At 43.9% G+C, this 72,089-nt stretch overlaps 1 long non-coding RNA gene across 1 annotated transcript; it reads left to right on the top strand.

Annotated features, from left to right (window-relative positions):
* Positions 1 to 29,870: 29,870 nt before the first annotated feature.
* Positions 29,871 to 65,626, top strand: LOC307206646. The gene is made up of 3 exons (XR_013834453.1): positions 29,871 to 29,938; positions 31,364 to 31,494; positions 65,377 to 65,626. It is a non-coding gene; the product is annotated as an uncharacterized lncRNA (long non-coding RNA).
* The last annotated feature ends 6,463 nt before the right edge of the window (positions 65,627 to 72,089 follow it).

Genomic DNA, 72,089 nt, shown 5'->3' with positions numbered 1-72,089 from the left:
GCTTCGAAAACACTGTCCAACCATCTCGTCCTCTGTCGTCCCCTTCTCCTTGTGCCCTCAATCTTTCCCAACATCAGGGTCTTTTCCAGGGAGTCTTCTCTTCTCATGAAGTGGCCAAAGTACGGGAACCTCAGCTTCAGGATGTGTCCTCCCAGTGAGCTCTCAGGTATACCAATCTGAAGAAGTGTGCATCCACATGAAAGCTTATACCCAGAACAAACTTAGTTGGTCTCTAAGGTGCTACTGGACAATTTTATTTTATTTTATTTTTTATTTTGACTGTGTCAGACCAACATGGCTACTACCTGAATTAAGTCTGAATACAATTACTTTAGCTGAAACCAACCACCTCATTCTTCTTGATCCCTGTAGTGATCTATAATGGTTCTAGGGGTTGCTCGTGCGTAAATCGGCGCCACACCTGGCTGGGTTGCCTGAGTGAACCCTTTCTGTCCAGACAGCCACTCACCCGTGGCTGTCTCAATCACTGGCAGAATCTGTCAGTGGGCGTTTCTTGAACTTCTTCCAGCAAAGAAGCTCTTTGACACCTAGTCTCCGCCTACTCTCCCTGCGCAGAAGCCTTCTGCGCAGGGAGGGTATGGGCAGCGGAGGACCCGTGCTCTCCCTGCTGGTCTCCGGCGAGGAGTCATGGAGCCACCTTGCCGATTCCCTCATCTGCCCCCCTTCTCCACTGGTGCTAAGCTGATTTCCTTCCCCAGAAGATGGGCTGCTTCTCTCCCTCCCGGGACGCTCTCCGGAATCCCTCTGGAGCCCTCCCTCTCCCGCTGGCTCCGATGGAAGTTCCCTGACATGCTCTGTATTCCAAAAGTTGACTGCCCATTCAGGGTTGTGATGGAGGGACCACAAAGCACCTCCAGAAATGCATAACATTTTCCAAAGTGAGAAACAAGGAGGAGGACTTGATGCCATGCTGATGGCATTCTACTGAGTTTTTAAACAAATTACACCTTTTTTTAAATTTCCTTGGTTTGACTCATCCAAATGCTGTGTCAGATCTTGTTAATGTCAGCATGTCACTTTGGATTCTGTGATATGAAATGGTAACACAATCAGGTATCATGCATCACACTGCTAGAACAGCTGGCAACAGGATTTTAAAATATCCTGGTGTAAAAATGCATTGAATTCTACTCTCCCATGCTGTAATTCTCTAATTATTAACTGGATGAACAGAAAGGGGAAAGATGAAAGGGGGGAAAGAGAGAGATTCACACAACCTACCTACTAGGCTGCAGTACTAAACTAAGATTCTCTTCATTCATACACTTTCCTCACCATTGCTGGAGAAATGTTGTGATTTAAACAAACATATGTCCCCAGTCATATGAGTGGTGTGTCCCCCCCCCCCGCCCCAAACAGCATTCTGCTAGGAGGGCTAATGTTGGATGCAACCAATATTTTTTACATAGTAGTAACCTAATTTTTATTTATTTGATTGCACAGTTTGAACTTGCACTGACATAATTAGTGGCCAGTCTAAATGAATAACTAGGTGATAGAACTTGGATACCTGAATTCCCCAACACTTAATACTGACACCCTTTATCTTTGTGCCCACATCAAGCCTATTTTATTTTTAATTTGAGCAGTTGGGTGGCAGGTACAATTGTAAACCCGATTGCAATGTAATTTCCCTGCCTGGCTGGCCTAACTCCTGCCATTCTCTAACTTTTTGCAGCAACAATATTGACAACTGTGGCACTCGGCGCCCATATGCCACATCTTGAAATCTCCCAGCAGAAGCAGCATCTGGGTGTTTATGTGCAAGTGCATTTTTGACAGTCCAGCTGGCCTTTCTGACTGACATCTTCTTTCATCTCTGCCCATATCATTTTCTCAATTTATGATTGAGCTGGTTATATAGGTAACTATTTGCTGGAGGACATCTATTAACTGCTCATAAAAACAACATGCCAGACTTTTATATATCTTAACAGGCTAGTTTCCCCAAAATATATTTGCTATATCAACACACTGGTTGAATCAAAAGGCTATTTACTTTACAGCAGAACAGAGCAAACATCAGGTTTTCAGAATCTGCTTCCTAACCCCAAACAGGAATATCTACCAGTCAAGGGCAAAACCATGACCAGGGGCTGGAACACACCCATAGAATTAAGGAATGCAGTGCCTCTGAGAATGTCAGAGAATTCTGACAAAAACAGAAACTGAAGCAGGAATTGACAATGTGCACTTTCTGGTTCCATGTGTGGAATGAAAATTGATCCAGTGATTGCGATTGGCATTTCTTGCTGTTGTGGCTTTTAGTCTGCAAACAACACATAATTGATTTCATTTTACCTCCATTTGCCTTGCACCAGAATTAATGGGGTGGAATAACATAATGATAATTCACATGATTTATGTAATTTATTATATAAAATATGCAAGTAAAATACCATATTTTTTTGCTCTATAAGACTCACTTTTTCCCTCCTAAAAAGTAAGGGGAAATGTGTGTGCGTCTTATGGAGTGAATGCAGGCTGTGCAGCTATCACAGAAGCCAGAACAGCAAGACGGATTGTTGTTTTCACTGTGCAGCGATCCCTCTTGCTGTTCTGGCTTCTGAGATTCAGATTTTTTTTTCTTGTTTTCCTCCTCCAAAAACTAGGTCCTTCTTGTGGTGCATCTGGTGCGTCTGATAGAGTGAAAAATACGGCAATTTTGCCACAGTGAAGTGAATGAAGTAATTTGTTTGGCAGAAGGTGAACTGCAGCAGAACAGAAACACTGTTGAGTACAATGAACACAAGGCAAAAAGCAATGGCATCTTACATCCCTACTCTGAGTACATGATCAGCCCAGGAATTTGTTTTTAGTACCAGATCTGTAGGCTGCTCTCCTGTCAGGCAAAACAACAACAATAACAACACTATTCCTGGTCCCCTCTTTCCAAAGTTTATCTCATCATCCTAACTTAGAAGGGGAGGGGACTTTCTTGTTATTGTTAAAATGCTAAGATTCAGAATCCTTGCTGATCTACTGCAAATTACTTGTATATATGCCAACAGATTGCAATCTATTTTCTGCCCACTCCTTTTTTACAGTGTGAAAGTTGCCTCTATTTCTGTGTCACAATCAAATTCTTAGCATTCATATTAATGTGTGTGTCGGTCTGTGTGTGTGTACTTCATGACACAGATTTCATTTTAATTAATGTGTATGGATTTCAAAGATGCACTCAGGAAATGTAAAAACTGCATGCATTACTCTGCCCACGACATCAGGTACCCTGCCAACAGCAACAAAATATATATATCCTATTTTATACTTTTTTTCCTGCAAATAAGTAGCAGACTTTCTATATATCAACTGCTTTTAAGGTAATGAGATAAGCGCTATGTATTTCCTCCCAGTATAGACTTAAACATGCTTAACTCTATGCTGCATAGGGTATAATCACATAGAAAGGTCTGTCACTCCTTGCCTTGCACTTCTATAGATATTTTAAGATGGAAATAAGACCCTGTCTCTCTTCTCAGAACTGGCAAATAATTGGTTAAGATTTCTATTTCTGTATTTCTGTGCTCTTAACATGGCTGAAATAAGCAGTCTTTAGGAGCTCACTAGACTCTGTTGTAATTAAAATACAGTATAATCAAGTAAGCATTTTCACTTCTATGGCCATTAGTAAGTGAATAATTGGTCTCTTAACCATGCTAAAAACTCCAGAGGGCAATTCACATGGCCAAACACCATTACCTTCCACTAAGTATTGCTTTCTACAAATTTTGTTTGGGAGCATCCGGGGGGGGTAGGGGGGCAGTGTGTATTCGGGAATGCTGGGGGGGGGAGCTTTTTTAATGGGTCAATTGCTAATTTGCTACTGAACCTCATTATTGTAAATTATGCACAGAATACTCTGCAGCTTCTTCTGTACTTTGTGACTACAGGTGGCTGCTGAAACTGGGCAAAACCCACTAATCATTTATCCCTGACTGCTACCTAGCCGTTTAATATCAGGAAAAGAAATATCAGCTTGCACGAAAGCATTGGATCTGAGGAAGATGCCTTCCAAAAACATTGGCATGGAAATCTATCAGCTTTATTAGCTTAGCTATTTAAGTAGCCAGCCTAGAACACTTTTAATGGTGCTGAGTCACATGAGCAAAAAATTAACACTGACTGTGTGGGGACATAAATTTGTATTGTAGCTGCTGCACACTCCATCCGTCATCTGATTGCTCTGTTGAGGGCCAGCACAACTCTGTGAGCCACAATGCCAAATGTCAGCTGCCGGAGAAGCACTGTAGCTTGTCAAACACATGACCCCTTGGAGTTTAGGCAGGGAACCAGAGCAGGAGGTTTATCAATTCCCTGCTGGGTCTTTTGAGGTTCCACCTGCTGAAAGTAATGGACTTATGCACACTTAACTCTGTGAATAATTACAGTTAAGGGATGCCCACTAGAGGAACAGCACTTCCCCATGTCCTATTCTGTGTTAGTGCAAGAAGTGTGTGCTATGCCAAAATCTATCCTCCAATTTCTTGCAAGTTTTTATCCTCTGTGAAAGAGTCTGCAGGTTGTTGTTTTTTGCTTCATTCTCAGGGCAATTTAGAATTTTGGTGGGTGTGGAATTTTGAACTTTCATTCTCATTGTGAGGTGGCCCAAAATAGCACTATTTTTCTGGGGAAATAGGTGCCGGATCTCACTATGAACACCTTGCTTGTTCTCTTATAATGCCAATGGCACCCCCTGAGTTGTGCTGGAACTGAGTTCCGATGAGTTCTGGGTGGGAAAAAAAAGCCCTGTTTCCAGTAAACATTTCTCCTGCCTTCTGCAAGCTCCTTAATTGTGAAGTCTTCATGATATAAAAAGACCCTATGGGAGGACTTATCACATGATGCCTTCTCCTCAACTCCAGCTGAAGTGTGGGCATCTGGGGAGGCTGCAGAGCAGTTAAATAGAGAAGTAGAAAGCTCTTAAGATATTAGCTCTGTTCAGGTGCCCAAACGCACATAGGTGAAGAAAGTGAAGAAGGGACATTGGGCTGTTTGCACCAGGCCTACTTCAACACCCTCTTCAGCTCCATCCTGGAGTTTCAGTGTTCATAAGGGTTGCAAGAACAAAGAGGAATTTTTTCATATTCACATGAATGCAAGCAGAATCTTTCCTATGATCAGGAGCCCAGTATAATCTGGGTCCTCGATTATGCAGAGGGCTCCTGTTCTCGGAGTCTGAATGTCCAGTGCTGTTACACCGAGTGCAGTGGCACTGAACTTAACGTACCTGGGATAATTGGGAACTGGAGTGAAGACAGAGCACTACACAGAACCTGTGGAACAAGCAATAGCTTGAAAGTTAATTGAATTCCGAATCTGGAGCAAGCACAGAATACATAACTTGAAGCAACCACCAGTTCTCCTAAAGTCTGGATTCCTGAAGTATTTAATGCTGAACTCCTATTCTTCACTTCTGCATTGTGACGAGTGACTTATGGCGTAGTATAGAATTCAGGCCAGACCTCAAAGGCACTGTTCAGATTGTCTCGGGATTTTTCCTGGTTTTGCAGAATAGAATGAGAAAAATCACTGTGGTCAAATTTTACACAGAGGACTTCATTTGCACCAGAGCCATCTCTGTGTTGGAAGAATGGTGCTGGGCCCATCCTTCTCTCCCTTTGTGCTTTGCCTGTAGCAACAACCACTGCTGGCGCAGGAGGATAATGGCAGTGGCAGACGAAGGAAGGGCCACAAGAATGAACACAGGAGACTGGTATTGGGTTGAATTAGGCCAAAACTTTATTGATTACATGAAATAGCAGGTTTGGCTAAGGAATCAGGAATGTATCCAGCATCAGGCAGCCTGCTTGCTACCTGATAGGAACTGTTGAGGTTGAACTTCTGCTGGGGAGCTGCCCCACAACCCCACACAGGCCACCATTGGGACAGGTGTATTGGCCCCTTGGTCCTCCAGTGGACTCCTGCACAGAGCAACCCCTACTGGATCCCTCTAACTGGGTATTCCTGTGACTAAGGATCCAGCCCAGTGCCTTATCTGCCATTGAGCTAGCCCTGGCAAGTGGTGATCAGCCAAGGGTGCAGCCTGCATCTGGCTGCCCCCTTAAATAGGCTATGGACAGGTTGGTTGCAGCCCCCAAGTCCTTGCCTCTGATTTGCTAAGCAGGCACTGGGAGCCTGACATGGCTGGAGATGGTGACTCTCACCTTCCTCAGCCATGCCAGAAGATGGTGGCCTGCCTGTTGCACCATGCGGCAATGGCCATCCACCCACAGTCCCAGGTGCGCAGATATTCTGCTGCCTATTGCCATAGATCCTCTCCATAGCTTTCTGTGCCATCCATCTCTTCAGACATCCACTCTATAATGCTTACCGTCTTTTGCCCAGACATGCAGTGCCATTTTAGAATGTTTCCCCATCTCCTCTGGCTACCATGGAGGCTCACACATTTCCACCAATCCCGTCCTTCAAATGAGCCAATCTGTGGTGGCCCTAAGGGTGGGGCAGGGCATGGCCATCTTCTTAGCCTGGCCAACCACTCAGCATCCAGTCGGCCTGGAGCATTCCCCACCCTTCCCCTCCCTGCATTAATAGTTGATTACTGCTTTAACCCTTCCTTTTCAGCTAGCCGGGCTTTGCTGTGGTCTTTTGACAGTTGCCGTACTTGGAGCCAGGAAGGATTTTCCCCTGCTCTGCAGCTTTTGTCTTCCCCATAGAACTAGTCATAGCTTTGGTGGGTTAGGCCCCGGGTGGAATCCTATAGTCTTTCATCCAATTGGGGTGTGGTGAAGTGGTGACTCACTCACCCCCTGTCCCCTGCATTGATGTTAACAGGGTACCCTGTTAGAGAGGTCTGGAGGGAAGTCTCTGTCCAAAGAGCCAAGTGTGTAGGGCTAGCGGGCCATAGAGCTTCCCTCAGCATTTGGGGGCTATCTGCCTAAAGCTGCATTTTGTGATGGACCCACACCCAACTAGACCCTGTCATGCCTCAGTTTCCCCAGCAGGGGAAGCTGAGAGGGATACACGCCCAATTCCTATGCCAAAGCTTCCTACATCTGAAAGTTGTGGCCATTTAAATCCCAGATAGTTGTTGTGTCCATTCATTTTACCACTCAGCAGTTAGGCGTCCAACGATCTCACTTATACATATGCTTGCTGTTTGAAGGAAACCGGAGACGAGAGCAATAAAACAACAACAGTAACAAATGTTAATGTTACTTTAATGTTATGTTCTGCATGGTTTACATGATAGGATAACTTAAATGGATCAGGCTAATGTCCTTTGCATGGAGCAGACATCCAAATCACATGAGAGTGGTAGAAAGGCAGAACAAGATGTAGCTGTGCATTTTTGTGTGTGTGTGCAGATCGACAGCATTCTAATGTACGCCATTGATTGCTGCTTTTTTGCCAGTTAAAAATGTCAAATAAATGAAGTTTCCTGCCACGGTGCTACAGTTTATTTCATGGTTCCGTAGTTTCCTTCCATGTCGGCAGACACAAAGGATTTCTCCCCTGTTCTACATTAAGGTCAGATCAACTTCACCCCACAGATATAAGTGTGCACAGGACAGGAATACATATCTGGAAAGACAAAGGAGAGACACACAGCAGCTGTCCTTGCAGAGTTTCTTACGCTATGTTGAAGACTTGCTTCCCTTTCCCTTTGATAAACCCATAAACCATTAAGCATTAAGACAGAGTCGATGATTTATTCAGCTGCTACAGCAGTGCTTCCCTCATATTTATTCCTCATTTTACAGTAATTCACATGTGGATAACATTGAGAGTTACAATCTGAACTACCCATTTTTCAGAACTCCCCCTCCCCTCCTGGATTTATGAATATCTAATGTAAATGGAAGACCTTTCCATAAAATGTAATTTTTCCCTGCCAAAGCAGACACTCTCTTGTTGAAAACCTGATATAACAGTTCAAACATCAGCCTTTGCTTCAATCCATTTGTTTCCTTCATAATTTGGCAAGCTCCTCTGCAAAATAAATAAATAAATAAATAAATAAATAAATAAAATAAAATAAAATAAAATAAAATAAAATTAAAAGAGAGATCTATTAATAGAATTGCTAGACCTTAGGAACTTGGAAATCTAGGAGATACTGATAAAGAATGCTGCAAACTCAAGCACAGTTGTTTGCATCCACCTGCCTTGAGAGACAATGGAATACACCTCCAGGGGTGAAGCCAAACTGTTGCATTAGCAGGACCAAAGTGACCTCTTTGGGGAGCAAACCTGGGCAATGTATATGGAGGTCCTCGGTTGCCCAGATGACAAGACCCCCCACCCCAGTCTTGCTGATGTGGTCCAAAGGAAAGCAGAGCAATATATTTGGCACCAGCTTGGCTGCAGGAGTTGCTAGAAGGACATGTACAAGGTGCCATCCAACCAAATTTGGGACTTCATCCAGATTTGTGTATGGTTTTCCAATCCTGAAGATATCCTACAAGGCAGTGGTGGCTTAGGATCAGAGTTTTTCTTCTTCAAGATGGGCTCCTTTCCCAGGTGGACAAGCCCCATCTGCCCCTCACTTCCCTCTGCAGCGTGCAGAAACTGCCTTCTCTCTTGTTGGGCCCACTATTGGTGTTGTCTGCTCAGTCCACCACAGCCTGTCTTCAGATGCAGGGAAAGTCCTTAACTTATCAAGGGTTAGAGACCTATTAGCTACCCTCACCTGGTTTAGACAGCTGTTTGAAGCCGTTCCCTGTGTGTGGCCGCTGTCTCATGCTTACAGCTTCTGGGAGCCACAGGTGAGAGCGGAGTGCAGGGTGGGAACCAAAGGTGGACAAGCTACCACAGAAAGAGTGCAATGTGTCCCCCACTTTCCCTAACACCCCATACATCTCAGAAGCACAGTAATGAAAAACTGAAACATGTACTCAAACTTTTCATGCCTTTTTCTTACAAGTCTGAACATTGCCCCTTCCTCCCGCACACAAATCTTACAAAGTAGATATCCTCTGCCATGTTTCACTGACAAAGGGTGCTTGCTACCTTATAGCAAGATCTGCCAGGATGAGCACAGTTAGGATCCAGCTGATCCCTGGGTTTCCAGCGCAGCCAAGCTCTGCTGGTATAATTCCCCATCCTTGACTCAGCCAGATATACTCTGACATATCTTCCACATTTCAGATGAGCTGGGACCAGCCAGGTGACCCAAGACTGGTGGATCTTAAACCAGCATAAGCTGTGAAAAGGAGACATTCTTGGGGGCATGGCAGAGGGCAAGACCAGAGCAGGGGGACATAGGCTGGACTGTAACCTTCTCAGCTCAGTCACGTAACATATGAACCCAGTGTAAATTAAGCTGGCAAAAAAGGTGGTTGTCATGAAGTGATAGGACAATGGAAAGGAGGGAAAGGATCCTGGCAAAAGCTGTAGCTGTCAGAGCAAAGCAGCAACACACAGTGGAGTGGCAGACCAACCAACCAGAAGAGTCTCTGAGGTGTACTTGTCTGGAGGCAGAGTCAGCATTCAAAGTCAGGTCCAGTACTAGGGTTGGGCGAACAGCAATCCATGTGGTCAGACAGTCCAGGGATCAGGGAATCTGACGATGAAGGGTCAAGACAAGCAGGAAGCAGCAAGGCCGGGCCAGAAACTACAGACTTTGTTTCCAGCATCTGACTGCTGCTGGAAGCTCTGCTTAAGAAGGTTGAAGCTAGCTGGTTCTCATCAGCGCCTTCTCCTCTGTGTCCTTGAAGGCTGATCAGCTGCAGGTAGAGTCACTCTGCCTTCTCCCCCTTCAGGTTGCTGTTCAGCAGGCAAAGTTGACTCCTGGCCCATGACAGTAGCCGTGACTGGCACACACCGGGGCAAGCTGGGGATGGAGAAGGAGATGTTGGTGTAGAAAGTATGGAGGGTGGCAAAGGGATAGGGGTCATTGCACAGGAACAAGAGCAGCAGGACCCATCACTAGAGCCAGAGGGCCCCCTTTCTCCCCGAACACGGAGAGCTCTGAGGCGTAAGGAGCAGCGGGAGGTACGCTATAGGAAGCTGAGGCAAGGGCCCACAGCCCAGTTCACTAACTGGCTAGGTGGGGCTTGTTAGCTCTGGGAAGAGGTGTGTGATTCCTCAGGGCAGGGGAGGGCAGTGCAATCAACCCTCTCTGGCAATTAGGAGGATGACTAAAAACACATTCCCAAACCAAACTACAGACTGTGGGCAAGTGAGTGTGCATGTGTTTGCAGCAGGTTTGCAACAGGATAGTTTGTGCCCATGAGTGGGGTTACGTGAGGTGTTCATTTATCTTGGCCATGCCCACTGCTGACATGTAGTCTCAGGGGAATGTTCAAGATGGAATTGAGCCCCTGGGCCAGTTCTTGGCTTACATGGGCAGTGAATTCAATTGAAGGCTGTTAAAATAGGAATGAGAATCAAAATATAACTAAATGGTGATGTGTATACAGTCTATTTACATGACTATTTCATTTACATGTGGGTGTTTTTTAACATGTATTCCCAAAACTGGTTCATGGTAACCATAGATAGATAAATAGTCATATAGTCACAAAGTTAATGTATTCTATTTTATTTTTCAAGGGAACTCGGTATGTGTGTTGTGTAAATACTCTGAGCTCCTGCATGACCTAGTTTTCCTTACAGTTCACTCATGCCACACAGCCAACAAAATCTTATTTTAGCTTTCTGCTTATATTTATATTTTTAGCATATTTCATTTTACGCATTTAGCATTATTATTTTTTAAAGCTGTAAGCTGTCCTGAGCCTATAGGATAGATAGTGTGTAACAGCTGGGTTGAAGCAAGCAAACACGCATATGCTCAAAGCACACTCACAAATTAATAACTCACTGCAGCTTTAAAGGAAGAGAAACCAAAGAGAGAGAGGATGATTTCATTAATTTCAGGAGTTAATACCAAATGCTGGATATTGAAAAAGGGCAGAATAGAGTATGGAATTCTGCTTCCAATTGTCAGTGCTGCACATTAAGTTGGGATGCAGAGGACTCTGGTTCACTACAAATTTTGGAGCAAACCCACCCCCTTTACCCCTCTTGACCTAATGCACAGATTAGGACATAGATCTGCGATCGAAGCTGCCTAATTGTTGAACTGGTCCACTTAAGGGTTTGAATTGTAATGCACAGTCCCTTCCTGGAGAAATTGCACATAGGGGGGAAAATGGCTGCCCCCATATGCCTATGGTAAAGGTAAAGGGACCCCTGACCATTAGGTCCAGTCGTGGCCAACTCTGGGGTTGCGGCGCTCATCTTGCTTTATTGGCCGAGGGAGCCAGCATGCAGCTTCCGGGTCATGTGGCCAGCATGACTAAGCCGTTTTTGGTGAACCAGAGCAGCACACGGAAATGCTTTTTACCTTCCTGCCAGAGCGGTACCTATTTATCTACTTGCACTTTGACGTGCTTTCGAACTGCTAGGTTGGCAGGAACAGGGACCGAGCAACGGGAGCTCACCCTGTCGCGTGGATTCAAACCGCCGACTTTCTGATCGTCAAGCCCTAGGCTCAGCGGTTTAACCCACAGCGCCACCCGCATCCCTTACTATGCCTATGGAAGCAGCCCTATTTCCCCCCATGTTCTATGCAATAAGGCTACCAGAGATTTTGAACAGGGAGGGGGGGGAGGAGAGGAAGCTATGAAGACAGCCATATTTTTTCCATACAGTGTCCTCGTAAGGCTACCAGAGATATCTGAATAGCTGACACATCTTTTTCTCTGCAAAATCCCCCCCGGGGGGTGGGGACTGCACATTATTGCATACAGTTGCTTCCCAGAAGCATTTTAAAGCAGCCTTTTTACTACACAGCCACAGAGGAGTTATTAGTTGCTATAAGCAGCTGTAAAATATTAAGGAAAGAGAAAGGCAGCCCTCGGACCACCTCATAAATATTTTTTTTTTCTTCATGCTTTTTTAAAAATGATTTCTTTGGATTTTCCACATGAATGGGATGAGATGGAGCCAGTCTGGTGCATGCAAAAGAGAATGTGGCTACACATACACACACCCTTATGCACCCATGCTCTGCGCAACTGGAAATGAACTGAAATAGGTTGACTCATTCCTTGCTTTAACTCATATACTCTCCAGTCACACTATTTTCTCCTTTGTCATTTGAGTTAAATAATTTTCGTAGAATCATAGAACCGGAGAGTTGCAAGGGACCCCACAGGTCATCTGGTCCGACCCCCTGCAATGGATGCAAGTAAAGCACATTATTCTTAAGATGGTTCACTGTGCAAGCATTGCACTTCTGTTTGTAATGCTGGACCTGGCCTTGGATATACTTTCTCACAGGAGATATTGCAATTCCATTGTGTTTTACCCCTTTATTCCCTTTGAAAGGGAAGTGACGGTCAAACCTGTGCTTGTATATGAAATGCAGACAGTTGTCTTGAATATGTACGCTAACTTTAATCTCGATATCTTCCATGAGCATTGAGACATCATAGCTAGTATTTGGAAGCATGATTGCTCAGTTGTGTTTTGCTTCTTTCTGGGACTCATTTTTTAAAATAATAATAATAATAATAATAATAATAATAATAATAATAATGGGTGAGGGCATTGAGCTGGTATTTCAATCTAAATTGTAGTACAGTGTACCTTGGGCTAAGAACTTAATTCATTCCAGAGGTCTGTTCTTAACCTGAAACTGTTCGTAACCAGAGGTACCACTTTAGCTAATGCGGCCTTCTGCTGCTGCCGCGCCGCCAGCACACGATTTCTGTTCTCATCCTGAAGCAAAGTTCTTAACCCGAGGTATTATTTATGGGTTAGTGGAGTCTGTAACCTGAAGCGTCTGTAACCTGAAGCGTCTGTAACCCAAGATACCACTGTATTGCACTTTAAAGAGTCTGATACCTCAGCAGTCAACCAAGATAATGCATTAAGAACCAACCACCAGATTTGCAAACAGAGGTCCTGGATTTTTAGAGTCATCTACCCATGTACTCAAAGTGCAAGTAGATAAATAGGTACCGCTCCAGCGGGAAGGTAAACAGGGTTTCTGTGCGCTGCTCTGGTTCACCAGAAGTGGCTTAGTCATGCTGGCCACGTAACCTGGAAGCTGTACTCAGGCTTCCTTGGTGAGTAAAGCGAGATGAGCACAGCAACCCCAGAGTTGTCTGCGACTGGACCTAACGGTCAGGGGTCCCTTTACCTTTACCTTTACCCATGTAGTATCTGAAACCAAAGGGGTACATTGGTTGCCAGATTTGATTCCCCCCCCCCCAGCTATCATACCCCACTATGGGATATTCTGCATGTACAGCAGATGTTCTACCACTGAACCATGGCTACGACACTACTGGGTTGCTCTGCAATATATTTCTCTGCACTTGAAATATGGTTATGCATCAAGGACTGTTGATCCTGAAATATACTTCAGGACTTTGAATGATACTTGTTATTTCTGATGGAAAACCCTTCCAATTAGCTCCAACCTTACTAAGCGTGCTTAAACATTGTTACAGTGGTGCCCCACAAGACGAATGCCTCGCAAGACGGAAAACTCGCTAGACGAAAGAGGTGCTTCGCAAAACGAATTTCCTATGGGCTTGCTTCGCAAGACGAAAATGTCTTGCGAGTTCCTGCGGGTTTTTTCCCCTTCCCCCCCCCTTTTTCTAAGCCGCTAAGCCGCTTATCCGCTTATCCACTAAGGAGATAAGTTGCTAAAAGCCGCTAAAAGCCGCTAAACCGCTAATAGCGCTAAGCCGCTAAGCCGTCAATGGGCTTGCTTCGCAAGACGAAAAAACCGCTAGACGAAGAGAATCGCGGAACGGATTCTTTTCGTCTTGCGAGGCACCACTGTACCTAGCAGTTTAGCACTGACTGACGATACCAAGCAACACAAACATTTAAAAAGCAGAAATAGCTTCTTTGTAAATTCGTGACTTTGGTAAAACTAGTGATTTCTTCTTCTTCTGAATCTAGGAATCTATTCCTGGAAACAAGTCAGGGTCTGTTTATTTAGGGGCACCAACAGTGTTTTCGGCATAATTTTTAAATACAGGTTTCAAACGATCACAGCTTATAAAACGACTGTGCACTGATAGTATTGGCAGAAAATATTGTAGCGCTTCACAGTTTATAAGTACAATGAACATATTCAAACAACTCGGCAGCGCATAATCCTATCACCTCAGATAAAATGCAGATCAATTTGCCAACTCTTTTGCGTGCATTGGGACTGGCCCATTATTGCATTGTGAAATCAATTTGTCATACCGTATAATTAAGACGAGATTTATTTTGGAAACATGCAGTCTAAAGGAAGCCTTCTGTTTTTGCTGTTCCAGGCAAAAAAAACCAGGAGCTTTATTGAACCTGGATGTGCAGATGTGAAATATAGGAAGCTATCAACCTCTCTGCTCCACCATGCAGATAACATTATATGTGATGTGGGTGTTCCATGTAGATATCTGATCATATGATGGCTCCTCACTCTGCCCTTGTAGAGAGGATGAAATGGGCATTTCACTGGAGCAGGGGTGATGAAGCTTTGGGCCTTCAGATGATGCTGAACTACATACCCCATCAACTCAAGATGGAATGGCCGAGAGTCAAGGCTGATGGGCGTTGTAGTCCAATAACATCTGGAAAGCCAAAGGTTCCACAGCCCGGATCTATAGGAAGCTGTCTTGTACCAAGTCAGATCACCAGTCCATCTAGCTCAATATTATCTACTACACTGACTGGCAATGGCTTGTCTTTCTCAGGTTTCAGAAAGAAGTCATTTCAAATATTACCTGGAGATACGAGGGATTGAATCTGGGACCTTTTGCACACATGGCATGCACTACTACTGAGCTACAACACTTTGCCCTACAAACCAGGTGTAGTGGGTGAAAAGTTGTGCATATTCAGGAGATAAATCGGTTTAACAAAATGAGACTGTGAAACGTACTGGATGACTTGGGATATTGGCCTAAGCCAACTCACAGGGGTGCTGTGAGCATAATATAGCAGTGTGCTTAACATGGGGGCATGTGTCAGCAGGGCGAAGCCATACGTGTTAGTCTAATGTTCATTTTTATGTGTAGCTTGATTCTTTGTAGAGGGTTGGATTCTTATAGATAATTTGTTCAACACAGGTGGAATTTTATACACATGTATTCATGGGAAACTCTATCATTCACTCTCCTGTACAGGAACATTCTATGGTGCCTTTGCACATATGTAGCAGGCAGCAGGTGGTTTTGAGGATATGTTCAAAACATGATTTATAGCATTTCCTATAAAACTGTGTGTAATCCATTCGCCTTGCTTTCTTCCCAGGTTAAGCATGTTGAAAAGACATGGGTAATAGTGATGCTGATAAATCAATTATTCTGAATTACAGACACTGTGCTGAGATACATAACTAATAAATTCATCTCTGACATTTCTCTCTTTTCCTGCAGTGTCCCTTTTGCTTTTGACTCCTGTAAGGCTACTGTTCTTGACCCTTGGTTCATGTTTCCCTTGAAAATGAGGGACAGCAGAGACTGTGGTGTGTTTATGATATATGGTTTATTTACACACACACACACACACACACACACACACACACACATAAAAACACAGCCTGAGCCTGCAAATGGTGAGCTCCCAGCATAACACTCCAAGAGAGCCTTGATTCTCCCATAGCTGTAGCTTTGGACCCAAATAGACCCCAGCCATGGCTCTGAGTCTCTATAGCTTACTGCAGTGGTTTCCAACCAGTGTGGCTGTGGCACCCTGGAGTGCCTTGAATGATGGTCTGGGTTGCCACAGGCAACACTGGCCTCTGTCCTTCTTTCCTTCCCTCCATCCTCTGATGCCCTCTTGCATCTCTGCCTCACAAAGGCTTGCATAGTTGTTTATTGTAGCAGGCCTAGCTATATGCTCCACAGGCAAATGGTGCCTCTGGGACGCACCTCTCTTTGGGGTGGTAGGGGGCAGCTCAGAGACCAGGGTCAGCACTAGTAGCTGCCCAGGGGACTTGCAAGGAGAGGGGAGAGGAGACGAGGCTGAGGGAACACACCACAAGGGAGTCTAGCACCCACAAATTTTCTCAGGCCAATGCTTTTCCCTGGCACATTAGTGACACCCACACACCCCACAACCTATTCCTTATCCTTGTTATTTTTATGTGGCCTTTTAGATTCAGGTGAGCAGAGAAGCAGCATAAAGCTGGAATAGGGCTATTGAAAATGGAAGAGAAAAAACCCACTACATTTCTTAAGGTCGTGGTTTTTTTTTTTTTTTTTTTTGCTGTAGAGATGACCGACTGAGTGCATAAATTTATTTGAGTGATATGCTTATGTTTGCAATGTATTCATCTGTCTCTCCACCCACAAGCACATTTATCAGTCACTGAAGAAGAAGAGAAAACTCTACCCATACAAAGAATTCAATATAACAGAATAAAAGGCTATATTAGAGAAAGCATCTGCTACAATTATCTGCCTGGTTTAACAACACTAAGTGGTTTTCTCCTTTCTTTTCATCTAGGGTTTTGCCATTAGCAAATTCACATATTTGCCCCTGAGGTTTGCTGGTTTCAGTGCCTGTTGATTACCATAAACTTCAAATGCTGTTTTTTGGTGGTAGGGTGGGGTGTACAAACTGCCACTGCCCTGCAAAAAACATACACGTTGGGGTATAATTTCAAATGTGTAATTTCCTAATTATTCTAAAATCTTTTTCTTTCTTTTTCTTTTGGTGGGCCCACCCCTGATTTAGTGCCTACATTCCTTGCACTATCATGTTGTTTAATACTGAGCTCAATTTTAAAGAATTTGCCTTGGGCAAATTAGCACTCAAGTGAAGAGAGGAATGATCTGTACCATGTCTCACACAGCACCGAACTGACAAGGAATAAATCTGTGTGTGGCATTAAAATGATTCACTTTGCAGTGCTTAAAAACTCCCATCCCACCCCACCCTGCCTTCACAATGGCTCCATTCAATTGCATCACAGATCAGGCAATACTCTCCCAAGGTTGTTTTCCTGGGGCTGCATCAGAGAGAAAAGGTGGAAGGAGCGCTTGCATTTAAGAGCCAGAAACAATCATTTGACTTTCCCACTGGTGTCACGCACAGTTTATGAGTAGAATAAGCCAGCCCCCTGTTGACCCAAGGGCAACAAGAACATGAACAGCTCCCTTAGTTGCCACTGCTGGCATAAGGTTCTTTGAGTACCAGATGAACAAACAGTCAGTTTCAGATGCCCAGGAAAAAGGAATAAGAGAAGGAGAAACACTCATGTAAAACCGGAGAAACAAAGAGATGCCTAAGACTTGCTCCCAGCCTATATAAACCACTGGCTAACCACCGGATGATGAGAAATGCCAGCATTTGACATGCTGCTGGGTAGCTTTGTTTCTGCAAAGATTGACAGCTCCCTCTGCTGTTCCTCATTGTAAGGCGCTGGCAAGAGTGGCTCACCCCTTTGTGCAATTTGCCTCCGCACCATGGTGGACTCTTGCAGTTCCTCAATTAACGGCCATCAAACTGGCGTGCTTTCAAACACACTAGCTGTTATTCAGCCGCCTGACGGCACCTTCAGGACGTCTGCTTGGAAGTCAGAGCCACTTCAAAACCAGGCATGATACTGTTATTAAAGCAAGACACGAGAATCACACCCTCCCTTTGAGGCGTTCTATTTCTGTGCTTGCCCGTCTGCTCTGTTTACAACGGAGACAGGCTTATGAAAGCAGCGCTGACTGGCAATGGAGGAACTTATGTCTTTGGGAAATTATTTTAAAGCGCTGCTGAGACATTTGCAGAGCCGGGTAAGTCTGCCAGTTGCTCATTTACTGGGTTTCACCTGCTCCATATTAAGACTCTACAATTAGGTTTAGATAATTATCATGACAGAACCAAGGTGTCTGTGGTGCGTTCTTGAAAACGCTTCATGGTAACGGCCTGTCTCCAGTTATTAGCACTTGTGGTGTTGGACAGGATGCAAAGCACACCAAAAATAGGATGATAGAATCAGGAAATATGAACGGATGCATCTAGGACCTGGTTTACATGTTACAACTGCTTCACAGAAGGCATGTTAAATCGGTCCACTTGACAGCTGTCTCCATGGTGAGCTGTTTGTGTGCAGTGGCTCATCGCAAAGTACGGATGGGTTCTTCCTACCCCCATAGAAAGCTTCTCCTGAAAAATGGCTTGCAAGTGTGTGGGGGAAATCACACAGTACATGAAAGCCAGTGTCTGCACATCAATGCCTCATAGAACCGGCCTACCAGTAGGCAGACAGTCAGGGGACGATGCTGCTGAGTGGTGGAGAGGTGCTGGAGGACAGGGCTTTGTGGGTCACACAGCCTGCCCTACACCTTCAAGCAGGCATAGGCAAACTCAGCCCTCCAGATGTAATGGGACTACAACTCCCATCATCCCTGACCACTGGTCCTGTTAGCTAGGGATCATGGGAGTTGTAGTCCCAAAACATCTGGAAGGCTGAGTTTGCCTATGCCTGCTTCCCTGCTGGTCCCAGAAGAATGTTGTCCCATCACCAGTGCTGAAATAAGACTCAGCTGCCTGACTGAGAAGCTTCTGTATTTGGCAGAGGGGGCATAATCTCATCCTTCATCTCAGCACTGAAATGTCTTAGGCCAGCTATGCACACCATGCACACAATTGGCTTACAGGGTCAGCTTCCTATGAGCCATTCCACACAGTGGCTGCAGTGTGTATTGTAGTCCTTGATGTCAAAGAGAATGGTCAAAGTTCACAACCCTATGAAGGTGAAGGAAAATATGCATTATACAGTGGTACCTCAGGTTACAAACACTTTGGGCTACAAACTCCACTAACCCGGAAGTAGTACCTCAGGTTACAAACTCTGCCCCAGGATGAGAATGGAAATTGTGCTGCGGTGGCATGGCGGCAGCAGGAGGCCCCATTAGCAAAAGTGTGTTTCAGGTTAAGAACAGTTTCAGGTTAAGAACTGACCTTCAGAATGAATTAAGTTCATAACCTGAGGTACCACTGTACTGTACAGATCAATGGGCATTTATAGAGGCGAAAGTCTTCCAAGTTTTAAAAAATAACATTCCAGGGATGGAGCAGAAACAGCTTAGCAGTGCATGGCATCTAATTCAAAAGCACAGATTTGGCTTGGGGGTGTACTATGCAGCCCTGGGGCCCAGGAAGACCACAGGCAAAAGGCTTAAATCCCACTTGGATACTTGACCCTCAGCAGACTCTGCAACCCATGGACTAGGAGCAGGGACAGACTTTGGTGGATATGGTGCCCTGTGCAAGGCCAAATTTGCCCCACTCCATGATGGCCAACCAGCTGCACTGATGCAATGGGAGGCTTACTCCCATATTCTCTTACTCTCTCTCCCCTCTTCTCTTATCCTACTCTCTCCCTTCTTTGTCTCCTTTTTTCCAAGCCTGATTTCCCCTCCCAGGCACATACACATACAAAAACAAAAATCTCACAAAGACAGTCAGAGGCATCTCTCAAGATCCTCTCCAACATTCTCCCCATTCCTCCCCATTTTCTCTCCCTCTTTTGCAAGCAGAAAGAAAAGAAACAAAGCTTCAGAAATACTCCTCTTTCCTCCTCCTTTTCTTGCAAAAGAGAGGGAAAGCCATTTACTGCTCTTGTGCATTACATCTGAAAGAGGGATGGGGGGTGAGGAAGCTCTTGCCACACAGTCCTCCTGCTGGGTGAAGGAACTGAGCTCTGGTTCTTAGGGAGGAAGCTGCAATCCAAAGGAAGTGGGAAAGACAGTATGGAGAGATGGGGAAAAGAGAGGCATACTGCTCATAGCCTGGGAGGAGGCCCCACTTGGATTTCCTGGACCTTCTCCCTACCACTTCCCTTTTAAGACAAATATCACTATGAACTGAAAGGTGGAGGAAGTGGGAGGAGACCCTCAAGTACAACTCACGGTTCACCACTCCTCTCTCCTCCCTCAGCTTAACCCTACTGCAGGGGAAACCTATTGTGCCTTCCTAAATACAGCACATAAGGAAGCTCATGTGATAGAGTCAGGGGTTGCAAATCTGGTAGGAATGAGAACCTACAACACTTGCAGTCAAGTTATTTGCTACTTGTTTCTCATTCCAGCACTGCAGCTCACAAGAATTCATCCTACAATACATAAGTTATATGTTGATCACAAGATCAATATGTTGCCAATCTGTGCTAATTGATCACTCGGAGGTGCAAGTAGACCCGCTGCTTTGACACAGTAGTTCAGCATCATAATTTTCTTCATGTATTGATATTTTGCCAGTGAAAAACATACTCATTCCCTTGCACTTTGCAAGGCCTGGTGGTAGTAAATTCTCATTAAAGTAATACCGGTACTCTTTCCTTTGAGCAACTGAACTGCTGAGCAAAGTCATATGCTAACTCCTTCTTGGTGCATGTTTCTATTAGGAGGCTGCCTTAGAGCATCATTTGGACCCAGTGTATTTAGAAAGACTGTGCTGTATTTCATGGGAACTATATCAATACACATAATGTCAAGAACATGCATAAATTGTCAGGAAGGTGAAGCTCTCCTGTACCCTTGTAGTTCACTGGACTTGCGGGAATTATTTAGGGTAGAAGTTGGAATATAAATGTTGGAACAGGATTTTCTGTCCCTGTAAGTTTGCTTTCTCAGGCAGCAGTGAACCAGATGAGTTTCCGTCTAGTACATCCTGAAATTATGTCACTTCTTCAGAGCTATTACCTCCTAGATCATTGTCCAAAGCCTCTCAGTGTGGCAGCTGAACTGCTATAGGTCACTCAAGCGGATTCTCATTAGGGATCCCCCCACCATCTTCTCTGCAATGTAACCTCAAGCATGGTGCATCCAGATCCAATAACTCTATACTTCCATTTCCAGCAAAGGGCCTGCAATCAAATAACAGCGTATGACAGGAATGCATCTGCCAGCTCCACAGAGAATTGAGATGCTGCGCTGGCTCTCTAGTTGTGACCCACTTGAAAATAGCTTCACTATAACGACTAAATGTGAAGCATGTCAAAGATTTATCTACTAATCCTGGCGATAATTGCTATGGAAGGATATTTATGGGCTAGCTCTGCAGCGCAGCAGTTAACAAAGCCATTTATTTATTTGCCAACCGGAGCAGCTGTTTCCTGGGAAAAGTTTCTAGTTCTTGACTGCCTTTTTTTTTTTTATAACGCTGCATCAGAAACAGATTAGATCTTGTGTTTTGTGTGCAATTCTCTCTCTCCACCCCCCCCCCCCTTTCTGAAGATCGTGGGTGGTAAATGAAAAGCTTCAACCTCTGTTGTATGCAGTGTGAAACCATGTTACAGGCAGCTCTCGTTAAAGTAAATGCAAAATGGCTATAATATATTAAAAGATCCCTGTTAACGCATGCTTCTTTGAACACAAACCAATCTTCCTGCAGTGCTTAATCAATAATTTCTATTGGAAGAGCCACTTCTTTTTGCTGCTATTCTTTGGGCACAAGTACCCTATCTTCCCAACACCCCAGTTAGCTTTCCAGGCCAAAGCCAGACAATAACGGTTTGGGTCACTTCCAGATGTCCTGCTTAATTATTTGTTTGTGGGGAGCTTAGAGTAAGGTTGTGTCAAGCAAGTATTACATTATCCCCCACTTCCCAACTTATTTTCATGTCATTTCCCTTTGTTTTCCTACAAAGCAGTTGCTGCAGACTGCAGGAGGGGAGCGTGCTCAGAAACCCACAGGAATCTGAGTGGTAAAAGGTAAAGGACCCCTGGATGGTTAAGTCCAGTCAAAGGTGACAATTGGGTTGTGGTGCTCATCTTGCTTTCAGGCCGAGGAAGCTGGCATTTGTCCACAGAGTTTTCCAGGTCATGTGGTCAGCATGGCTAAATCGCTACTGGCACATGGAGGACCGTGACAGAAACCAGAGCACATGGAAATCCCATTTACCTTCCTGCCGCAGTGGTACCTATTTATCTACTTGCACTGACATGCTTTCAAACTGCTAGGTTGGCAGGAGCTGGGACAGAGCAACAGGAGCTCACCCTGTTGCGGGGATTCAAACCGCCGACCTTCCAATCAGAAAGCCCAAGAGGCTCAGTGGTTTAGACCACAGTGCCACCCACATCTGTAAAAGGTAAAGGTAAAGGTAAAGGGACCTCTGACCATTAGGTCCAGTCGTGGCCAACCCTGGGGTTGCGGCGCTCATCTCACTTTACTGGCCGAGGGAGCCGGCATACAGCTTCCGGGTCATGTGGCCAGCATGACTAAGCCGCTTCTGGCAAACCAGAGCAGCGCATGGAAATGCCATTTACCTTCCCGCTGGAGCGGTACCTATTTATCTACTTGCACTTTGATGTGCTTTCGAACTGCTAGGTTGGCAGGAGCAGGGACTGAAGAATGGGAGCTCATCCTGTTGCGGGGATTCGAACTGCCGACCTTCTGATCGGCAAGCCCTAGGCTCTAAGCACATTTGCAGTGCTTCTTGGATTCTTCCTGATGCATGAATGATCCCCCTTCAGAGCCGCTCCACCTCTGTCTAAGTAGCCCCCCCCCCAGCAGAGTGGCTGCCTGCCTGTAGACACGTAATACTGGTGGTGTTAAATTCATTTTTCCTTCTCAACTACGCTCTGGATGTGACACATACTTAGTGCTATCAGAGTGAAGGCTCCCTTTCGTGCATGACTGCCTGCTGGAAGCCACTCCCAATCCAATTGAAGTACGTAATATTGCTCTATTTTGACAGGGATGGTGGATCTGATTGCAAAACCTGTGCAGGAGGCTTCCTGGGATCACGGTCTCTCTCCTTCCCTCTGCCCCTCTCCCTTCCTCTACATTTTGAGTGAGATGGGTCCTGTGATTATGGCTTCTGGTTGAGCCAGCCAGTTTGTTTCTGACGTCTGCAGAATCCTGATCTGTCTGTCTCCTTGATATGAAAAGAAGAAGACGTGCATAGATCTCTGTCTCTTTTTCTCTCTTTCTGCCATGCATACCAATTTGTGCACCACATGACACAACTCTGTGTAGCTCTTTTACTAATTGTTCTTTTCTCCAGGTTTCAGATGTAATAAATTATATGTTCCCCTTACACTCAAACCGACGGGAAGAAGTGCTGCTAGCTGCTTAGCCATTTATATCCATTACTCCGAGGCTCGGTCTGAGTGGGCCTTATCCATACTGCCTTATTTTGGCTGATAGGGCAGTCTAAGGTCCCCCCCCCCACAGTGCTTCCTGCTGCCTCTCCCCCTGAATTGCTTTTGCCTGCTATGATTTGGGGATTACAAGGTACTTACCATATCAGTGAATGCATCCTTGCCATAGCCAGGCAACCCGTCTTCAAATTTAGACTCTTCTACTCCAGACAATCTCACCCCACCCCTTTATGCCTTTATCATATTATGTAGGCAAATTAGCTCAAGCTATCTGCTGATATTTAATAAGGCGCCGAGGAGCAATTTTTCAAGTACGCAGGGATCTCAATCCTTTTTTCCTCAGAAGTGTGTGCATAAAATACTTTATCAGCCCCTATTGTTTTTGCCCATCACCCCCTAGTTTATCATTACGGCAGTGTTAGTGTAATCCTTATTTCTATTCCACATTCTAACCCTCTCATCAAGCCTTAGGGTCAGGATAAGCAACCCATTAATCATATTCTCACCAGAACCTGACAAATCCTCTTTAATTTGGATCTGCTTTTGTTATATTTGGTTTCCATTCGAAAAGGTGGGGATGAGGTTTGATGGAAAGGATTGAGGGAGACAATTATACAAGCAGGGGTTTTTTTTGGGGGGGGGGGGAGTGCGGCAACAAATTTAGAGCTCTCTGTTATCATAATTGTGTTTGAAATCATCTTGCATTTGTGGATCCTTCTGCTTATGTGTGATGTTAAAATGAACAGGAGGTGATGGATAATTGGGGGGGGAGATGCTTGAATTCTCACTTAATATATTTTTTAACTGTTTCTATTGCACACTGTCAAAGAATTGCAACAACGATACAACCAGTAATTGAAGTGTCATGTACACAACAAGAGCGATGGCTTGTGAGTGTAGTGACCCTCAAAGTACATGAGTTGGCTCCTACGGTTATGGACAGATACTTTTATTATTTACAGCCAAAGACCACTGGTGAGGTGGTTTGCAGCTGCTACGTAACCAATAGGGGGAAATGGAATTTCTGCCCCCTCCCCCTGTTAAGTGTTGGGAAAAGCCAGGGGAGGAGACAGATCAGACAGTCACCACGGCATAGGCTGCTGAAAGCAGCAGGAACAACTGTCCCATCAGCAAACATTACTTCCTGTGGTACATCCTGCCTTCATCACTTGATCAATCCATGCTTTTTCCAGCACTTACCGTATTGGCCTGAATATAAGCCTTCCTCTTTTGCCCCAAAATCTGACTGTGAAAAGTTAAAGTGCGGCTTATATTCACGACTTTACAGTATGTAGCCAGGAGCACTGGGCAAACTGAGCCAGAAGCGCAGCAAAGCATTCCCTCCCCGTGCATAGTCCACCATCCTCTCCCCCAAGGCTGGGAAGGGAGAGAACAAGGAAGGGGAAAGGCCGCTGGCAATGCAGTGGAGCTCTACCTCTCCTCCCTCCCCAGTATGAAGCAAGGAGCAGCAAGGAATGGAGCAGCTTATATTCAGATATTTTTTCTCCGCCCCCCCCCCCCCCGGTTTTAAAGGTGCGGCTTATATTTGGGTGCAGCTTATATTGGTGCCAATACGGTATATTTCAAGACCATTGATAAAGTGATGTGCAACATTGCAAGAAAGCATGTTCTCCTTCATGGAGAGCACGTGTTGCAGTGGGGGCTGCCAGGACACTCCAAAATTGTGGGGCGAGCTTATTGTTTGTTGGCCACTGATGCGATTGGGCTTCCCTTGTTGTTGGGAAGAAGTTAATGTTGCCATTTGTTGATTGACAGCCAGAAATGCTAAAACTCCTTGCATGAGGCTAGGGCTTCCTCTTTTTGCCCGTGCATCGGCTTGCCCGTCTCCCCTCCCTAGAATAGGGTTGTTCGCTTTGACCTTGCTATGCCTTTCATGGGGTCATCTGCTCTTGGGGCAGGGCCCGGTAGGAATTTTGTCCATCTGGCTGATTGGCTGGGGCCATTTGGTTTTTGCCTACTGTGTAGCAAATCGTAACAACTTGTAAGGTGGCAGTTAGGCATTGGTTTATGGTTTGGTTGGTTGAGGGGCATGGATTGGCTGTGCCTGCCCCTCTAATGCTGCTGCCGCAAGGGATTCCGATAAAGGAATTGGGGGCTAACTATTGCTTGTCCACCCTGTCAAGGGGCTAGGGTCATGCAAGAGCCCTTGGTTGCATTTGGGGAGGGCTGAGGGCAGGTTCCCTGCTCCGTCGCTACCCCCAAGTGTATTCCCCTTTTCTGACTTTCGCAGGCGTGCAGAATGTCAATCTGTCCCCCACGGTGGGGGCAGATAGTCGCAACCAATGCCTAAGCAACCACTCACATGTTTGTAATTTAATAAAGTTGTGGCCAAAATTACGCCAAAAACCTTAAACAAAAAATTTGGTGTGATGTGTGAGTTATTGGGGGGGACCTGGGGACCTCAACACACAAAGCGCCCAAGCCTACAAAGTTTAGAATAGCAATTTTATAACCCAGTGTTACTTTGGCTTCATTACTTTTCGCCTGCCTCCTTCTTGCATTCCAAACAAAGCTCTGTGCTACTGTTGTGAAGTCCGCACTAGTAATACTGCCAGAGTTTGAATGGCAAAGTTCACAGAGGAAGGGGATTCATAATTGTGAACTCAATGGTTCAGCTCTATTACTAGCCCATTACAATTCTAACGAAGTGCATGTCAGTCTACATCATTATACTGCTTAAGGCGGCTGATGACAACAGCTTTTAAAAAATGCCTTTGGTTCACTAGGCAATTTCTTCACTGACATAGTTTGTGTTTATTCGGTGGCTGATATGGAACTGCTTAATTTGTTTTTAGTTTTGTATCAATGCATTGATTGTGCGATTGGGGTTTCATTTGAGGATTGTTGTCTGTTTTTTTAGCTGCCTTTCCTTTCCTTGGAAAATTAGGTGAGGTATAATTGTTTAAAATAAAAACAAGAAAAGGGAATGCATTGGTCAAGCTACAAAGGAGGAAATCATAGTAGCAATGATATACAGTGGTACCTCGGGTTACATACGCTTCAGGTTACACACTCTGCTAACCCAGAAATAGTGCTTCAGGTTAAGAACTTTGCTTCAGGATAAGAACAGAAATCGTGCTCTGGCGGCACGGCGGCAGCAGGCAGCCCCATTAGCTAAAGTGGTGCTTCAGGTTAAGAACAGTTTCAGTTTAAGAACGGACCTCCGGAAAGAATTAAGTACTTAACCTGAGATACCACTGTACTTTCTGCGTAAATGATCTGGTTACACACAGTACTTAAGCATGTTCTCTGTGATACTTCAGGTTTTTGTGCGGGGCTTAAAGGTAAAGGTAAAGGTACCCCTGCCCGTACGGGCCAGTCTTGACAGACTCTGGGGTTGTGCGCCCATCTCACTTAAGAGGCCAGGGGCCAGCGCTGTCCGGAGACACTTCCGGGTCACGTGGCCAGTGTGACATCGCTGCTCTGGCGAGCCAGAGCCGCACACGGAAACGCCGTTTACCTTCCCGCTGGTAAGCGGTCCCTATTTATCTACTTGCACCCGGAGGTGCTTTCGAACTGCTAGGTTGGCAGGCGCTGGGACCGAGCAGCGGGAGCGCACCCCGCCGCAGGGATTCGAACCGCCGACCTTTCGATCGGCAAGCCCTAGGCGCTGAGGCTTTAACCCACAGCGCCACTTGTGCAAAAATCTTAATGATCTGTCATTTTCATTTCCCTGTTGTTACCTTTGAGAATTCTTGGCTGCACACTGTACTTCTGAATCAAAGCTGAAAGTTCACATAAATGAGCAGAGAAATATGGATCCATTATGTCTCTGCGATTGATTAGTTCCTGATTTTGTCTCTCTCCCTTTCTCTCTCTCTCTTTAAAAACCCTGTTCTTCTGAGCTTTAAGAAGTTACTTAATAATTTACTTCCTTTATCTACTGCAGTTATCTCTGCCTTTTTAGCTCTCATTCCAGACACAGCAACTTTCAAGCATCTTTTCAGAACTATTGGCTCTTTTGACAGCAAGGAACAACCAAATCTTACAGAGAGATTTGAATGAAGATTAGACAGTCTTAAATTTGCATTAAGAGCTTAACCTGTTTTACATAATCAAATGTCTTTTATAAGTTAATTTTAAGGGGAAGAAAATGATGTAGTCTTCTAACTTTCAGATGAACAAGCCTTCGTCTTCCTGCTAACAAAAATCAACATGCTTGTACTGGAGGCTGGGGCGAGGTGTGTGACCCAAAGGTTCATGAATAAAGGCCTATCCATCGATATAACTTACTGAAAGGGACAGGAGAGGGGCTTGGTGTGTGGTGCATGGCAGCGGAGACAACATGATGCTCCCACCATCACACACCACACCAGACCAAGCTCCCTGAGCCTCCACGTTCCGCCTCTCAGTGCCCCAGTGTGTTGGAAAGCCAGGGAAACCCCAATGCCCCATGTGCCCCACCTCTCTGGCCAGTACTCTGTTGAGCCCACCTGCCAGCAAAGTAAGGGCAAGGGAGGTTATTGTTCCAAGGTGGAGTCCCACAACATTTGAATAACCACAGATTCACCTATCCTGTTTTAATTCATGTCTAAATCCCCAGTTAAAAACTGCAAAAGTGAGCAATCTAGAAAGATACCAGTACATAGGAAGCTACCTTATACCAAGTCAGACCAATGGTCCATCTATTGTACAGTCGTACTTTGGTTGGTCGAAGGCACTGGAACTTGGACGTTTTGACTCCCAAACGCTGCAAACCCAGAAGTGATTGTTAAGGTTTGCAAACGTTCTTTAGGAACCCAAACATCTGACGGGGCTTCCACGGCTTCTGATTGGCTGCAGGAGCTTCCTGTAGCCAACCCGAAGCCGGGGTTTGCTTTTGAAACATTTTGGAAGTCGAACAGGCTTCCAGAATGGATTCCATTTGACTTCCAAGGTATGACTGTATTGTGTATTATATAGTCTACACTGACTAGTAGCAATTCTCCAGGGTTTCCAACAGGGGACATCCCCAGCTCATCCTGTAGATACCAGGGCTTCAAGCTGGGTCGTTCTGTGGTAGGCCAGTGGGTGGTAATATATGAATCAAAAGTTTTTATTCAGTACAATACATAAGGCTTCATATATATGAGCGGGGGCACAGGTGGGGAGGACCCTAATATTTCTTGGTGGACTAGATGGGAGACTGAATTGCCATCATGCAATTTTCACTGTTTCACTGTAATTCCTCCCTCCTAATAATTTTCTATATATGCTACCATTTCCTTATTGTGTTCCATGACATCCTCCTCCTAATTTTTGCTGAATACAGACGATATGAAATGGTTTCCTAAATCTTACATTTGTTGCTTCTGGTGATAGGCTCTTGATCTGATATTTCTTTCTTTATATCTTTGCCTTCACTTTGCACAAGATACTTAATTGCTTCATTTATCGCTACTCTGTGTTATTTTTCTGTCGTATTCAAGACCTACAACATACTAGCTTTTTTGTCACATAGAAGCTCAGTCCTTTCATGCAAAAAAAATTTGAATTTGACTAGGTTCAAATATTGCTATCATTTTATAGAACAGCATTGCGAGCATTATTAACTGGTATCATGTCATAAAGAAGCAATTCAGAAGCTAAACATTTTGTGAAAGGAGCTCATAAGCATTCCTATTTATTTGTTTATTTATTTTGCTGCCTCCCCCTACTGTTTTTCAAATCACAATATAGCTAAAATTGGGGATTTAGAGATGAGGCTTGTAAATTTCATTGACCCACACACGTCCCCTCATAATTTAAGCCTAACTCAGTTCACGTGACCAATTCCCTGCATTAAAAATATTTTTTTCATTTATTTCAGACATTAATTTCTAAGTCTATTTACACACAGGCATACATATCATGACTTCAGATCCTTTTTAATTTCCCCTCCTTGTCCCCCAGCGTCTTTACATTAGCTTTATTGTTCAGAACTCAAAATTCTCTCTTAGGCTGGGCTGGGAGTTTCTCCTGTGTATGTCTCTTGACTATTCACCATCAATTGAGGAGAAAAGATATTGCATTAAAAAATTATCAAAGGGTTTTTTTTAAAAAAAAAAAAAAAGTTGCACTAACTTTACTTTTGAGGTCAAGGAGAGGGTGTTTGTGAATGGCCTTTCTTTAATTTGGCAACCTGTCTCATCAGGCACATTTACTCTGCATCCTCCCAGGCTGCCCATGTACAAATCACAGACCCTCCAAGTCTCCCTATTTTCCAGTGGCGTCCTTGATTTAGAGAAGCTGTCCTGGTTTCTGCTTTGATCCCAGAATGCCCCAAATTTCCTTAGGATGCCCCTATTTTCATAGAGAAATGTTGGAGGGTATGGAGTTATACGAACCCTGGGTGATCTGAAGGCAATCCTGTATAAGGAAGTTTTTTTAAAAAAATAAATAAATGTTTTATTCTGTTTCTATATATGCTGGAAGCTGTTCAGAGTGTCTGGGGCAAACCAGTAAGATATGTGGGGTATAAATCGTAAAATTATCATTATGGAAAGGGACGTCAGTATTTTAATCAGAAAAATGTTGGAGGGTTTGAAATCAAAGTCCAGAAGAAGATTTATTGCAATAATGTCTCCCATAGGGCCTTTTCAGATCAGGACGTGTGTGAAGTAAAGGGCTGCTAGTTATGGCTGTATGAGGTTGTCCAGCTTTGCTTCAGGGTCTGATCCAGTGATTTGGATTGGGCCCTCATTCACTTACAGGAACACTAGCAGGAGGGCTCACCTTACACCCTGAATCCAAAGCAATAATTGCAAAACTGAAGATTTCGTACTTCCACTGACTTGCATTGGGAAACCAAAATAGCTGTAAATTTTGTTTTTTTCCACAAAGGTGCATGAAACCTGCTGGTGTAGTAGCCCCCCAAATGGAGATCAAAACTGCCACATTCCAGACAGGTAAGCAGAGGGGTTTCTTTGAAGTTTTGGCCTGGTTTCCCTGGCAACGCTTCCCCCAGGTGGGATTGGACAACTCACTGGGGTAGGCGGGGACCTCCAGGTATCCCACCTGAGGGAAGGCAAAGCCTATGCTGATGGGGCCACTCCAGATCCAGGGCTGCACGCGTCCCCGCAAAGGGCGCCCCCCGTTTTAAGTGGGGAGCGGTCATTGTATCATAAAATGCCCATGGGTTTTTAGTTTCATTCCATAGGTGCATGAAGCTTTGCAGAGATAGCAGACCTCCCCAACTTCTCAGAGGATTAAAGGTAAAGGGACCCCTGACCATTAGGTCCAGTCATGACCGACTTTGGGGTTGCAGCGTTCATCTCGCTTTATTGGCCGAGGGAGCCGGCATACAGCTTCTGGGTCATGTGGCCAGCATGACTAAGCCGCTTCTGGAAAACCAGAGCAGCACACAGAAATGCTGCTTACTTTCCTGCTGGAGTGGTACCTATTTATCTACTTGCACTTTGACGTGCTTTCGAACTGCTAGGTTGGCAGGAGCAGGGATCGAATAACCGGAGCTTACCCCGTCTCGGGGATTCGAACCGCCAACCTTCTGATCGGCAAGTCCTAGGCTCTGTGGTTTAACCCACAGTGCCACCCGCATCCCTAGTTCTCAGAAGATTACCCATGCCAAATTTTAGGCAGCTGGATCCAGGCTTGGGGTTTTCTGCTCTGTTCCCCCCCCCCCAAAAAAAAAAACCATCCCAAAGTGGCTGTAATTAGTAAAACGCAGTGGATGGCATTCAACCTTGCAGTCTTCCGATTGTTCTGCTTGTTGCAAGCATTGTAGATTGTCACATGGAACAATCCCCTCCCCTTCCCCATATGTTGCTCTGGGGGTTCTCTGGACCCCCTCCAGACCCAATCTCAGCAGATGTGAGGGAATAAGACACACCTTTGTGCAAGGAGGAGCCCTTGGGCAGGGCTTCCATTGACAAGGTTCATTAGGTGAATCTCAGCCATTGAAATAACTTACATGCTTAAGTTAGGTCCATACATTTTAATAGGTCTACTCTAAGTAAAACCTGGTGGAATACTGCCCCACCAGACACTGAGAATGGAATTTCTGCTATGTTCAGAAGCTGCATTCCACTCTCAACTTACTAAGTTTCAAAAAAGGAAAATGGGCAGATGAGGGTCTTTCTGAGCTTTCAAGAATTCTTAGGGAAAGCCTGCTGCCAAATTCAGATATACAAGCCACAACTTAACACATTCAGTGTAAAGTAGATGCTGATTGAACCACTGCAACTGGAGCCAGACGCCAAAGTTCAAACCCTAGGTTTTGATTTCCTTTTTCTGTAACATTGGACTTTCTTTTTTTGCTTGCTGCGGTTAATTGGAGCTTCTTGAAAACTAAACAGCTTTTTCTTCTTCCTTAGAATATGCCTGATTATGACTCATTGTGGTCTGGCGTTCACAGGCTGATCCATGGGAACTCAGTAAAAGAATGGTCACAGTGCCTAGCAGAAAGTTTGAAATCAGTTACTCTATCCAGAGGATGCCAATAGAGGTAAGTTGGATGAAAATGGTACTTTGCAATGAATTGTAATAATATGACATTAATAAAATTATTTTAAGAAGAAAGGAAAATGGAACGTCAGTTACTTATTTGATGGGGGAGTTAATCATGACTTACGTTGCAATCCTAGCCCCACTTAACAGGGAGTAAGCTCCACTGAATACAGTAGACTTGCTTCTGAGTAGACATGGTAAGGTTTACACTGTACTTTTGTTGGACTTAATGCTTTAATCCATTAATATTAAGTGTTGTGTTCAAGTAGAATCACATTGTTGTACGGTAAAGGACCCCTGGATGGTTAAGTCTAGTCAAATTCAACTATGGGGTGTGGAGCTCATCTCACTTTCAGGCTGAGGGAGCTGATGTTTGCCTTCAGACAGCTTTTCTGGGTCATGTCGCCAACATGGTGGTGCCCATTTATAATGAAGAAGTTACATTTTCCTAAGAACTTCCATTGTTATTTCTAGAAATTTGTAATTCTTATGCACTGTCCCACAATAGAAGCTTCCTAGCTGGTTATGCACAAAACCCCTTTCACTATGGGTACATGTTATGCTTATGCAAATCTACCATCAGAAAAATATCTAGATCTAAGCTAAAATAAAAATAAAAATTGTTGGGTGATTGGACTTCTTATCTGTATGTTTCTGAGCTAACAAATGAGGCAACATCAGAGGAGAACCCACATAGGGAAAGGTTATCATGGTAATATGAAAGTGGTACTCTTCTTCTTTAGGAACAAGGAGAATTGTCTGCAGAGGGAGCAATTAAAGAAAATCCAAGTTGAAGATATTTACTTAATTAATATCTTATCAATTATTAAGAGCTCCCAGAGCTAGAACATATTTATTGATGTTATGATGATATGACTGAAATACTCACAAAAGTTAATATTTATTTTTGAATGACAAATTCCAGTGGAAAACTAAGGAGTGAACTAAAGTAGGGAGGATTTTTGTGAATCAACATAGCAGGTGCAAATCCCTAAAATTTAAAAGCAGAATGAAAATTGAAAAGTGGTGAAGTCCAGGTAGGGATTAAGCAGGGAAACTCAGAGAACAAAACATGTCAAGTGCAAAAGAAAAATGATCCAAACAATGATGTTGGAATAGAGCATGGGAAAGAAGTTCAAATAGCAACCATAGGTTTTTTTCCACTTGGCCTGAGAGGGTAGGGACCTGACTGATTCTAGCTACAAAAGCTGATCCTGATGTATTGTTTAGGGGTGGTTGTCGCTGTTGCTGATATTATTTTTTGTAATCTTTATTTTTAGATGTTATGATTTATATGGAAATTATTCATTTCGGTTGTGTACTTTTTGACAGGGTTTATTGTTTGTGACTACTTTTGCCATGGTTGTAATTATGCAAATCTTTTTATGTTGTAAGCCACCTTGAGCGTAGCTTTAACTATGGGAACGTGGCATAAAAATAAGATGATGATGATGAGCCATAGGTATGTTTCAGAAATAGTTAAGGTGTGATGAGTCTCATGCAATGGCGATGCATTTTCAGTGACATTTTATTGCACACTATGCCCTCAATATTTTTCTCCCCAAGAAGAAGATAACGTTTGAAAACCTGTCTACCTGTTTCTAATGCTATCTCGGGAATTAACACAAGAAATCTACATGCTAAATTACAAGATGTGGTGATTGAATTCACTGCCTGAAAAGTGGAAAGCAACACTAAAGGAAGGCTGGAATCACAGTGTTAATGAGATTCAAACAATACAGATATGATGGACTCCAGATAAAAGACAAATGTTGGTATCTCTGCATTTTAATCAGCTAGATCACAGTTTTTGATGAACATGCCTAAGGGAGTGTTCTGTGCTCTGCTTTCAGAGTGAGTGAAAGGAAACAAAATGAGCAGTTCTATATGGCACAGTTAGTGACAGATGATGCACTCTTTGGGATTAATGCTAGAAAAATGGGGATAATGATCTTTGCCCCTGCTTAATAAAGTGCTTGCAGCAAATTACCTGGGAAGTAGTACCAAGGTAAATTACTATCCCACTGAAATTGAAGGGCCCAAATGTCTGTTTCCTATTTGAAAAGTGTGCTTTCTATTCCAAATACGTTGCCTGTGAAATCTAGCTACAGTAATGAAAGCGAAATCTTTGCAAGACACAATTGCTCTGATCCATTGACCCATGTGCACTCGGTTGGTCAGGAAATCTCTTACCCAGGCTGCCTCATTCAGGCTGAAGGAGTAATCAGATCCATATCCATCGAAAGCTGCTCAGGTATGTCTGCTTCCACCCTTGGAACGGCCTGGGAGCTGGTTTACAGCTTACATTCATCTCAGAAAAACAAATTCATGTGATGACTTCTTCCCGCTCCTGCCGCATTGGGTAGAACTTGTAAAAATATATACCCTTCCATCTCACAGCATGAGATATATCTGCGCTTCTCACAAGGAAGTGGGATATTTTTAACAGCTTGATAGAAATCTCAGGCGGTATGTTTTGTTTTCTTAAGGTGGCAAACCTAGGCATGTTTATTTGGGCCTTGGATGCCATGGCTTCTGCCATGTCTCCTGCTGCAGGGTCTGCGTTGAGCCAAAGGTGAGACTGTCCCAGAAGACTTGCAAACACCATTTTAGTAGCCATGATAACCTCAAAATTAATTGGTTGTTGTTGTGGCAATGAGCTCATCTAGGTTTATTCACACTTGCTTCGATACATGCTAATTGGCTTGCTTTGATGCTATGCTTATCTATGGGTGCGTGTGTGTGCTGGGCTCTGGGCCCAGAGCAGGGAGCTATATGTAAGACTTGGGTATTTGCCACCTATGCCCTCATCAGCCAGGCAGAGTGATGGGAGGTTCCGGCCAAAGTTTGCTTGGGTGTGTGGACCAGTCATGAAGACCTCCCACTGCTTTGGTTTGGTCCACCCCGAGTCTGTAATGGCAGTGGGACTTTGTAGGCCTTTCTTATAGTAAAGCACTAGAACTGACCACTCTGGTATCCCTGCAGCAAACTACTTGCAAAGGCTCACTTTTGGCCCCATGGATGAGGACAAGGGTCTCAGTGTCAGACTGAGGAGAACTAGGTTTCAGGTGACATGCCACCAGCACCACTCCATTGGTAGCCTTCAGCATTTGCATCTGCCCTACCAGTTGCTGGAAACAACAGAAGGGGATAGTTCTGTTTTCCTAAGGTCCCGCTTGATGGTTTCCCACAGGCTTGCCACTGTGAGAACAGGATGCTGGACTAAATGGGCCATTGACCTGCTCCAATAGGCTCTGCAGCATTATGTTCCTCAACAATTCCCCAGCCTGAGTCTTAGATTCACCATAGCTTCTCTTGCTCCACAGCCATGAAGGAGCATGAAGCTGCTGAATCAGCTGTGGACCCTTTAAAGGCTGCAGACCTACCAAGTGGGGGCAAAGCCACTGGAACCTGAGGTCCTGGCAGCTTTCTTCAGCCTTCAGATGGTCATCCTTGCCTGAGACAACATCTTTTATAACTCAGCCAATAGGGCCTACTGGGAACTGCCTAGGACCTCACCTGAATCTGCAGCCTGTCAAGTGGCAAGTTTTAACTGATATGAGACATTATCCTTTTGAGCCATAAGCTTGGAGCATTGTTGAATGAAGTAGGAAGCCTTGTGTGATTTCATTTGAAGGGTAGTGGTGAGGGTTCAATTCACATGGATGAGGTTACCCAATAGGCTTGGGGGAATAGGTTGCTTATAAAAGGTTGTGAATGGGACACAGGTGGCGCTGTGGGTTAAACCACAGAGCCTAGGACTTGCTGATCAGAAGGTCGGCAGTTCGAATTCCTGCAACAGGGTGAGCTCCCGTTGTTTGGTCCCAGCTCCTGCCAACCTAGCAGTTTGAAAGCACAAAGTACAAGTAGATAAATAGGTACCACTCCAGTGGGAAGGTAAACGGCGTTTCTGTGTGCTGCTCTGGTTTGCCAGAAGTGCCTTAGTCATGCTGCCCACATGACCCAGAAGCTGTCTGCGGACAAACGCCGGCTCCCTCGGCCAATAAAGGGGGATGAGCACCGCAACCCGCGAGTCAGTCACGACTGGACCTAATGGTCAGTGGTCCCTTTACCTTTACCTTTAAAAGGTTGTCAAGACTCTCCCCTGAGCATTTCCCTCTTCCTGTTTTTCAGCATTTCACTACCATTTGCCAGCCACTGTTCAAAGTTCTGTAGGATTTTTGGAGGAGGTGCACCCTGTTTGCCCTTCAGCAATCCTATGGTCCCTGGGAAAGTGTCCTATAGGCTGGCGGAAGCTATGGATCTCCAGATTTGGACAGAGAGAAGTCCAGTATCAGATGTCTCCTCCCACTGCTGTGGAAACTTCTGCAGTCTTTGCACTGCTGACATTGGAGCTGCGTCATTGGTAAGGTAAAAGGACCCAGGGACCCCTGACCATTAGGTCCAGTCGTGGCCGACCCTGGGGTTGCAGCGCTCATCTCGCTTTATTGGCCAAGGGAGCTGGCGTACAGCTTCCGGGTCATGTGGCCAGCATGACTAAGCCGCTTCTGGCGAACCAAAGTAGTGGACGGAAACACCGTTTACCTTCCCGTCAGAGTGGTACCTATTTATCTACTTGCACTTTGACGTGCTTTCGAACTGCTAGGTTGGCAGGAGCAGGGACCAAGCAACGGGAGCTCATTCCATCACGGGGATTTGAACCGCTGACCTTCTGATCAGCAAGTCCTAGTCTCTGTGGTTTAACCCACAGTGCCACCCGCGTCCCAGAGCCCAGGGTTACAAGGGAATTTACATGGGATGGGGGAAATAACATGGGCTGGAAATGGATTCCATCCCCAGTTCTGAAACCATGAAGCCTGCAGCTATTCAGTTTTTCCATCCCAATGTAACAGGTAGAAAAGAGCTAGTGCATATGAATCAACGGCATCTATCATTCCATCCCTTCACATTATTAATAACTGCACTGCACACACACAGGTTTTTCTCCTATTTTTCTTTTCTAATAATACTTGCTAGTAAAAACATCTGAGAAAACAAAAGAATGGAGGAAGTCAAGGGAGAAGGGATTTTTTGTGTGTGTGTCATTCTAATTAGGAGGGAAAAAACATGTTTTTCTTCTTAAAAATTATACGAATCCATCCAAGTTATAAAACAAGGAATGAGGGTTGAGGAGGAAGCAAATTAATTTTCTATTTGTGTGTAGTTATAGTCTCTCTCTTAAGAACAGTGAATCACTACTTTTCCAATATTATAAACAGATGGGCCATCACTATAGCAACCGCATCAAACATCAGGTCAAGCACTAAAAAACATTTACAAATAATGCTGCCACACATAGAAAGGGACTGTGAAACACTGGACAGGGAGCTGAAGAGACTTAGGGCACAGGTAGTCTTTTCATCACCCCTTCCTGTTGAAGGCCCAAGAAGAGAGAAGAAAATACTTGAGGTAAACCACTGACTGCACAGGTTGGGGTAATCAGGAAAGATTTGACTTCTTGGATCATGGTCTCCTCTTCCTTGAGGTAGGACTTCTGGAGAGAGATGGGCTGCACCTCACAGCAATTGGCAAGAGTGTGTTTGCCAAGAGTCTTGGGAATATGTTCAGGAGAACTGATGGAGGAGGGAACACCCTTGTTTTCTCCTACTCTGTAGGGTAGGACTCAAACCAATGGCTTCAAGTTGGAGGAAAGGAGATTCCGACTAAACATTCGGGGAAAAACTTTCTGACAGTAAGGGTTGTTCAGCAGTGGAACAGACTCCCACCAGAGGTGGTGGACTCTCCTTCCTTGGAGGTTTTTAAGCAGAGGTTGGATGGTCTTGTGTCATGGATGCTTTAGATGAGATTCCGGCATTGCAGGGGGTTGGACTAGATGACCTTGGGATCCCTTCCAACTCTAAGATTCTATAATTCTATACTCTTTGCAACCTATACCTTATGCTACTCATCTACAAATGTCTAAATAACCTGTCACCTGGCCTCCACAGTCACTTACGGAGTCACTGTTAAGACCGTGTTCATGGAAGGCAATCTTACTTGGCTGAGTGATCGCCAGAAAAGAAGAAGAGAAGATGAAATAACCTGTCACTCATCTACAGAATGTTAAAAGGGGAAAGGATTTCTGCATGGTCATTTGAAATATATTTTGCATTTCAGCAAAACAGAGCTTAATGTCTTTCTCTTTCTTGAAGCCTATATATCTTATTAAAGACAGGACTGCTCACCAAACATTTCATCCATGATTTCCAGGAGTTAGTTGTGATTTAACGCCTGGTTCTGAGGCCTAGCTTTGTCCAGTAAAGCAAGCTGGGCATCTCCTCTTAAAGTAATTTCAGAGGTGATGTGAGTGCTCCTGAAGAAGTGTGCATGCACACAAAAGCTCATACCAATAACAAACTTAGTTGGTCTCTAAGGTGCTACTGGAATGAAAAAAATTGTTTCAACTACGGCTGACCAACACGGCTACCTATCTGTATTATCATCAAGTTTATTTATAAGCCACTTTTCCAAATCATGCCGAAAGCAGATCGCAAAGCAGCGAACACATCAGCTACACTCAGTTCATGGGATCTTTCCACTCACATATGACATCAACCAAGTGGTAAGAGGGCATGGGGAGGCACACCCATTCCTGCACAAAACAGACTCCCCCAAAGTGGAGAATCAGAATTGTTGGCTACCACATTGCAAAGTCTTATGTCAGCTCATATTGCAGGGGTGGGAAACCTTTGCTCCTCCTGCTGTTGCTGGAATAAATCTATCATCCCTGAGCATAGGCCAGAGTGCTGGAGTTGGAGTCCTGCACAATCTGGAGGAGCACAGATTCCTCAACTCTGGCATATTGTGATAAGGATGGGGAGAAGCCATAGCTTATCGGAGGAGCACATGTGTTGAATGCAAAAATACCCCAGGTTCAGTCTGTGGCATCACCAGGTACAACTGGAAAATAATTTTCACAACACGCTGGACAGCTGCTACCAGTTGGTGTAAAGGTAAAAGGGTAAAAGGTGAAGGACGACCATGGGGTTGTGGAGTTCATCTCACTTTCAGGCTGAGGGAGCTGGTGTTTGTCCACAGACAGCTTTCTGGGTCATGTGGCCAGCAGGACTAAACCACTACTGGTGCAATGGAACAAAGTGATGGAAACCAGAGTACACAGAAATGCCGTTTACCTTTCCACTACAGCGGTACCTATTTATCTACTTGCAGTGACGTGCTTTCAAACTGCTAGGTTGGCAGCAGCTGGGACAGAACAAAAGGAGCTCACCATGTCCCAAGGATTTGAACCGCCGACCTGTCGATCGGCAAGCCCAAGAGGCTCAGTGGTTTAGACCAGAGTGCCACCCATATCCCTTTTACCATTTGGTGACAATACATGAACTAATAGTCTAACGCTGTATAGAGAGAGTTATATAGAGAGAACTAATAGTCTCACTCTGCATAAAGCTTCTCCCTATGGGATGCTGATGGGAAAAGGGCCTGTAGCTCTAAAGCAAACCATAGCTGCCTAATCTATTAAATTGGTGACCTTTTCCCACACTCTTATCTTAAGACATATTCAATTAACTAAAAAAAAACCCTTTATATTTCTCATGTTATGTTAAGGGCTTTCCATGTTCATTCAAGCTTGAACATGCTGCAAAATTGCAGCTATTAAGGGCTACCACCTTAATAACAACACTCTTTAGGCAATATCCTATCCTGTGAGTGGTTCCAGGTTCACCACTACTTTGGAGCTGGAGGACTGTTAGTGGCAGAGAAATAGACCTAAATGCCAGTTTTTTTGTGTTTTTTTTTTTGTTCACTGATATAGACTCCTTGGGTATATAAGCCACTAGCTATCATGCAACCGGAACTACCTAAATGGCCTCAGTCCTATATATCTGAAGGAGTAGCTCTATCCCCAGCGTTCAGTCTGGCCACTAAGATCTAGCTCTGAAGGCTTTCTGGTGGTTCCCTCACTGTGAGAAGTGAAGTTACAGGGAAGCAGGCAGAGGGTCTTCCCAATAGTGGCACCTACCCTGTGAAACACCCTCCCATCAGGTGTCAATGAGATAAATGATTATAAAACCTTTAGAAGACATCTGAAGGCAGACCTGTACTGGGAAGCTTTTTTATGTTTGATGTTTTATTATGTTTTTATATGTATTGGAAGCTGCCCAGAGTGGCTGGGGCAACCCAGTCAGATAGGCAGGGTACAAATAATACTTTATTATTATTATTATTATTATTATTATTATTATTATTATTACCATTCCAGAAGTACCATCCTCAAGCTTAACTCACACACACTGTCAAGTTTCAAACCAGTCCTTTGAACCACTTTTAAAATATGAGCCATAAAACTTACTGTTCTCTGCCCACTGGTTTCTCACTGCAATAGTCAGATGAAATTGAACTGACTGACCATTAATAGAGACCAGGCTTCCTCAAAGTTGGCCCTCCAGATGATTTGAGACTACAATTCCCATTTTCCCTGATCACTGGTCCTGCTAGCTAGGGATCTTGGGAGTTGTAGGCCAAAAACATCTGGAGGGCCAAGCTTGAGGAAGCCCGATATAGGCCCTGCAATACCAAACACCCAGATAAGAATTCTGGAAAGCTCAAAAGCTAGCTCACCATAATGTCACCTATAGATTTCAGACTTGGAAGGAATATCCATTCTTCTGCTTTCTAAATGTTGGCTCCCTTTTTGGTGTTCTGTAGGGTCTAAAGCTGTTTAGTTTTTTGTTTCACTATTGATTGAGATTGGCTCCTCCTTCTCTCAAGTCTTTGGCACACCAATTACTGGTTCAGGAGAACAGTTTGGGGTAAAAAAGGCTCCTCTAGTTTTAAGCCCCCAGAGAAGTTTCTAGTCCCTGAGCTACCCCAAAAGACAAAATTTGGAACGGTTCTCTAGCCTTGGGAGCCAGTTGCTATGCAGGAGCCACAAACTGGCATCACAGAGTAGATAAGGGTGGGGGGGGGCTGGAATTGCCCACAGTCCCACATAATACTATGGCCATCAATGAAACAACCCACTTTCATATCACCACAAGCTGGTAGTCACTAGGCCATGGGAAGACTAACTAGGGTTGGATCTACACACATTAAAAAAACACACAAAAAACACTTCAGGAAAATGCATTGTCAACCTCAAAGGGGGAAATCACGTTGGTGAAAGATGGAACTCCACAGCGCCATCTGGTGTCACAGTGTTATAACGCATATAAAACACTTTTTCTTTACTAATGTAGCTGAGTCCTAAGTTCTGTTTGCTGATCCTAATGCCTTTCCTGGACAATGGAGGGCAGGTGCCATTGAATACAGCCATTTCAGGAAACAAATAGGAGACTAAAGTAAACTCAGGATAACTACTTCAGGTCATAATCTATTGGGGAGGGGAGAGAATCCTTGGAGAGACAGGGAACATTTATGTTGGAATAATTATTTGTGAAGGCAAGAAAGGAAGAAAGAGCTTATTTAAACATGCAGCAGTTCTAATTTCAGTTTTCCCAAACCTCTCTCTCCCTGCGGAAATTATAATTTATCATTGAATACTACCTATAAGTAGGGCAGTGAAATAAAAATAAACTGAGATTAGAATAGTAGCATTTCCCTAATCAGCTACAAGCAAGGGTGATGTTGCTTGAGGTTTCTAACTTGGTACAAGTTGCTTGACCAGAATATATGAAGTAGTTTTCTGATACAAGAAATAACACCATGTTGGAACACTAATAATAATAATAATTTGTCATATACAGCACAGTGGGTCACAAATTACCCCACAAATGGGCAGAATTCATCCCCAGAGGAGCCCCACTAGCCTCAATATGGTCTGCTCCTCTTTACAGTTATTTGCACATTATTAGGTCCGTATAGTAAAAGCTATGGTTTTCCCAGTAGTGATGTATGGAAGTGAGAGCTGGGCCATAAAGAAGGCTAATTGCCAAAGAATTGATGCTTTTGAATTATGATCTGGAGGAGACTCTTGAGAGTCCCATGGACTGCAAGAAGATCAAACCTATCCATTCTGAAGGAAATCAGCCCAGAGTGCTCACTGGAAGGACAGATCCTGAAGCTGAGGCTCCAATACTTTGGCCACCTCATGAGAAGAGAAGACTCCCTGGAAAAGACCCTGATGTTGGGAAAGATTGAGGGCACAAGGAGAAGGGGACGACAGAGGACGAGACGGTTGGACATGTTCTCGAAGCTACCAACATGAGTTTGACCAAGCTGCGGGAGGCAGTGGAAGACAGGAGTGCCTCTGGTCCTGGGGGTCACGAAAAGTCAGACATGACTAAACGACTAAACAACTAAACAACAACAGTGTGTCTATACCCCCATGTTAGTGTCAGGTTTTTTTTGTTTTTGTTTTAGTGAAGTAGAATGACAAGAAGTGTGCATGTTTCTCTCTGCCCCCCCTCACCTGAAAACATTCACCTCCACCTGAGGGCATGGTTGTACCTTCTAGCTCTCACCCCACTGAGGCATCTCTGCCAGATCCCCACCCCCACCCCCCACATATTGACAGGGAGAAGAGAGACCTTACAGATAGGCTCCCTCTGTGGTTTAGAGCATTGATAATGCAGGGTTCCGAATCAAGGAGGAAACCAATGCACATAGAGCCTACAAAGTAGAATTATATTTTAAAAAAAGAATAAAAAAGTTGGAGATAGGGTACATTTTTGAAATATGGTGACTTTTTCAACAACGGGGGGGTGGGGAGTCATTCTTTTTAACTTAAATGTCACATTTTGATCTGAACTTCAAACCTGGAAGTTCAGATCAAACCTATTATTAATATGGTGAAGGTGTTAATTACAGGCTAAACCAAGTTGAAAGGAACAGAAAGAAACTCTGGCTAATTAGATGACTATCAGTTCTTGACTGGCCCCTCTTTCATTTCAGTGTAAGTAGAAATGATTTATCTCAGGGCTCAGCAGTAGATAAGGGTTCAAAATTCTATACAAACTCAAAGAGACTGGACAAAGTGACAAGGTTTCATATCATTTATAACACAATGGAATTTCCTACTGAAGTTTAATTTTAAATGACATCTGTGTAAAACATTATGTGGATTGATGTTAAGGGTTGCTGTGGCAGACAAATCTCTCAAGCTTCTTTGTTTGACTTTTGACTTTTCAATTTATGGAGAAAATATTTTAGCTATTGCAAAATTGAATTCCCAGTGACAGATGTTCATGAGAATTGTTTTCCTAGCCAATGACATTCTTCTCCTTCTCCTCCTTTAAAAATACTTATACTGTCCCACAAGTCTGCTCACCCCCCTTGGTGTCGGAGCGTTGCAGGACGGCAGAGACTTCCCTATGGCCCTGACGAGGGAACTGGAACAGTGGTGCACTTCTTGATGGGGGGGCTTAAGCCCCCTCCGCCTATCAGGAACTGGATCCTAGCCTGCACCTGGCTTTGGCTAATGGGGATGCAGGCTGGGGACTTGGCTTGTGCCAGGGGGTGGAGCGGATGGATCAAGTAGGCTTCCCTAGGATCCGGCCCTTGCCCATTTAAGCAGCCCACACCTAGGGCACTACCTGTTTGTTCCTTCGCTGGGTTTTTCCCTTGCCCACCCACCCTCAGTTTAAGCTGATAGTCAATGACTTTGCTGTGGCTACGGTGGTCACCGTTCTTTAAGGGGCCATGTAGGAATTTGCTCACCGGGCTAATTGGCACTGACCCAGTGGTTTTGCCTACCTCATAGCAATCATCACAACTGGGGTTGGGCATTGGGGAAATCCATTGTTTTGGATAATAAATAAATTATTATAGAGGGGAGGAAGTGGTCCCCTCCTGCCCCTCCAAACGCTGGGGTGTCCCATTAAAGGGATCTGGGGGGAGTGGCCTTGTCCATGCCCAGTGAGGGCCAAAGCTGAAGGCACTCTCCCAGATGGTGTTCCCTGCGGGGGTCACCCTATTGGATGTAAGTCTTAGGAACCCCGGTCTCGATTGACCATACATCAGTTCCAGTGGGCGGGCCGGAAGTATTTTGATTGCTCCATGCCCAAGCCAAACCTCTTTCATCTGTATTCAATAAAGTTGTGGCCTGTTTTGACCCCCAAAAACCAGCCTCACTGGTCTCTAATTTTCATGAGTTGGGGTATGGGAACCCAATGCCTGGTTCTGCAACCATGTACAACAAAAATGATTTAAGAGATAAAACACCACTAAAAACAACAACTGGCTCATCTTACAAGTATAAACTGCTGAAGAGGCCTGTCAACTTTACCTTGCCAGTCAGCCCATTGCAATCTCCATTGATTTTAGCTGAGGTGATAAAACTAAAGGTTTCAATATTATCAATGGATTTATATGTGCCTGTCAGGATTATGCCCATTATCTCTGACCAAACCCCAGATGCTCATTCACTTCTGAAATATCTACATGATAACCCTTTGAGAGGGCAGGAGATCATGCAAAAAATGGCATCAGAAATTTTCTATGCAAATTACAACATTCCTCAGGGTGTTCCCCCAATCATAATCTAATATACAAGCAGATTTGGGAATATATTCATCTCTTCTTCTGTTTCCCAAGACGTCTTGCTCATTGCTGCTGGACCAGGTGAAATATTGTGGACGGATTCAACAAGCTGTGTTCAGTGTGACACCCAGGTGTATTTTTCTGGACTGCTGCAACCCAGTTTCACTTCTGAAAAAGACTTCCTATAAATAGGTTTCTTCCCAGGCAGTTACACAAGTTTACTTGACAGGATATCCATCCACATTGCCTGCCACAGTCCCACAAGAATTTCTGAATGGTTGACAGGTTAAACAACTTCAACAGAAATGCTTTTGCAAAGGCAAGAATGGTTCGTGTAATAAGGTAACATGGCTGGGATCTTTCATCTCCTGACTAGTGGCTTCAAGTCTGATTAGCCTTGCATCTACTTGTCCCTAATGAACACCTCATCTCCATATCCCCCAACATTTTGGGAGGGCAAATTAAGGCACCCCCCCACTATCCCACTGTCCCCATTGTTTGCCTGCTCCCTTGCCCCCTTGCCACTACCATATCCCTCTCTCGCCCCCTTGCTTATTCACTTCCACTTTCATCTCCCCACTCCCTGCCCCTCTTGTACATTCACCCATGGCCTCCTCCTCCTCCTCAGCCTTAGGAGAAGCTGTGCCACCCTGTTCGGCCTCTACTACCTCCTTTGGTGCCCAAAATAAATAGATAAATGAATGAATATTCTGGAAGCTGCGATGGAAGGAGGAAGAATTGTGATGACGCACTCTGGTGTGAGCCAACTGACTCAAACCACAGGGCCGGGCATCTGTCTTTTGGTACAACCAGAGTATGGGAGCCAAAATGGGACATCTGAGATTAAGATCAGAAACCAGGGCAGCTTCTATCAATCTGGAATGTTCCATTTAAAATGGGACAGTTGCGTGGCTTGCCTCTACAAAGTTGTAAATGATGTCAATCTTCATGCTACTATTGCCTTCTCAGGATGGGTGGCAAAACAATTATCCCACACATCACATCATCAAAGGAAGTTACCCAGCCTAGCGGATTTAAGCGTTCAACCAACAGCTTAGATCAGTTATTAGCTGTTTATCTGGATTCTCATTTGCCTGAGGGATCTGAGGCAGCTTGTCAACAATTTGGTCCATTGCTGGGCAGGCAGCTTTGAGATAGGCCTGAAGGCCCATCAATCTGCATTGATGGGATAACATTTATCTGCATCAATGGGATAATAGGCAAGGACAAACCATCTTTGCAGTATCTGAAAAATGGGAGATCTGCATATCCTTTTTATTTTATTTTTGGCCTCCCTCTAGGATAACATAGAGAGGAGTCATCCAGAAGTAGAATTCTCAAACCATTTTGTACCTGAGGCCTGAATAGATTTAGTTGACAACATGCATTGGGTTGTGGTGGGGGTTAATAAATATGTGTTATAGCCAGTGCTATTTTTCTAGAAAAAGAGGTGCTGAAACTCACCAAGATCATTTCCCTTGTTGTCTTATAATGGCAATGGAGCCCACCTGAGAGGTGCTGGAACTGAGTTCCAGCTGGGGGGGGGGAACCTGGTTATAGCTATTGTGCAGTATGGTACTATTATTACACGACAATTAGTACACATTTATCTCTGTCATGCTGAAGAAGAGACCAAAAACCCCTGCAAACTTGTTTACAATTCATAGGTATGTCTCTGAACAAAGTTATTCTAGCTGGTAGTTCCCACTCATTTCCTTAGCATGCCAGTGGACCTCCTGGAATGGAAGATCAAACTGGAAATCAATAAGACTGCACACAGCTGTCAGCTTCAGTTGAACATCAGGTTAACATCTGAAACTGAGCAAATAACTGTGTCATTCCAGGGTCAGTAATTTTAAAAACAGCCTTCCACAACAGTCTCCCTAATCAAATTTAAATGAGAGATATATTCACAACAGTACTTAATCTCAGGATTTGATTTTTTTTTTCATTTGCAAACACAACGGCAAGCAGTCTGCATCTTCATAATGTTTCTGAAATGTCGATATGTTGACCTGGACTTTTCTATTAAATGTACGTTTTGGTTTATATAGACTATAAATTCATCTGGCATCCCACCCAGGGTGAAATTTAACACTTGTAAGTGGATATTGAACAGTATCTACCACAGGGAACAAGCAGAGCAGCTTGAATCAATTTCCTTATTTCCAATGTACTATATGATAGTCTGGAGTCTATATTTAATATATATTTGCGTGACAAATAAACCTGACAGTCCTTTTTTAAAAAGCACAGCTCTTGTTTTAACAGTTTCTCACTGTGGTTTCTATTTTTTCCCCCCTCTTCAAAAATAGTTTAGTTGGAACATCATGTTTCCTCTGACTAACCACAGTTTTAGCTCCAACACCTCCAGAGACGACTTGCTATAATCTCATTCCAGGGTAGGCTGGGAATGATTCCAAAAGGCCTGGAGGTTTCTGGGATAAATTGATTCTTTGTGCTCTCATCTGAGTAAAGGTAAAAAGGGCATATCTTTCTGCCCACCACAACTGAAGCTGCTGAAAAGAGCTGGGTGGGAAGTGAGTGTGCGAAACCTAGGAACATTTAAAGCCTACATCAAATAAGAAATTTTGCACAGGCGTTTCATTTCATTCTCAGGATCTTCAGCAAATTTTAGAAGCCTAAACTCAAGATAGAGTTGCTGGCCTAGTGGTGGCTCCATCCAGATTAAGAATTTCTGGTTCTAGAAGAAACTAAATGGGAGTCATCCTGTTGCCAGATCAAGACTAAGGGACAGGAGTCCTTTACAGGTGTTACAGCTATGAAGGGACAACAGGAGCAGAGTGTTAGTTTCTGTTCTTATCACTGTGCAGCTGCTTGGAGTCACAGGACTCTGTTTACATTCCTGGGATTCCATACTATTGGAAGTCTCAAGGGAGTCGGGAGATGGGATGTGACGTTAGTGGTTTCCTGTTTCCTTTGTTCCTTTGTTCCATTGTTCGGTTGCTCTCTGCTTTCATAGAGAGAGGACATCTTTTCTGTCTGCGTAGCTTAGAAATAAAACTCTTTACAATGTAGCCCAGACCTCTCGTCTCTTCCCTGTGCTGGGAACTCTGCTGGATAAAAATGTGCCTTGGAGCCTCATCAAAGGCTTGAGGTCGTTAAACACGTCAGGAGGCGATTCTGAAAGCTCGGGAAGAAAATGAGCTTTATCAGCTTTGCTGAGCAGAACTTCCAACACTGAGACTATAGGGGCCACATCTTTAGCCACCGTCCAGTGCCCCCCTCTGATGCATGTTTGTGCCCCCCAGACAGTGCAGGAGTGTGTGCAAATGAAAGGAAACATTTCTCACCTTCTTGATTGATGTACATTGTGTAGGACTAAGAAAAATATACAGAAATCCCCTGCTGCACCTCCGGGGACTTACATTCTCTAGTGGGTGTGCTAGGGAACAAGGGAGAGCGAGAGAAGGAAGGAGACAACAACTGTGAGTGAAGAAGTCACCCACAAGACTCAAGGCTTAGCTGCCCCCCAGTTCAATGAATAATAACAAAATTCATTTTCCTCTCCTGCCTTCCCAGTGCCCCCTGAAGAGGTGGGAATGGTGCAGTGCACCCCGTGGCCATGTGCAGACCAGCATACCAGCTAGTCAGTCTCTCTCCCCTGCCACACACACACACACACACGTATGTCAGAGGTGTTCCCTTTCTGACAGACTGAGCAGAATCCAAAAGAGTGGCGGGAGAACCAGAAATTAGTAGGAATCTGACTCCTTTACACAGTGAAAGTGAGGTAAACTTACCTCGCTCAGGAATGCAGCCTGGCTAATAGAAAAAGGGTCTCCCAAAACCCGAAGTTTGAGCCGTTTAGCTGAAAAGCTCATGACAGGAAAGGGGAGGAAGAAGAGGTGGAGAGTGCCTTGTTTCCACCGGAAAAAAGAGGCTAGATCCCTCAGCCACTCTACAGCTAGGGGGGAGGCAGAGGGCCATTTTGTCACACACACCCAGGTGGCACCCGGGGAGCACCGCCCCCCGTTCGTATGCCCTTGGCTAGATCCGGCAACTGAACTCGATGGACGAATGAGTTAATGAACCTCTGACTGCTGAGCCTTTAATTGCTGAATAAATCTGAACAGTCAGAGACTGTTTCTTGTGTGGGAGAGCCTACCAACCGGACAAGGTAGAAGAAGAAGGCAGTTCTCTGGTTCACGTAAGCACCTCCTCTCTCTTTTCCCTCCTCCAGGTCACCTCTGCAGTGAACTCAATGTGCTTTCAGCAAATCCCGTTTTAGCCAGGCAGATAGCCAACTCCATTTGGCCCGGCAGAGCTATGTGCTGTGGCAAGGCTCCATGGCCCAGGTAGCAGCTCCACCAGTGGTGAATAGATGGTGAAGGGGAGGTAAGGACTGTCTTCTCTTAATTCCATCACCACTACTACAGCCACCACCAGGAGGAAGAGGAGGAAGCCTAGAGATTCATCCATCCCACACCTCTCAAAAAAGGAATGATGCAGAGGCTTCCGTCTTGCAGTGTTAGGGAACATGAAGGAGAGGAAGACTATTTTTTGGTGGTGTTGAGTGGGGCACATTGTTTGTTGCCCCTCTAACCTTCCACCCAGGGCATGTACCCCCTGTTGCCCATCCACTGCCATTGTCACAGTTTGTAACTGTTGCTGCAACCTTTTCTCTTCATGATGGTTCCCAGAGTGTGTGTGTGTGTGTGTGTGTGTGTGTGTGTGTATATATATATATATATATATATATATATATATATATATATAATTATTATTATTAACAAACCAATCAAATCACATTAATTCCAAATTACAGAGCCAAATTTTGAATTTTTGTTGGGGGTACCCATATTTCGAGCTCCGAAAGGGATCCGATCATCAAAGCTGCTGCTTTGATGTTCACAGTTCTGTCCAAGTAATGTTCACAATTCTATCCAATCCTCTCTTTGTTGTTTTCCTCATCTCTTCTTGTTGTTTTCATATATTTTTCCTTTGTCTTTGTGACCTCTGATAGTCTCCACAAGCGAGTTGAAAACAAGCATTTTTATAATCCTGTGTGGGTTTTTCCATTCATCCAAGAGTCATATTCAGACGGCAGACGCATTTCATCACTTCCATAGAAAAAACAATCTTACTGTCTGCTCATTAATCTTCACAGGCCTGTCACTCCCTTCTCGATCTTCTCAGGGGGTTCTGCCAGGAGTCCAATATAATAACAAAGCCATAGCTTCCTCCCCCTTGTCCCTTGATCATCAGTCCTGCAACAAAGCCTGCCAACATGGCGACCCTCTTTTTATAACTGCGTCATTCCAAAGGTATTTCATTTTTCCAGATCTCCATAAGCCAAGCCTTTGGTTAGTAATACATTTCCACACCGTTTCTTAATCATCCCGCTTATAGTCAATTGTGCAACAGTTCTTCTTGGGGAGGGATTGTTAGGTAATCACATAGAGAGAAAAAGAAAAGTCCCCCCACCTTTCAGTCCCGTTCCGACATACCGACCCTTTGACGTATCTTCTTCTTTATATATTTTCCTGTTGAATCCAGCCTGTCGCTCCACTTCACAGAAGTCACTTCAATTAGCAGTCTTAACTCCCATTCTTCACTCGAAATATGTGCATTTGCTTCTCTCTAAGTGTTTATTTTGAGCTGCTGCAACCAGGCGCGCTATCAGAGACAGCGTCCGGGAGAGCCATTCCACACAAGTGCTGTGCGCCTAGTGCCCTCACCCCCTTCTTTCAAACTCAGGGGTGATTTATGGCAACCGCAGGTGAGGCAGTGTTTCCCCATTCCCTGGGGTAACAAGGGAGGCTGCACACTCCCATATCAGCCTCTTAATTACCTCGTGTGAGCCAGAGAGGCGGTATTGTCAGCCATCTTCCAATGCGCCCCTAGCGCCCCCCCCCGGAAGTATATATATTTTAATTCTCTCCCCCTCCTCCAAAGTTTTTTCTCTCTCTCTTCAACAGATAAACTAATGCACCTAGCATTTAAAAACCTTTTGCATTCATCCTTCTGAAATTTTGCAGGTTTCTTATGTAGTGTTTCCTCTCATATATATAATATTTTCACATGAATTGCTCGCAAAACAATAGTGAAGAGTAACCCGATCCCTTTTTGTAACCACACCCAAAGTGCAAAGCCTACCTTGCAGGAAAATCACTGCATCTATCCTTCTGAAATTGGGCAGGACTTATCATCTCAGAAGGGGTTAGCTAGCCTGCAAATTTCATGTGCTTTTGCAATAAAAGAAAAGAAAATAGCTACAACTGCATTTTTGCTTTGCTTTTCATTTCCCCATGAATAGGAGAGGCACTAAGTTTTGCCTTTCTGAACTGGGATGTGGTATCAGACACTATTTCATTCATTCATTCATTCATTCATTCATTCATTCATTCAATTTATGCACTACCTCTCCTCCCAGAAGAACCTAGGGGAGCAAGACATTGAAGAAGCCAAAGACCATCTTGGCTGTGAGTCTTGGAAGACCTGCTCCTGGCCTTGCAGTCCTTTTTTGAAGTGGCCTGGGAGGCTGCTGAACAGAATCTTGGACTAGTGGGTTTTTTGGAGGGTTTGTTACTGCTGATTTTTTATATCTTTATTTTAGATCTTGTGAGTATGTGGAAATAGTTTGGTTTGATTGTATATTTTTTAATGTTCTATTTATTGTTGAAGACTAATTTTGTTATGTTGCAATTATGTATTTTTTCATGTTGTTAAGCCATCTTCAGCATGGTTTAAACTGTGGAGAGACAGTATACAAATAAAAATTATGTATGTATGTATGTATGTATGTATGTACAGGGACGCAGGTGGCGCTGTGGGTTAAAGCCTCAGCACCTAGGGCTTGCCGATCGAAAGGTCGGCGGTTCGAATCCCTGCGGCGGGGTGCGCTCCCGCTGCTCGGTCCCAGCGCCTGCCAACCTAGCAGTTCGAAAGCACCTCCGGGTGCAAGTAGATAAATAGGGTCCGCTTACCAGCGGGAAGGTAAACGGCGTTTCCGTGTGCAACTCTGGCTCGCCAGAGCAGCGATGTCACGCTGGCCACGTGACCCGGAAGTGTCTCCGGACAGCGCTGGCCCCTGGCCTCTTAAGTGAGATGGGCGCACAACCCCAGAGTCTGTCAAGACTGGCCCGTATGGGCAGGGGTACCTTTACCTTTTATTTTATGTATGTATGTATGTATGTATGTATGTATGTATGCATTAGACATTCTCCAAAGTACTTAGGACCAAATTAAACTGTTTTCTGAAGTGTTAAATCAGAGTTCAAAACTAAATTGTGCAGTTGGTACACATGCCTATTCTACAATGTGTGGTAAACCTTCCACAAGTTGGAGGGTGATGGGGATGGGGGGGGGGAAGGGGGCAGTGCTAATGCTAGCAGTTCAACCCCACTGTTCCCCTTTTGTGTTTTCTTGAGATAAGCTTTTAAATTACAATCCTACAAAATAACCTAACAATAACACAAGAGGAATTGCTCTAAACCCTGTCCTTGTCCAGCTTAGGTGCATTAGACACTACCACCACCCAGCCTGCTAGATAAACCACTTTTTATTAGATTTAACAGTGCCAGTAGGGGGAGGGAGAAATCACGCATATAATTTATTTTTGCGTTCCTTTTGCTTTTTATGGGGAAGTGAAATCTGTTTGACAGAGCTTGGATCATTGATAAATATACTTATGCACAATAAAACTCAGCCAAGACATGTTGACCACTTTAACTTACTCTAAATAAATGATAGTTGTGATTTATTATTCATATTTAAATAATGGGGGCAATATTTAGTTAAGGTTGGAAATGAATAAGCACTGCTAAAGAACAGCATAGGAGACAATTAGGGAGCTGACGAATGTAAGCTTTTCAAGTTGCCTTTTTTAAAAAAAGGAAATGATAAGGGAAGCAATTAATGAATTGATTAACTGCTTTCTTTAAATTAGAAAGGTTAAAAGTAACTTGCTGTTTAACTTTTTGCTGCAAGACTACAAATGAAACCAGCAATATGCTTGTGGCGATCACACAGGGTCCCCAGATGTTTGACGGTCTATTGATCCCTGTGCCACCACTGTGATCACTTCCCCACTGCCACCAACCCGTTTCTCTCGGGTACACACTGAGTTCAGACAGTTGTTAACATTAAACCAAATAAACAAGTTTATTTTATAAGCATTAACAAGTTTATGGTTTCAGATATTTTTTCTTGTCAGTTTCTTAACCTTAGTTTCTTTACCGGCCTATACCTTCCTAATACCTTCTGACTGATTATCCCAACTGTTTAACTGACTCCTCTTAACAGATTCTCTCACTCTCTCACATCTAACTAGCCCAACCCACAGATTTATCCTCCCTCTCTCTTCTCTAACTCCAGACTGACTTCTTAACAACTCTAACTCTAACTCCTCCCCTTGGGTTCCTATTGGTTTATCATTTTACACTTAGTTAACCCTTTCCTTATGACCCAGTATGATGTCACACACCTAGGAGGGCAAACGCCACAATGCTTACTAAATGATACTCTGCAGTTACATTACTATGATGGTCCATGATTTCTGCCCTAATTTCTGTCTGTTGTCTCAGTCTATGTAGGCCTTGAAAGTGATAACAACCTCATTGAACTGAGATTAGGTCCCAGCCACAAACCACGAGACATCAATTCAAGTCCATGGCATCCCACAACATTTTTTTTTTTTTACATCAAATTAAATTACCATATTTTTCCACGTATAAGACGGAAACCACCCATCAGCTGCCCGATCACCACCAGCAGTCGCCAATCACGCTCCTGCTTGCTGTGGCAAGGGCAGCTGTCTCTTGGCTGCCGCAGCGGAATTGAGGGGGCTAATGGTGGTGATTGGGCAGCTGCGGCACGAGCAGTTGTGTGCTGCGTTCTGGCAGGTGAGCAATTTTTGACATCCCCCCCCCCAATCAAGCAGCAAATGCTGAAAATCACTCACCTGCTGGAATGAAGCAGAAGCCCAAGACTGGAAGTGGCAATTGTAAGCGATGCGAGCAGTTGTGTGCTGCGTTCTGGCAAGTGAGCGATGTTCGGCATTCAAGCCAGTGTGGTGTAGTGGTTAAGAGCAGTAGTCACGTAATCTGGTGAACCGGGTTTGATACCCCGCTCCTCCACATGCAGATGCTGGGTGATCTTGGGCTAGTCACACTTCTTTGAAGTCTCTCAGCCCCACTCACCTCACAGAGTGTTTGTTGTGGGGGAGGAAGGGAAAGGAGAATGTTAGCCGCTTTGAGACTCCTGAAGGGGAGTGAAAGGCGGGATATCAAATCCAAACTCTTCTTCTTCTCTTCTTCTTCATCCCCCCCCCCCCATAATCCTCCCCCAAAATTCAATCCCGACTATTTTCTAAATTTTGAGGTCCCCAAAATAGGGGTCGTCTTATACATGGGGGCGTCCTATAGAAGGAAAAGTACAGTACTTCTTCTCCAGGAAAAATAAAGGATGACTCTTTGTCCAGAAGGGCTCTTTACAGAGATTGCAATTTCTGCTTTTCAAAAAAAACAAAAAAAAACAAAACCCTACACACATCCTAGATAGTAATAAAACACCGAACAACCTTTTTTCAGTGTTATACAGACTGACACTGTGCTCACATATACTCCTGCTCAATCTCCTTACCTCCAGTAAATAGTGTGCATACTGTCTGCTGAGTGTTTTGCTTTGAATCATGAATTCCATCACAGGGTCTCACTCTGAAAGATATATAACATAAGTCATCTCTTGCGTAAGAGATGGAAAGGCTTCTGTGGCAGCCTCGTTCCCTCACTCAGCAAGTTCAGTTTAACCAATTCTCTGCTCACCACTTTGCTGCAACTTTCAAGGGGTTCCTGGGTAGTACTTGGGAAATAAAGAAACAACAATGTCTCATATGCCTTTTCACTTACTGGAAACACTTCATAACTACCAGCAATCACAACAACTACTCAACATGACTTGCAGCATTCTTGAATAGTGTTCCTGGTCAGGCAAACCTTTCTTTCCTGGATAGGGTGACTTATTTAGCCCTCTTCAGGCATTTCTCTGCACACAGTAGCAATCAGATGGAGAAAGGAGAGCCTTTGCACAGCTTTTATGCCTTGTGATACCACTGTACTAGTGCTGCCTATGGCCACATACACAGGTACATTTAAAGTGCTGTGATAACAATTTGAACAGCCACGTCTTCCTTCAAATTCTGGGAGCTGTCCAGGGTGCTGAAAGTTGTGAGGAGACCCCTATTCCCCTCACAGAGCTACCAACCCCAGAGTAGTTTAACTATCAGTCCTTCTTCCCAGGGAGCTCTGAGAACTGTGGCTCCATGAGGGGCATAAGGGTTTCCCAACAACTCTGAATGCCAGTTGCTGGGATCTGAATTGGGCACAGTGCTGCAACACTTATGACCTGCTTGTGGGCTTCCTATAAGCACCTGCCTAGCCTAGATGGTGCTGGAGGAGACTTTTGAGAGTCCCATGGACTGCAAGAAGATCAAACCTATCCATTCTGAAGGAAATCAGCCCTGAGTGCTCACTGGAAGGACAGATCCTGAAGCTGAGGCTCCAATACTTTGGCCACCTCATGAGAAGAGAAGACTCCCTGGAAAAGACCCTTTTGTTGGGAAAGATTGAGGGCACAAGGAGAAGGGGGCGACAGAGGACGAGATGGTTGGATAGTGTTCTCAAAGCTACCAGCATGAGTTTGACCAAACTGCGGGAGGCAGTGGAAGACAGGAGTGCCTGGCGTGCTCTGGTCCATGGGGTCACGAAGAGTCGGACATGACTAAACGACTAAACAACAACAACAACAAAGCCTAGATGGGTATTTGGCTCACTCTCCAAAAGGATATTCTTATCTTCTTAGATCTGCATCACTAACATGCTTTATTACCAAATGCTAGAACTGCCTGATGACTTAAACTTGCCTGAAAATAAGGTGAGACTATATGGTTTAAAGGAGGGACGCAGGTGGCGCTGTGGGTTAAAGCCTCAGCGCCTAGGACTTGCCGATCGAAAGGTCGGCGGTTCGAATCCCTGCGGCGGGGTGAGCTCCCGCTGCTCGGTCCCAGCGCCTGCCAACCTAGCAGTTCGAAAGCACCTCCGGGTGCAAGTAGATAAATAGGGACCGCTTACCAGCGGGAAGGTAAACGGCGTTTCCGTGTGCGGCTCTGGCTCGCCAGAGCAGCGATGTCACGCTGGCCATGTGACCCGGAAGTGTCTTCGGACAGCGCTGGCCCCTGGCCTCTTAAGTGAGATGGGCGCACAACCCCAGAGTCTGTCAAGACTGGCCCGTACGGGCAGGGGTACCTTTACCTTTACCTTTATATGGTTTAAAGGCAGGGTTGTCATGCTGTTGCACATCTTCAGGTGTTGAGAAAGACAGTGGCTACCACTTTAAGCCCCATGGCTCTGGGTAGGTGAAAATCAGGGCTCAGGTTAACCCCAAAGGGAGTCTATATCTTATCCCTAGGTCTCACAGCTGGAGAGGTATGTGAGAATCACCTCCAAGATGCCTCCAAGTGCTCATCATCTTTTGACACATAGTTGTGACTAGAATCATAGAAACATAGAGTTGGAAGGGACCATAAGGATCATCTAGTCCAATTCAATGAAGGAATCTCAGCTAAAGCATCCATGACAGATGGCAATCCAACCTCTGCTTAGAAACCTCCAAGGATTGAGAGTCCACAACCTCCAAAGGGACAAACATAACTCCTTTTCTACATGGGTCTTCCAGTACTAACTGTTAGGATATAGTTCTGTTCCACCTTAAAAGGAACAGGCATGACTGTTGTGTGTCACATGCCTGTTTACTTCCAGCAAAGGCTTGCTGGGAACTTTCGTTTGTATATTGCTTTTGCTATTATTGCCGTTTTGCTTGGATACGAAGGGAAGCAGACATGTTTTTCCTTTGTTCCTGAACTATGCTGAATAAACGCCTGTAAATAATGCTTACACATGTCTCTGTCCGACACTTCCATTGTGAAGATTTATTCACTCTGCTGATAAGAGCATGCTCAGCTTCTGAACGTTTCAGAGGCTCGAGTCGCTGATTGATGCTGTTCCGAGAACCAGAGTTCACCCGGCTTTGGTCATGATGTTGCCTTCTTTCCATCTTTTATGCTATTTAGATATCTCTAATCCCATTATCCCCAAGAGAAAGAAGGTTCCTTTTTCCCTATGTGGTGGGCCTGTAAGAAGGCAAAAGCCTATTGGGAAATGATATATAATGAGTTGAAAAAAATGTTTAAGATAACCTTTCTGAAGAAACCAGCTGCCACATATTGTGAAAGGGTCTGGTTTGGGAAAACGTGGGCTTAAATAGCTTTCCAAGCTCCACCCCCCTGGCATTGTTGGCAAAACATGTGTCAACATGTTAGGTGAGACATAGTGGATGCTTCCATCTAGGGCACACACCCATGATCCATGCCTCACCTCCCATCAGGACACGCACAAAGCTGTTCCCATCACACTCTGTTATGGTTGGGTCTCTCCCACAGAAGCAAGACAACTCTGGCAGCAATTACTCTGGAGCTCAGTCACTCAGTGTCGGCTTCCCAGTCTGCTGTTGCCGAGTCTGAGGTACTCCCCTTCCTCCTCCCACTTTTAAAGCCCCACTTATGCTTCCTTTCCTCTTCACGCCTTTCATTAATCTTTGTGAGCCTACACACCTGGTGATGGGCAATTCCCGGTAGCTCTCCCTCTGAGTATGAGCTACAGATGTCAGTCTGCATCTTCTCCCTTGAACTCCCCCCCTCCCTTCTCCTTGTTCTTGGCACTCCAGGCCTCTACTGCAAATTGGCTGCTCCTCCCCGCTTCCACATTCCTGCCTAATTACCTCCACCTGCCTCCACACTCTCCCCCTCTGTCAGCAATGGAACGCAGCTGACACACTATTTGTAGCGGACAGACAAACCCACATGATCAGTCTGAGACTTTGGAAGTTCACCAGTGAAGGAAGATGGACAATTTGAAGCAGCACCCAACACTGAGCCCTCTGAGCATGACCTAGAAGTGGAGGTTTGAGTAATTCGGTTTTAAAGAAATGTTTTTATGTGAATGTTGTCAAACATAGGCAGCAATCTTTCTGTTTTGCAAGTTGTCAGCGGTAAAATATAATAATTCTTCTTTCCCAAACATTTATTATCCTCATTCCATTTATAAAACAGGAATTATCTCCATGAAACAAGAAGACAGGTCTTCTCATGGCACTGATGTACACGAATATTCACTTCATTCATTATTTGGGCTGAACTCCGATGCACATTTTCCTGAAGTTCCACTGGCAAATCATGATTATGGAGGGTCTCAGGGAGCTTCACTTCTCATGTGGAGCTTGCTGTTGTGTTGCTGACTGAAGGAATACTGTGTAAAAAGCACAAACAGAGCATTAATCAATCACTATAATAAAAAAAATGAGATGTTTGCGTATCGAGCTTGGTGTGTACACCAATGGTGGCATTAATGACCAAAATTATGTGCATGCCAAAGTAGAAGCGACTCCCATTGAAGTTAGTGTCCCTGTATACATGCATAGAATTATGCTTTAAGTTCCATTGATTTCAATCAGTTTTAGGGTTTTCTTTGGATGGTGTCAATTACATCTAAATTTTATGTCAACATCCCTATGTTTTTTGTTAAAAATAAATAAAGCAAAGCCTAAGTGTGTCTTAAGGGACGTGGGTGGTGCTGTGGATTAAACCACAGAGCCTAGGACTTGCTGATCAGAAGGTCGGCGGTTCGAATCCCCGCAACGGGGTGAGCTCCCATTGCTCGGTCCCTGCTCCTGCCAACCTAGCAGTTCGAAAGCACACCAGTGCAAGTAGATAAATAGGTACCACTCCAGTGGGAAGGTAAACAGCGTTTCTGTGCACTCCTCTGGTTCACCAGAAGTGGCTTAGTCATGCTGGCCACATGACCTGGAAGCTGTACGCCGGCTCCCTCGGCCAATAAAGCAAGATGAACGCCGCAACCCCATTAGGTCACAACTGGCCGCAACCCCATTAGGTCACAACTGGACCTAATGGTCAGGGGTCCCTTTACCTTTACCTTTAAGTGTGTCTAAAAATGTTGGCATTTCATGCTCTTTGTATAAAATCATGGCTACGTAAGTGCCACTACATAATAATTTGATTTTAAGAGTTAAGTTGAACCCAGTGAAAAGATAATGGCTATCTCTATCTTTTCAAGAATTCAGCCACATTTTTCCTTACTTTGGTGCTCAACAGCCTTGAATGAAACTCGGGCAATGAAGCTTTGTATATTTTCATTTCTTTCTTTTTTAAAAAAAGAACTTGAAAGATTGTTAGCTTCGGCACATGGTGCAGATATTTGGCTTGTCTTCCTATGTTTGCACAGCTGTGCATCATCCCTTTAGTCACCCCATTGTTCTTCTTACTTGTTTTATTTCTGCAACATTTTCATAAATCAATGTATCAGAGTCACTTTCAGAAGACTTATGTGCTCTACCATCAAGCTCAAGGACCAGCAAAAGTCATGCTTGCAGGGTACTGAAGTAAGCAAACATTTCCTCTCTAGTGACAGAGCTATAGCTGCTGCAATGGATTTTAAATTTCTTAGGGAATAAATAAAATGACATTCACATAGCAGAGGCATGCCTGCTATATGGTGCACTACGAAGCTAAACAAATCCGGCTATGCGTTTGTGAATGTTTTGCTGTTTGAAATCACCTCGACTAACATGGAGTGATTGAGGAAGAGGAAGAAGGCATGTCCTCACCAGCATCCACAAGGATATAGTGATGCAAATGGCTCAGTCAGCATCACACAGGCACCAGGCAAGTGGTAGGTCATTGGCTGGCAGTCTCCATGACATCAGCATTCTACACTCATGTCAGGAGCTCCTAGCCAATCGATAGCAATGCACTTACATGCTAGTGATGTGAGCTGTCCCCTGACTCCACTCCTAGTTCCTGATGGTTACCAGTAGGACAGAGTTCGCCATTCTCACATTAGAAACACAGAATCTGCCTCATATTGATACAGTATAAGGTCCATCTAGCTTAGCATTGTCTACACGAGTATATCCCAACCTTGGGTCTCCAGCTGTTTTCAGACTACAATTCCCATCATCCCTGACCTTGCTAACTAGGGATGATGGAGTTGTTGTCCAAAAACAGCTGGAGACCCAAGGTTGGGAAACACTGGTCTATACTAACTAACAGTGGCTGTTTAGGTTATCAGACAGTTGGCCATTCCCAGCCCCAAGTGGAGATTTACCCTGGACACACTAAGTAGACAATCTACGATTGAATTGTGTTCCTTTCCCTTTGATTACTGTGTAGCAGCTATAGTTAGTTCCCAACACTGATCCTTAGACATTAGTCATGGTGTTGTTCTTTGCAATAAATAAATAAGTGCAAATATGAAAATCACCACACCAAAGTGCATCTGCTCACTCTTGCAGCTTAGGCTAATTTTCAGTCGATGTGCACTCTTTTTGTCCCCCTGAAATGATGTGGATTGATGAAGTGGTAATTGGAGCACTCCATTAAATGCCTAGTACAGCACTTAACATGCTCAGAGATATCCTTTCAATAGCACAGAGTAAGGTGGTAGGGAAAGCCAATTACAAAATGCAGGTTTCTATTCTCTTGCTACAAAGATGTCCACCTGTGTCTGTTTTCTGGCTGCTCCTCATAATGTGAGCAGAGTGGCATAAAGGAACATCAGAAACCTCCTTTACACACCCAGAACACTGGGAATACCCTATAGGATATGTTCATAAAAAAGCAACCTGGAATGAATAACTTTTAAATTAATGATTCCCTTGGTGTGCCATACAGTAAAATTGCTAAATGGTTCTTTGGAAACTTAAAACACCTCTAGATCTGTAACTGCAACATAAGGAAGAAAGAAAATCTGAACAATAAGACAAAGGTTATGAAGAAAGCATCTTTTTTATTTCCTTGGCCAAGTTTCAAAAGAGTTTTCAAGGGCAGAATACACTTCTAATGTGATGGAAAGAATATGCTTTCATGTCTGTACTGTGGAATTAGTCATTTCAGTGCAATGTATTTTGTTACATTTCTGTGGTTTATTTCTCTGTGCTTGGGGTGTGCATGAATGTGTGTGCCTTTTCCTATCTATCTAGGCATCTATCTTCTCTCTCTCTCTCTCTCTCTCTCTCTCTCTCTCTCTCTCTCTCTCTCTGCACTACATTTTAAGCTTATCTATTTATGGATTTAACATTTGGGGGATGGCACTATTGTTTGCTGAATTCTAACAAAGTCACCTCCCTACCAATGTTAGTAAGTTAGAATGGCATTTGTTAAACACAAATTGCAAAGCAAAAGTGGAGAAAAGATATGGTTTTCTCCAGTTTTACGTACAAAGATACATCTGGTCATTAGTTTTCCCTTCTCCCCTACTGTCAAGCAAAGTGTTCATGAATGATAGATATTCTTAAGAGTCAGCATTCTCTCTCCAAGTATTTGGCAAAGAATCAGATGCTGTTCAGGTTTCAGCTTAGCATGACATCACTTTTTTTTTTTATCCTCAAGAACAATGGCATACAAATAACATTTTCCAAAGTAATGAAAGTTAGGAATGGCTCAGTTGTAACAATATGCTAGATATTTTTTTCTTTCAGAAGTATGTAGTAGGGGACTGTGATGTTTTCTTTCCCAGTTAGCCTCACGGCTCAAGGGAACAGGTTAGTAAAAACTGAGTAAGTTCAACACAAAAGGCCTTAGATTCTGGATCTACTGAGAAAAATGTTCTTCATGAATGATAGGTCTATCAGTAGCCAGTAGTTAGAAAAGCTCAGAATGGAAGCTCCATATTTAGAGATTGTAAACCTCAGAGCATGAGATGTTGGGGATGAGCAGCTGGTGGAATATGTCGTTTTTTTGTGGTACAAAGGCTGCAGCAGAAAAGGGGAATTGTTGAAAATCATAAACTACGCTTTGAGGAGGCAGAGGATATAAGGCCAGATTCAGCTAACTAGTGGAAGCCCACTCAAGGACTTCTGCTAGTGCAATGGGGCTTTCCCTGTATCTCCTTCCCCCACACATGTCCCTTTACCCCCTTAAATTGGCTCTTGGGGAGATTGGGGGAAACCCCAGGAAAGTGCACAGGGGAAGAAGAGGGGGCATAATTTTGTCTTGCAACTTAAAATGCTTGCTCTGGCGGAACTATTCCCATAGCACCACATTGCAATCCTCTCACAGTATCAATATAGTGTATCAAATGAAAATGTTTGGAATATCATTTACTACTTCAAAAGGAGATGTTAGAAATATTATTTTTATTAGTTCAAAAACCTTAGACGAAAGACTTTTGGGAGGTGTGCATGTCAAATTGCAACCCACCCCCAATATTTTTTAAAAGTAATCTTGTATAGATGCAGATATATTCACTAATAAGTTTTCCATTTCAAAAGTATCCCTGTGCCATGGTACCTGGCCGCCGTGGGCATTTGTTAGTCAAATGAATTTCTGAGTCTGTCAGTGTCAGAAGTACATCATCTAAGTTCAGTTTAAACAAGAGTAAATGGTAAAATATTCATAAAGTTGAACATGCTAGTACTTACACAAGAGATCTTCCTTTTGGAAGTCTGCTCAGATTAGATAGTTTTCAAATGTCTTAAAGGATGTCAGGAAGGAGAAGAATTGCTTATATGGTTGACTGATCATAGTACTAGAAACAATGGTGATAAAAATCCAAGCAGAAAAACCATTGAGCTTCTCACAGCACAAATCCTATACAGGTCTACTCAGAAGTAGATATCACTGAACTTAGTAGGGTTTACTCCTGTGTAAAGAATTATGGTGCTGGAGGAGACTCTTGAGAGTCCCATGAACTGCAAGAAGATCGAACCTATCCATTCTGAAGGAAATCAGCCCTGAGTGCTCACTGGAAGGACAGATCGTGAAGCTGAGGCTCCAATACTTTGGCCACCTCATGAGAAGAGAAGACTCCCTGGAAAATACCCTGATGCTGGGAAAGATGGAGGGCACAAGAAGAAGGGGACAATAGAGGACAAGATGGTTGGACAGTATTCTCGAAGCTACAAACATGAGTCTGACCAAACTGCGGGAGGCAGTGGAAGACAGGAGTGCCTGGTGTGCTCTGGTCCATGGGGTCACAAAGAGTTGGACACGACTAAACGACTAAACAACAACAACAACAAAGAATTATAGGATTGCAGCCTTAGGGCACTTTCAGCATGGATATCTCTCTCTCTCTCTCTCTCTCTCTCTCTCTCTCACACACACACACACACACACACACACACACACACACAGAGCTGCCTTAGGTCATGTCAGACCAATGATCCATCTAGCTCAGTGTTGGAAATATTGCCAACACCAGCTCTCCACAGTTTTAGGTGAGGTTCTGCCCCAGCCCTACCTGGAAGTGCTGAGATTGAGCCTGGAATTGAACCTACATGTGAAACAAATGTTCTAGCACTAAGTCGTGGCCATCCCCAATGTGAATAAGATAGCCAAAGAAATTATAGCATCCTTGATATAAAAGTAATTAAAGCCGAGCCTTAATTTGGGGTGGGGTACACACATATCCCAGGGAAAAGTATGCTTTAGTTCATCCCTCCTACTCCAAATCTGCATCTACAGATACATTAACTCAAAAGCCCATTAAGGTTGGCTAATAAGAATTGCTGAGGTGATGTATATGAGATGCTTTAAATAAACAAGTAGAACTGTAGGCATACCTAAAAATAAGCTCACTGAGCATTAGGGCTGGGTGATATATCATCCAAAACCAGTTTGATGTCCATATTCTTTGACCTGGCAATGTTTGTGTGTGTTTGCTATGCAAAAACCACAATGCAGGGAAAACCATGAAGCCAGCCAACGCCTCTACATAGCTTTATCCTTATTTCAGACATTGTGATATACTGGTATATCACAATGTTTAGCTGGATATATGATGTTGAAAACCAGACATCACCCAGCACTGCTAGGCATTGGTTGGCATCTTGTAGCCAGAGGACATGTTCAATTGCTAGAGCAATAGACTGAAGGAACTCAGAATGCAAAGGAAACAGGGGCAGGGTCCCAAGACAGCAGGAAGGAGAGAGGTTCCAGAAGCAGAAAACGAAAGCAAAAACCACAGAATTAAGCAACCTCGTTGGTCAGGAAGGAGTTGGAGGCAGACCTGCAAGTCATAGGTACCCAGTGAGTGAGTGAATGGATCAAAATGGGGGTGGATGTTACTTGGTAGAACAAGGTAGCAAAGAGAGAATAGGGCTTGGGGTAGCTCTTCTTGCAAGCTGTAGATGGTGCAGTGCAGTGGAAATTATCAACCTCCAACCTGAAGAGATAAGCATTGCATCATTGCACATGCTGCCATCTGCATGACCTGGCCTATTCAAACAGCGGGGCAATGTTGTCTTTTACTGCCCTCTGCTGAATATTCCAAAAAGCAATGCTTCCAAAGACAATTGTGTGAAGCTCTCTATTGACTTCAAAGGTGTTTTGCAATAATGAGAAACTGAATGAGAGACAATGAATTTCAGAAAAGAGAGGGGGGATTTACTTGAAAGGGTTATTCCATTCATTTTTTTCTGACTTTTTCGTTTAAAAAGGAATTGTACATTTTTAAGGATGGGGGGCGGGGTTCCCACAGTCCAAAAATCCTAGCAAGGGCAATTACTCTGCCTGATTTACTTTGGCTTCCGAAACACAGCACCCATAGAGTTATTTGTAGAATGGCTAAAGCTCTCATCACAGGAATAATTTCAAAATAACCATCATAGAAATGCATGAACAATTACATACTGTGTGGGCTAATTGGGACCTAATGGTCGGGGGTCCCTTTACCTTTACCTTTACTGTATGCATAACTTTCTTTTGGTCCTTCAAGATCCCCAGTATCTAAAACAAACAAAGTGCAAATCCATTGCTATCGTCCAAGCTTTTTTTCCCATGAGAAAAATGTACATGGCATTTGGGTTTAATTCTTAAACCCACAGCATTTAAAACAAAACAAAACAGCTTAAACAATTATGGATACCCAAGAGTGATTGATTAATACTAGCTTGTTAAAAGTGAGTTTTCAGAACTGGAGAATTGAAATTCCCTACTTACTGTACTTGCTGCCTACGATCTCCCAAACTTTATCAAAGTTTGGGAAGCTTCCTCCATTGATGTGCAATTCACAGTTTTACCACTGTATACAATTGCTCAAGAAGGTCTTTTTGCAGGCACCTGGGGGTCATCAGGTCTGAAATGATGAAGAAGCATAGCTTTCAGAGTTATCTGCAGTCTAAAGTGCAGAATGTTCTATCAGTAATCAACAACCATGTCCTAGCACTTGCATTGTTGAACATGCTCACCAAAAATATTCTGCTGTGCGACCCCCTCCCCTAATTTTCCTCCCAACGCCACAAATCTCCAACAATTGGTGATAAAATAAACTGCATTCAAAAAATGATAAAAAAGTGAAGTAATTGTTGACAAAATCCCCATGGATAAGAGACAGGGTTTTGCTGGATAGTTTTTAAGGCAGGTGTGTGATGGGTGCAACATTTGCCTTGTTCCAGGTAATGCAGTATCAGGCTCCAGCGCCCTCTTTTTACTGTATCTTTCTTTAGCTAATCAACACAGCTGTCAACTTACAGATTTGAAAATAAGGGACCAGCAGCCTCGAAAATAAGGGACCAGCAGCCAAAATAAGGGATCAACAATTACTTTGATAAAATACATATTTTGTTGCGTGCAAATGGCTTTAGATACCTATTAGGTCCATAAATTACCATATAGCATATATTCAACACAAAAAAACAGCAACAATTTGTTGTTGACAAAGCACAGCTGGACATAGAAAGGGCCCCATTACCTTCAGTAGCTTATTTAAGGGACATCATCAGTAAGGGACAGCAGCGGGACATGGCCCTGGGATAAGGGACTGTCCTGCCAAATAAGGGACGCTTGACAGCTATGCTAATCAAACTTATGTGTATCACAGCAACACCTTGTTCTACGAAAATATATTTCTTATTGTAATGCATGCATCACAAGCAGCTAAGCAAGACCGACTCCTACCCCTCATAAACTTCTCTCTAGTTGTCTGGGCAAAAGCGTTGCAGCATTTCCACACAAGGTTACTACTCAGAAACACTACATTGAACAGGGGAAGCTGCCTTATAAACAAGACATCTTGAGCAACATTATCTATTCTGACTGGCAGCATCTCTCCAAGGTCTCACCTAATACCTGTTCCTTTTAACTTGGCGATGCCCAGGATTGAACCTGGCCATTCTTAATGCGAAACATGTACTCTACCACTGAGCTGTGACCTGTTGAGAACAGATGTGTTCTTTTTACAAAAAATGATCATCCCAGAATAACACCTTTTGACCCAGCCTGCCAGACCAAGTTCCTGTTTTCAGGAACAGCTGAAACAACCAGCTTAACAAAACAGCCAGTTCCATCTTTCCTCATTGTGTGCTTTTGTATTACTCCTGTTCTCTCCTCTGTCTTTTCCCACCACAGGGTGAGGGCACTAAGCTGGATCCATGCTGCCTGGAAGCCTACTTTTCGGGATCGCAGAAAACGGAACCACTTTCTCCAAATGAGATGGCAAGGAGCAAGATTACATGGAATAAAATACAGCTTTGCATTACAACCACTTCCATATATCTGTTTACTTTGTTTATTACGAAAAGCATAATCTCCTTTGGCGATAGGCTTGGAGATCAATATCTAGCTGAACAAATAAGTTAGTGTTTTGTTTTGCTTGTTAGGCCACGGGATAATGCTACTATTTAATGTATATGGTTCTCATTTGAATGGTTCTCGTTTTATTTTACTTCTCTCAGTCCAGCAATAAAAGGCTTAATGAAGAGCATCAAATCCACTTTCTTCTGGACCTTTACGTCAAAGAGCTGTTTATAATTCAACACCAGGATGAGCTTCCGAGGCAGGAAGGTGCTCATAGTGGGCAGGGGTGCAGGTCTGAAGTCCAGGGACCCCAGATAATGACTCAGAGAGGGGCAGAAGATGAGGGCAGTAGGAAACTGGATCAGCAGTACCTGACCAAAAGCTGGCATCCTGGATCCCACTGCTGCAGGCACAGGTTATTGCACCATCCTTTCTTCTTCCTTATTTTCCAAACACAATCTATAGTCAGGAGGTAGCCAGACAGGCAGCTACATTGTTCCAGATGCTCCTTTTTATTGGCTTTACTTTATTATCCTTTCCTTGCGGCCAAATGGTGTTTATTCTCAAGTAAATGTGCTTAGCATCGGGGCAGCAGGAGGCATTTTAGTCCTGTGATGCTGTGATTTAAGTGAGCTTAAAACATGAACCCAAAGTATTTATTTATTTATTTTTAATCAGAGTGGGAAAATAGTTGTTTGCTTGTTATTCTAACACAGAAATGTGAAATCTCAGGCCTGGAGTCAGATGCAACTCTCCAAACCTCTGTATTTTAGCCCCCAGGACTCTCCCCTACATGACACCTCTTCTCCACCAGCCACATATCCCACCAGTCCTACTTTGAACCCTTTTTGGCTGGAATATGGTAAATCCTAAAACTCAAATAATGGTTCTTGCTTGCCTGAGTGGAAGATAGAGAAGTATAAAGGAGTACATTAACATACTTTTTGTTGTTGTTCCACCCACTTTTGCATTTGTGCCCCATCCATCATGTAGTCTCTTGGAGGTTGCTTTAAAGATGATATGTCCCTTGCCCAAGACATTTCAACACCAAAGACAGACCTCAAAATGGCTCCCCTGCCCACCAGGGAAGAAGGGAATCAGGGAAGATGAAGATCTACTTCAGGAACCAGAATGGGGGAGAAAGAAAATTCAACCTTGGACTCAACTGCCCCAGTGGTCCCCACCACCTGAGCCAGTTGCCTTACTTCAATTCATGGGCGAGCTGACCCTGGTCACTTGCACTTAATAAGGTTCCATGCCTCTACTCTTCCACAGGAGTGTGAAAGCTATTGTAAAGACTCAGCTGATTTCCAGCTGTCCCATGGTATGTGGGGATGTTTTGGGGGTGGGGGAAGATAACTTAGGGTCTCCTTTTTTGCAGTGCAGCTCCATGAACTCTCATGATGGCTAAAGGACTTCTTCTGAGAGCACCTGCCCCCAAGGCATCACAGGATCCAGGATTCCCAGATCTTGTGGGATATTGACACAGAAGACATGGAAGTGAAAACCCAGTCCTCTTAGCTCTTGATAAGCTTAGGAAAATAATGGTGTGGGATTTCATCATGGCATGCCTGGAGTATTTTGTTCAATGTGAGGCATGTCCTGGCTGTGGAGAGTGAAACAATGGACACTTTGCCTTGCTTTCAGTTTTGCAGAGGCCAGCATGCATTGAGTATGGGCGTCTGAAGAGAGGAAGCTTTTAAGTTTGGAGGTATACATGTCAGAGACACTGTCTTGGGCCAAAGATTGAGGGCAGTGGTGTGGTGTGTGCCTGTGACATCACATACATATGTCATCGGGAGAAGGGGCATTGCCCAGAGGAGCCTGCCTTTGAGGCTACACAACACTCAGCTTGGAGGTTCAGCTTCCTCAGTCCCCTCAATATCTGAGGGGCTAAATTCCCTGCTAAGGAATATTGAGGGGGACTGATGATACCTCTGCACCCTAGCATTGGTGCACCTGTTGCATGTGTAGGCTTGCTCTTTGGATGTCCATGATCAACACATGCTTGCTAAGCCACATTATTTTGAAGATAAGCCAGCAACACAGTCCTACTACCTCTCCTATGCATGGCTAATGAATGAATGAATGAATGAATGGATGGATGGAGGGGGAGATTTAGTTCCTCTGAATTCAGTGAGTCTTACTTCCAAATAAGCATGTGTAGAATTGGGCTAGTAGCATAATAATCTATTCACAATACTAACTCAATATATTTAAAACCCAGACCATTGTGAGCTTCTCAGGAGGTGGAGGGACACACAACCCCACCCATTTCTTGTTACGATATAGAAGCAATGCAGCTGCAAAGTGCTAGCTTGAAAACAAAACATGATGGGAATGTTGGGACTGCCCGTGGGAAACAGAGAGACAGTCAATTCACAGTGCGAAGCACCGGAATTAGCTCAGAGTGTAATATGAGCTGTACAGGAAGTGCAGGAAGGTTTTACCTCTAGATTGCTGGAGTTTGAAGAGAGCAGTCATGTTTTTTGTAACGCTGCAAAGACAGAAATAAAGGCATGTAAATAAATTTCTGTCTATCTCTTTCCCCTGCCAGGGGGGGGGCAGGAAAGAGGGGGGGTGTTCTTCTCATGTTGAGAAGGATCGCCTATTGCGACCTAGCCTGTATCTTGCTGGGGAATGCAGACAGGGAGGTCAACAGGAGATCAAGCCGGGTGCCTGGGAGAGTTGCCATCCTGATATGGGCTTGATTTCCAACATTTCTAACACCTTGCAGGCTATCAGAGATAGCTAGGAAGAAGCATATGAATGTGTGTGTGTATTATAATCTGTTATTTTGTATGGTTCTGTAGCTGTTGCTACTAAGTCATTTATCTCAAATAAGCCATGTACTGTGACAGCTAGAGACAGTCCTTGAAGCAATAGGTGAGTACATGCACAGTTGCCCAAATAAATATTTTGTGTTGTGATTCATTTAATTCATCCTGCCTTTAAAACAATCAACCAAAAAATTAAACAAACAAACAAGCAAGCAAGCAAAAAAACAGTCCAATGGATTTACTCAAACATTGATCAGTTGGTCTTACTTGGACTCACGCACCCACAAACTCGCTACAGGATTACATATGGATTGGGGCTAACGTCATGGGCACTCATCTTCCAATTCCAGCTGTGGGGATGCCACAGAACCAGAGTAAATGGCAACATGTACACAGCCTAAATCTTCTAATGTTTCAGTCGGAACTCACCAAAACTCAGCTCTGGCACCTCTCAGGTGGGCACCATTGCCATTCTAAACAGAACGAGGGAGGTGTTCACTGTGAGTTCCGGCACCTCTTTTTCTGGAAAAATAGCACTGGCTAATATGAAACAACTAAGTCTGATTTCCTGTATAATTATTTCCTGTATCCAATATTTATGGGGAATAAACTAGGCATGATGGTTTGACTGACCAAGCCATCTCGCACACGGGACCTTGCATCATTGTTGGACTCTGACCCCCCAGGGCAACTGCTCAAATCAGAATTATTTTTGTGGCCATGCCTTACAGTCTTTTCACATTTAATACATTTAGGTGCCCAAAAAAGTAAAGTGTGAATATGACAAACAGGTGTGTGAACACCTGTGCACCATGCTGTTATGTCCCCCCCCCCTGAAAAACAGGAGTGGCTGAAGCTCGTGTTGAGAAAACATGACAACAATCCCAAATTGCTTGCTGTATAATGTGTGCAATAGCTCTTAGCCTTTGTGGGAGAACAACTGAGCCACAGAGAAGAGAAGACTCAGTGGAGTCAGATGGATATGGATGTTGTTGTTGTTGTTGTTGTTAAAAACAACACCAGTGTCTTTGAACTATACACAAAAGTGTGTGTTTCTTAAATGCTCCTATTTTCAGGGGGTCCAAACTGTTTCAGACTGAATGTTGGTAGAAAGCTTTCCACCCAGAACATAAGATGTTGTTGTTTTTGTTGTTGTTGTTGTTGTTATATGTGACAGCACTCCATTTAGTTCCAGAAATGTATACCTTTCTCTTTCCAGGTTTACCTATTTTTGAAGCCCACAGACTACTTCAGAAAACTCAGTAATGCCTTGGGTGTAGCAGCCAGTGATGTTGTACTACGAAACTGGGCTCTCGACAGTGGCATTGTTTATGCTTACAAGGCTGGGGGAGGGAGAAGGCGGCAACCAGATTAGAGCAATGTAGGTGCAGAGGTGGAAGCACCAGACTGGTTCTGCCAGTGAGTCTGCACCACTGCAACCTCACTGCCATCATGCCTCACCTCCATTGCATCCCAGAAGTGTGCTTATAAGTTTTGGAAGCTGCCCAGAGTGGCTGGGACATACCAGTCAGATGGGCGAAGAAGAAGAAGAAGAAGAAGAAGAAGAAGAAGAAGAAGAAGAAGAAGAAGAAGAAGATCACATCATATTTTATTGTGTATTTACAATAAAAGTGGTTTATAATCCTCTTCTGTCCTAGAGTAAACCAGAATAGCAGCCATTTTTTCAAATAATTCAGATAATTCTGAGTGATTTCATGTATGCATTGTAGGATCTTATATGGGTAGACTTATTAAATAAGCTTAGCAGAGTGTCTAAATGCCCAAGGAGATCAAGAAGATATTGATTACCATGCACTCAGATCCTACCACCAGTACAGTAACTTTATCTTCTTCATATATATCCCTTAAAAGTTAGGTAAAAGAGATTGTTGAAGAGCTCTGCCCATAAATTACCATGACAGTAAAGATGATTAAAGCACATGCTTTGATTGCCGGCATTAATCTCTACTATTCTCCCCATGTTTAATTTAATTATACCCAGGTGTACATTTCTCTTTAATTTATTAGTTTTGTCAGTCACCAATTGCATTGTTATGATGGTGTTTGTAGAGGAGCAAGCACAGCTATGCAGGCTGACACACCGGAGATTAAAATTTAAAATAATGAATATGCCCGGGCATCTCAATTGCCCCTTCAATGTCAAACAACCTCTTTAGGGACGTCCACTTCTTGTGATGCAACAAGAGACCTGAGTTCTTGAACTTTGAAGTTTAAGTATGTGTTCCAGGCAGTATGTTTTCCACAACCAGAATTCACTAGAACTCAAGTCCTGCATCTTTGAGGTGTGAGCTATTGCCATTCTAAGAGAACAAGGGAGGTGTTTGTGGTGAGTTCCAGCACCATTTTTTTCTAGAAAAAATAGCACTGGTCCAAGGCCATTTTACAGGGAAATCCTGTCAACCAGTATCTACCAGGTTGCAGTCCTAAACTAACTTACCTGGGAGTAGATCGGATTCATTTGGGTTTATTTCTGAGTGGGTCTGCCATGTTAGCATATACTGAATAAAGATGATTGAAATCATCTGGGCATTTACAGAGAATAACATCTTATCTTTTAAAAGCAACAAGTATTGCATAGATCAAACTATCTCTCCTCTGACCATTGTAAAGTTAGCTTAAAAGAACCGGACAAGCAGCTGTTGCTGTTATTGATTATTTCCACATTGGCACAGATGAAGCAGAGAAGAAATGAAAATTATTATATGCCGATGGGAGAGTAACTGTCAGCTGTCCGGACCACCAGCACTATTTTCTCCCTGTCAGATGAAAAACAAACAAACAAACAAACAAACAGTACTGTAAAGTACCTGAAGTGATGGAATATTTGACAGAAGAATGAAATAATGTTTTCATCCCAGCCTCTGAAAATTGTCCATAGGCAAACAAACAAATAAAAAAGAAACCTAAATTCAGATCCACTTGGGAAAGGTATGCTAAGGGAACAAAATGCACACTTAACTGTCATAATGGAGCAGAGCCGTGCATATATAATTATTATTAGATTTGTTCAAATGAAAGCATGTTGTTAAATATACCGTGTGACACCAATAAGCATCAATTGTTGTACATGATGAAACTGTCGCATTAAGGGATGTTAATATCATAAAACCTGCCTAAGGAATAGATTTGCTGCACACCATCACCATTAATGAAGCAGGGTGGGGGGGTGCCTTTTGGGAATTCAGTAAATATGTATTAGTTCTGTTGTGGAGTGATAAGTGCAAAGGCTTGGGACCCCTGTGAAGTAGTGATAGGAGGGTTAATTATGGCGAGCAAATGGATGGATGATTGCATGCCCCTATCATGCCAGCCTCCAAGGAGGAAGGCAGAAACATTAAACAGAGCTAGGGAAACTTTCATTTTATCGCGAGGGTTTTGTTGTCGGTGGGTTTGTCCTTCTTGAGTGAAATGCCAGCATTGAGGCTGCTCCTTCAGCATTGAAGCTGCTTCTTTGCTTTCAATCTTACTATATCAATCTAGCTCAGTTGGTAGGTGATAATAATAATAATAATAATAATAATAATAATAATAATAATAATTGTACCTCATCCTTCTTTTTTCCAGTCTTTTTTATTGTTAAAGATTTTCTTGTTTTACAGAAGTATGTGTAATGTCTCGTATTTTTTCCATGTAACATTTTTACAAATCCATTTCATTTGTTGAGACATTAGGGGGAGAAAAAAGGGGTGGAGGGGGGGGAAGATGGGTGTGGATGGGGGTGGAGTCAGATGGCAATATTTCTGT

This window comes from Podarcis cretensis (assembly GCF_951804945.1).
Source record: "Podarcis cretensis genome assembly, chromosome: 17".
Lineage (NCBI taxonomy): Eukaryota > Metazoa > Chordata > Lepidosauria > Squamata > Lacertidae > Podarcis > Podarcis cretensis.
The sequence above is the reverse complement of the archived record's forward strand: the minus strand, read 5'-3'. Positions and strand labels throughout refer to the sequence as shown.